The sequence below is a fragment of the Watersipora subatra genome, chromosome 4 (assembly GCF_963576615.1).
Source record: "Watersipora subatra chromosome 4, tzWatSuba1.1, whole genome shotgun sequence".
In the NCBI taxonomy this organism is placed as follows: domain Eukaryota; kingdom Metazoa; phylum Bryozoa; class Gymnolaemata; order Cheilostomatida; family Watersiporidae; genus Watersipora; species Watersipora subatra.
Window position 1 is genome coordinate 8,904,349 of NC_088711.1, and position 72,089 is coordinate 8,976,437.

General features: G+C 37.2%; 4 protein-coding genes across 4 annotated transcripts in view; 2 read left to right on the forward strand and 2 right to left on the reverse strand.

Annotated features, from left to right (window-relative positions):
• Positions 1-510: 510 nt before the first annotated feature.
• LOC137395156 (aspartate aminotransferase, mitochondrial-like) lies at positions 511-28,041 on the reverse strand. Its single transcript, XM_068081981.1, has 10 exons — positions 27,838-28,041; positions 14,114-14,270; positions 12,900-13,053; positions 11,038-11,143; positions 9,171-9,258; positions 8,630-8,698; positions 7,931-8,117; positions 2,994-3,159; positions 2,635-2,785; positions 511-1,134 (listed from the first exon to the last, which is right to left on the reverse strand). Exons 1-10 carry the CDS (start codon positions 27,933-27,935, stop codon positions 1,012-1,014), a joined length of 1,299 nt encoding a protein of 432 aa, XP_067938082.1. The 5' UTR covers positions 27,936-28,041; the 3' UTR covers positions 511-1,011.
• A 208-nt stretch (positions 28,042-28,249) lies between these two features.
• On the forward strand, positions 28,250-56,918 carry LOC137393436 (syndecan-2-like). The gene is made up of 6 exons (XM_068079989.1): positions 28,250-28,452; positions 32,258-32,423; positions 34,580-34,753; positions 46,104-46,223; positions 49,382-49,471; positions 55,938-56,918. Exons 1-6 carry the CDS (start codon positions 28,387-28,389, stop codon positions 56,102-56,104), a joined length of 783 nt encoding a protein of 260 aa, XP_067936090.1. The 5' UTR covers positions 28,250-28,386; the 3' UTR covers positions 56,105-56,918.
• A 3,937-nt stretch (positions 56,919-60,855) lies between these two features.
• LOC137393885 (uncharacterized) lies at positions 60,856-61,215 on the reverse strand. Its single transcript, XM_068080598.1, has one exon. It carries the CDS (start codon positions 61,213-61,215, stop codon positions 60,856-60,858), a length of 360 nt encoding a protein of 119 aa, XP_067936699.1.
• A 5,120-nt stretch (positions 61,216-66,335) lies between these two features.
• Positions 66,336-72,089, forward strand: part of LOC137393886 (uncharacterized) — a 5,931-nt gene continuing 177 nt past the window's right edge. Inside the window, exon 1 of the mRNA XM_068080599.1 lies at positions 66,336-72,089. This exon is cut by the window's right edge and continues 177 nt beyond it. Within this exon, the coding sequence (XP_067936700.1) occupies positions 66,336-72,089 (5,754 nt within the window).

Below are 72,089 nucleotides of genomic sequence, written 5' to 3' on the forward strand. Positions count from 1 at the left end.
ATGTTAAACATGTGAAAATGTGACTTTAATAAACAATATGGTTTCATTTTCTAAGAACAATGTAATTCTGTTTAGTGTTTTACAAATTAAATTGAAATGATTAGGTTTTTTTCAGATAAGCTATAGCAAACAGGGCTTCGGGGGTGTCTCTACTATGACACATATGTCTATGCCACTAACGGTACTTGCGTTTTAGCGCCACAAAGGGACGCACACCTTGTGAAATTGTGGCTTGTGTCAATACAATACATCTGTTGCTAATCACAATACATACATTTGTATTGATCAGTGACAGATGTGAGCAGATGAGTTACATTAGTGTATTGTAACAATCACCTACAACATAGTGCTATAAGGATGGACTCAGCCTACCTATAAACCAAGTCTTTATCAAGGACACAAGCACTCAGATGGTTCAAACAACCTTGTGAATGTAAGAATGAAGATCAAGGAGAATATTACCCAAAAAGGCCAATGAGTGTGAAAGCAGGCAACAATGAACAACACAAGCCACACTTTTATTAATTTATTCAGCTAACAACTATCCGTTACAAATTTATACTTGTAAATACAAATTTTAATCAAATTTTTGGGAAAGATATAAAAAGGATTTATGTCTGACCAGACGCTGGGATTCCTGATCCAGGATAAAAGGTCATGTCCCCCAGACCTCACAGCTATTAGCCAATTTCTGTTAATTAGTCCAATAGTTTATTAAGAAAATATATTTGCGATGTTAAACGTCACGCCCCACAAACAACTGGCTCAGAAAATACACGAATGCAGAGTGAGACTAGTCAGTTAATGTGACTATGTGACAGTCTTGTCACACAGATACTCCTGCGTAGAATGTGGACCTAAGCAGTGCCCAAAACAAAAAGAATGTTTATGGCATAAGAAGAAAAGACTAAAAAAAGGAAGGTGAGTCTGAGATAGAATCATAATTCTCGAGCGCAATGTTGTTGGGTACTATTTCTTGAGCAGATCTTTGTTTTCTTTTCCTTGCTGACATTACTTGCTGACTTGGTGCATGGCATTAGCCAAGTACTTAACATTGTCATCATACACTCCAGCCATTGAGATTCTGCCATCTCTTGTGAGATAGACTGAGAAGTCGTTGGTCAACTTGTCCACCTATAAATGAGCATATGAACTTATTATAGCATCAATGCATTCAAAGGATTATTAAAAATATAATTTTAAAGGAGAAACATAAATATCACACTGTACTAGCATTAAGCCTGTTGTTGGCCAGATTTATTTCATTTTCAATCAGGTAGCCAGCAGCACGTGAGATTTTCAATGCAAATTGCTATATTCTCACGACAAATTGTCCTTAACGGATGCGAAGGGGCATTCTTCAGTTTCTTATCCGATAATGTTTAGAGGGTTAGTTCGCAGGAACTAGGAGGAGTTTTTAAACCAAAAATTTTTGGCGACCTGACGGAAAGCCCGATCAGGGTAAATTCGTGTGAAGTTTGGACGAAATCGGCCAAAAAATGGCTACACAGACTAACAGACAGACAAGCACCATGACAAGCGGGATTGGTTAATAAAGACCATACAATCATGTATACAGAATGCTAAAATTAGACTTGTCTCCCTCCGTCTACAATTTGCTTTATTCTACTTTTTACCATTATTATCCTACAATAACTGAAGCTATTTGAATATTTTAAAATCATATAAAGTATTTATTAATTTTTCATTTTTAAAATAACATTTTGATATCTTAAGTTGTTCAAATAGCGCATAACTACATAAATTGGTTCGCAATGCCAACAGTACGAACAACAGACCTGATTTAGAAATCCACAACTAAACTAAGACTTTAGTGACATGCCCTTAAAACAACTCAGCTCAGGAACAAAGGTACTTTGACAGGATGTACAGTCTCCTAACACAATCAACATCACAGAAATGTAACTAACAAAGCAGCTGTTTGTGTGAATGTCTCGTACCAAGGTACAATGTAACAAGGTATAATCAAGTTAATTACTCTGAATAGAAATGACATTAACCACTCATAATCTTCTGGGCTGCTATCACACCTTGTATACCATTAGAATTGCAGTTCATCTAGATATCAAACCATACATAATCCATTAGTTTTAAAATTCCAATTTCATAAAGCAATACAACAGTTGAGTTTTAAAAAGTTTGATAAAGGGAATTACTTTACAACAAACTAACTTATTATATACATTTGAAACTACTAATATTGGCCAGACAGACTGCTAAACTACACGTATTTGTTGCAAATATGTAGGTCCTGAATCTATGAAGTGACACTGAACCGGTGTATAATCTCAGCAAGAGAGAATTATGCAAAGGCTTTGATAAATGACAGTCAGGAGTTACCTTAAAGTTCTGTTCATCATCCATTTCGAGCCTACATTATAATGAATCGACTATAATAACAAATATTGTGGTTTTGTAAAAATGTCAGCCTCTGAACTTTTAAAAATTAAATGAAATAGAAATGCTCCAAAACTAAGATAAATATTTCACCTTAAATATTACTAAAAAAACTTGGGAGTAAAAATCACATATAACTTGATATATAAACCTCGCTATTAATTCACTTGAACGAATGATGAGAAGTATGTACAACAGGGTGACAGACAAGCTTACCTGCTCTGGTGTGAGTCCGGTGAAGCAAAACATTCCAATCTGGTCGGTGATGTGCTGCCAGTTTTTAGAGCTGCCTTCCTTAGCCAGACAATCTCTTAGTCTTGTTCTCATGTCGATAATTCTGTCAGCCATTCCCTTCAGCTCTACCAGCCTGTGTGACAGAGAAAACCATATGAGGTGAGGGAAGATGTTTCTAGACTCAGTTTCACAAATTACAAAGAGAAATCACCCTTAGCCAGTCAACAGTCAGCCAACATTCTTTATAAATTAAATGATTGGTCAACGATAAGAATCGTCGAGTCACACATTTTGTTCCAATACCATGAATGAACAAAAATTGTTAGCCAATGACGACTTACCATTGTGCGTAGAGGTCAGGGTTCCCAAGCACTCTGCCGGCGATGCGTGCTCCATTAACTGGTGGATTCGAGTACATCGGCCGGATGAGGATCTTTATCTGTGAGAGAACTCTAGCCGCTTCATCCTTGTCAGCGCAGACGAGAGAGAACGCACCGACCCGCTCACCTAAAAGAAAAAGCTTTAAAAAACACTGCAAAAAGACCGCTACAAATATCGCATAAAAAAGGTGACACGACAAGAAATAAGCCAACTGTCGTCTAGGTTATGGGATCTATGAAATAAGCCAACTGTCGTCTAGGTTATGGGATCTATAAAATAAGCCAACTGTCGTCTAGGTTATGGGATCTAAGAAATAAGCCAACTGTTGTCTAGGTTATGGGATCTAAGAAATAAGACAACTGTCGTTTAGGTTATGGGATCTAAGAAATAAGCCAACTGTTGTCTAGGTTATGGGATCTATGAAATAAGCCAACTGTTGTCTAGGTTATGGGATCTAAGAAATAAGCCAACTGTCGTCTAGGTTATGGGATCTATAAAATAAGCCAACTGTCGTCTAGGTTATGGGATCTAAGAAATAAGCCAACTGTTGTCTAGGTTATGGAATCAATGAAATAAGCCAACTGTTGTCTAGGTTATGGGATCTAAGAAATAAGCCAACTGTCGTCTAGGTTATGGGATCTATGAAATAAGCCAACTGTCGTCTAGGTTATGGGATCTAAGAAATAAGCCAACTGTCGTCTAGGTTATGGGATCTATGAAATAAGCCAACTGTCGTCTAGGTTATGGGATCTATGAAATAAGCCAACTGTCGTTTAGGTTATGGGATCTAAGAAATAAGCCAACTGTTGTCTAGGTTATGGGATCTATGAAATAAGCCAACTGTTGTCTAGGTTATGGGATCTAAGAAATAAGCCAACTGTTGTCTAGGTTATGGGATCTAAGAAATAAGCCAACTGTTGTCTAGGTTATGGGATCTAAGAAACAAGCCAACTGTTGTTTAGGTTATGGGATCAATGAAATAAGCCAACTGTCGTCTAGGTTATGGAATCTAAGAAATAAGCCAACTGTCGTCTAGGTTATGGGAACTATGAAATAAGAACATAAAACAAAAGTGGTTGAAAATGAAAACAATATTATACCTAAAGCTTGGGATAGCCTCGGCTTATTAAACAATTGGTAATTCCACATTTCCAATATACCAAAATGCATAACACTTGAAACCGATTCATTGAATTATCTGAACAACTAGACATTTTCTGAGTATGTATGAGTGACAGCCTTCCCAAAATGCACTATTGATCAGAGTTTTTCAATAGAAGGGATAAACGATTGATAAGTCAAGCAAAGACAAAAATATTACTAAACACCATCTGCCAGCAGCATTGGTTGAAAAAATAACATAAAGGTTAAAGGTTGACTTGCAACAAAATTCACATTACAGTTATTTGGTATCAAAAGATTCACCATGTCTTACTCTGCTGTGTTGTAGGTGCAAAATATGTAGAAATGTGATAACAAGCTCTTAAAAGCTAAAAAACTAACAGTTAATCGCAGCCATCACGAAAACGCAGTAAGTTGGAATCCCTCTCAAAACAGCTCAAATGTGACGTTGAACGCAGTGTGCTTCTGTTCACACTTTCATGCAACCTCATTCATCAAAATATTTTCACAAATAGACTTCACGCATTCAATAAAACTATGTCTATTGTCCTTGAGCGTCTATTTCATTATCATTGTAATGCTGTCACTGTCAGCACTAATATCTCAAAGCCTACCCAAAAAATCAGTTTAATTTTTTAACCTTGGCACGAGGGGGCGCATATCATCCTCTGATAAACATAAGGAGTCTGTTGGTCACCTGCGATGGTAGAAAAATGCTGCAAAAATTGTTCGTTTCACTTGGCGGGAAATATGGGTCACATGATCAGATTATGTTAGTTTCTCATGTTAGATAAGGGCTTTGCGGTAGAACCCGAAGTGTTTGTCATAAAACTAGTGCTACGAGACGTTTTATATTGAGCCTTTTAGTCAAAACAACCGTCTAGTTCAATACGTCATCAAAGTAAGGGATTCCAACCTACGGCCGTTTTCGTCATGGCTGTAGTTTTTAAGAGCTTGTAATCACATTTCTACATTTTTGAACTTACAACACAGCAGAGTAAGACACGGTGAACCTTTTGATACCAAATAACCGTCATGTAATTTCTGTTTCAAGTCAACCTTTATTTGCTTGTCCATTGTCAGTCATTATTATCAAGGAGTTACACACTCATTACACTCGTAGGTGATAACTCCAATAATATCAGAATGTCAGAGCTTTTAATGACAGTAGAAACAAAATTGTTTATTAGGGATGCGACTAGGGATGGATGATGAATACTGATATGCTAATATCCTATCTTTGGGAGTTGTCTTCTCGATATATCGAGTTACTAATAACTACCGGATATTGGTGATGCAATAAACTACCTACCGAAATAAAATAACTATCGACCTATCGGTCAAATAAAACATTGAGTTGACAGAAAAGAATTTAAAAAATCTCAATAATTATCAAGGGAACAAGGATTGGCATGGCATAAGATCTACTGAAATGATAATATTGTGTGTGTGCAAAAATAGTCTTCAAAAAATTCAGTTGGATGCTTAGGCTTCAGTCAGCATTTATTAGGATAAGGAAAATACCTTTGATTCAGAAACAAAATCCAGTCACAAAAATCGTGATCCATGAATAAAAAGGATGAACTGCAGAAAAAACCATCTGAAGCAAAAAAATTGACAAACAATATATTGAGGTGTGGACTATCGATGAGAAAAAAAACTACCGGTATGATAGATAACACGATAGGGCAGTTTCACTTCGATTTATGATTGAGAAGACAACTACTGAATATCGCTATCATTTATCGTTATTTTGTCCATTCCTACATGCTACTGCTGCCTGAGTGTAAACATCCTACACCAGTGTTACTCTGTCAACAGTGGGTTGATGTGTTGTAAAAATCAGTCTACTGATGACCCTCAGCGTCAACAGCGAGTTCACTTTACGCTAGAAATTTCAACTCCTTCCTGTTGCTGAAAACACTATTATGTGTATGTCATCTTGTTAATCGGTATTTTTCTTTTGTTTCTATTTTATTTGTGAAAATTATTTTACTCACGGATCAAATTGAAGCAGTTGTTGCGCTAAACTCTGCTTGTTTGTCCTGTCAAGACTAAAGTGAGTATAGAAATGTACCGTTTGTTTTTGGATGGAGGAAAGGCTGAATTATTTATGGAATACTGTCCGCTTTATGAAAATGCAGCTTTGCATATCAAATTGGGTCAGCTTCTTAGTGAGATAATAGAAAATGTCAAAGAAACTGATAGTTGCTGTCATATTACTAGTTGGATGAAAGATTGTAACATTCTATGATGAACGTTTGCCAAGTTATTTCAGTATTTGCGGAATTGCTTTGCTCACATTTTAGAGTATTGAACACGTTTTCTAATATGAGAATTTTATTGAATGTTTTCAATTGTTGGTTTGCAAAAAAAAGGAAGGTCACATTTTTATTGTCCATGTTTTGTATGGTCCTTCTAAATACTCACTCAAGACTCATTCCTTCTATAAGTTATTTGTTTCTCCACCTGTACTTTTAAAATGCTAACTATTGCTTAGTGTTTATCTTAAAGGTTGACTTGCAACAAAATTCACATTACAGTTATTTGGTTTCAAAAGATTCACCATGTCTTACTCTGCTGTGTTGTAGGTGCAAAATATGTGGAAATGTGATTACAAACTCTTAAAAGCTTAAAAATGAACAGTTAATCGCAGCCATCACGAGACCGCCATCAGTTAGAATCCCTTTCCAAAACGGCTCAAATGGGACGTGTAGTTGTACAATATGGCTTCTGTTTACACTTTCACGCAACCTCACTCGTCGAAATATTTTCACAAATATACTTCACACATTCAATAAAACCATGTCTATTGTCCTTACGAGTCTATTTCATCATCATTGTAATGCTGTCACATTTAGCACTAATATCTTATAACTTACTGTAAAAATTTGTTTAATTTTTTAACCTTAGCTCGAAGGATTGCATAACATCCTCTGATAAACATGACGAGCCTGTTGGTCACCTGTGATAGTCGAAAATTGCTGCAGAAATTATTCGCGCTGTTTGGCAGAAAGTATGGGTCACATCATCAGATTATGACTAGATGATTAGACCAAGCCAAAACAAAACTGCAAACTAGCGAGCGTCTATATTTGGTAAGGGCTCTTCGGTAAAACCCGAAGTGTTTGTCATAAACTAGTGCTACGAGAAGTTTTATATCGAGCCTTTCATTGGCCTTTCAATTTACGTGAGAACATCACGTGACAAAACAATAACCAAATGTAATGACTACGTCAGAGAAATGAACAGATTTCAATCTATGGCGGTTTCGTGATGGCGACTATTAACTGTTCGTTTTTGAGTTTTTAAGAGCTTGTAATCACATTTCCACATATTTTGCACCTAAAACACAGCAGAGTAAGACATGGTGAATCTTTTGATATCAAATAACTGTAATGTGACTTTGTTGCAAGTCAACCTTTAAACATATTTTGTAGTAGCGGAATTAAATTCTATAGAGGTATCAAGATTGTAATGAAATAACTCTCTTTAATTTATCTTATACTTTTTGGGTAGATCTTTGTAAAAATCTCTAGTGCCTAGGGAGGAGGTGTTTGTCGCAGGTTGTGAATTAAAGGACTGGAGAGCTAAGACACGATTCAGAATTGTGTAACCTTAACTGCTCGCTTTTGAGCTTTTACGAGCTTGTAATCACATTTCCACATATTTTGAACCTACAACACAGCAGAGTAAAACATGGTGAACCTTTTGATCCCAAATAACTGTAATGTAAATTTTGTTTCAAGTCAACCTTTAACGAACGATGCCTTACCATACAAGCCCATGTTCTTGGCATAACTCTGGCAGAGGGCAACATTCAGGCCTTCACTCACAAAGTGTCGCACAGCCCACGAGTCCTTGTCGAGGTCACCACTGGCAAAGCCTTGATAAGCCATGTCAAAGAATGGGAACAAGTTTTTGGATTTGATGAGCTGACAAATTTCCTTCCACTGCTCTTGCTACAAGGAGAATATAATATTGGCTTGACACCTGAGCATATAATAGAATAACTTGTTATACACAAATAATTTAATGTGATTTCCTGGCTAAGACAGGTACAGTGTACATGTAATTAGCGCTGGCACACTACAAATGTAATGTGCATGAGCTGATAATCAGGCAAATTGATTTATGATTCAGAAAGAATTTCAATTACTGATGACCAGCAACTTACCAAAAATCAGCTAAATTTAAAAATGCTTATGTTCACTTCTCAGACGATTATTCCATTATGATAGCCAATCAGACAAAACTCTAACATTCAACAAATATGGCTTCACTTTGGTTGGTTGTAACAGAATTTGGTTGACACAGAAATTGGTTGACACAGAGATTAGCCAAAACCTAACAGCAGACTAATAGATGGTTTATGGGTATCTTTACACTTTTTAATGGGTTAATCGCTTAACACCCTTACCAAGGTAAACAAGCTATAGGTCACACCAAGTATCAATAGGATATATAGCCTCACCGATGGATCGACTCCTGTAGGATTGTGGGCACAGGCATGCAGCAGAACAACAGATCCTTCTGGAATTTCCTACAAGAAACACCATCGCCACATAATGTCAGCAAAAAGTAACAAACAAAACAACTTGTACATCCTAATGATTCAGTTTAACTGATTGGTGAAGAAATGGAGAACTTCATCATTCCTTCTTTCCCTAAAAGTATAACTACTAAAGGTAACTCAAGGGATTGCCCACCCATACTAATAAACTACTGGAAAACCGAACCGTAAGCAGCTTGCCAGTGGTTAGACACCATTGCTGTTATTAGATATTGAGGAAATACTGCTATGGAAAAGAGAACTATGAGGCAATCACATACCACTTGTCAGAATGTACCACGGCATACAATGGACTAGTTGATGCCAGCAACTGGAAATTACATAGTGGCAAACCAATCCATCAGAAGGAAAATGTGTAATAGGCTATATAAAGAACCAATCAGATAAGGATAAAAGTGATTGGCGTGAAACACTACAGAGCTGTCATCCTGGGAACAGTCACCTTCAGATCCGACATAGCGCCAGCGAAGTCGAGTCCACAGGTCGTGGGATCATAGTATTTGTATGACTTGACATCCATGAGACAGTGTCTGAAAAACAGTGCCAAAAGGTCAGTCATTATAAGCCAGATGAGTAACAAATCAGAAAAGATTTTCCAGCATGAGGAATTTTTTTCCAATTTCAAGGGATATTTCCATGAAAGTTCCGCAATAAAATTCCAAATGGCATTGATGCCCAGCTTTCAGGCTTCCTTCAACGATTAGGTTTATTGATATGCCAAGTGCAGCCTTAGCAGTATGTATGAAAGTCATAACTACAAGTTTTAGGTCATGTGTTGTAAATGTAAATACAAAAAGATTGGTAAAGATGTATTAATCTCAACTAGTACATTTCCTGCTACCTGCTACTAATTATGTCATAATATTTGCATTGGTATAAAACGGGTACTTAAAACAATTTTTAAAGTTTTGCAAAACATGACGTTGCGATTGTGAAAACATTTAAACAGAGCTGTAATAATACTGTTCATGAAACTCCCTATACAATCAAACATCTGTTTACTCTACTTATTTCAACATAAGACACAAAATTGCAGCAAATATTTGACTCTACCCTAAAATCATTTGTCCAGACGACGTCTAAAATTTTTAAAGCATCCGAGTTTGGTAAGTGACAGAAGCGAAAATGATGAAAGTTAAAAAATTGGAAAAAACTAAACTAGTTTGAACTACACCTAAATTAAATAGGCTAGAGTAGGCTAGACAGTATATCTTGATCACCACCTTCGTTTCCAAGCATTGCCAAGTTCACGCTATGGTTCTTGTGTCTCTAACGTAAAATACCAATAAAAACCTTTTTTATTGACTATCAAATCCTTAAAAATAAAAGTTTTTAATATATAAATTGAAAACTTAATCAATGAATATTTTATATATTAAAAGTTCAATATATAAAAATCAAAAAATAGATTATAAATTTTTAATATATAATTTAATGTTTCATATTTAGTATTTTACCTAGTTTTATATAATGCACTCGTTTAAATACTATAAGTAATCTGCAGTATTTATTTATAAGTTTCTGTAGGGTTGTGCCATGACCTGTTGAATTACTATGTATCTTATGAGAATATTTCTCCAATATAAGACAATTTTAACTTAAAAATATATCTTGGCAAGAATTAACTCTGCATGTACAGGTTTGCCTGTAATAGCAAATTAACAGCGTCAAAGTACAGAGAGCTAGACAACCCAAAAATTACTGTGATGTTTATCAATGTATCAGTCTAAAATTAAATATTTGTGATAATTATACATATTATAATTATAAATAATATAATTATACATATGATAATTATATGGCACTATATTGAAAGTGTAAAGCATAAAACCAAACTAGAATAAAAGTTATAAAAATATATCAATACATCCAGCAAATAGAAGCTAGGTAAACTTAACTAGGATGCAACTATTGGAGCTATTAGATATAGAATACTAAATGATTATTGATTCCTTTGTATAGATGAAACGTGGGAAGGGCTAGGATGATGTAACGAAACAACACAAATAAAATGATAGCGAATAATATTTATTTTCATTTTTTAAATGTCTGTTTGGAGTAGTCTCACCTGTCTAATAGTATCTTTAATATTTATAAATTATATAAAATTCTTTTAAATAAACTAAGATGGCAATATAACACCAACCAATCTGCTATTGCTGCGCTGGTTATAATCATGTGAAATGAAACGATCTATGCTGGGACGTACCCATTTCTATAATTCAATTGTGTACATGAAATAACTGATATAAAGAATTTAATAACATCGAGCAAGTGCTTTGTAACTGCGAGAGCATGAAGGTCCTCACTTGAATATCGGTGTATGGTTGCCCCATGTGGGAGTTGGAAGATAAACATTCTTGCTGCCGTGAAACTTGGAGAGGAATGCTGCCCCAATTCTCAGAGCACCAGTGCCTGAAAAGTAAAACCAATATACGACTCCTTAAAACTTTACTGGCGATATTAAAAAAGAGGAGTCATACTCTCGATGTATACTCAATCTTGTTACTCAGAAAACCTAATGCTGGCCAAAAAAACACAAATACCGTACTTTTCGGACTATTAGCCGCTACTTTCTTCTGATATTTTAAGCCATGCGGCTTATATAAGGGTGCGGCTATTCTGTGGCTTTTTATTTCATCACTAGCTCACATTAACCAGAATCTCCGGTTAGTGTGCCTCTAGCGGTGAAAGAAAATACGAAACAATGCCTAACAGTACTGTTCCGTTAGGCACTAGGTTAAAAGCATCGGTTAATACGAAACAGTGCCGTTAGGCACTGTTCCGTTTTAAACAGCAAAGTTGCTGCCGCGTTAAAAAGCACCGTTCTGAGTTCTGCGGCCTATACAAAGGTGTGGCCTATGTATTGTTTTATTATCATTTTTTTTTAAAAACAAAGCAGATGCGGCTTATATAGAGGTGCGGTTTATAGTCCGAAAAGTATACTAACTCTAAATGTTTTGTAAGTTATGAAAAAATATTTTTAAAAGTTGAACGGAAATATCAAACGTATTAATTCCAAGATGATGTCTAGATAGAAGAGTATAAAGTTGGTTTGATATTGAATATGACATAAAAGATTGTATTTGTCAATCCTTCAAATGTTGTTGTTGAACTCTCAATTCTGTGTCTTACGGTTGACAGTATACATATAGTAACTCCCGTTTGTATATGGTTATAAGTTTAAAATGTGATTTTTGTGACAGAATTCTTATACAATCAAAATTCCATGATCCAAAAAACAATAACAAAAACTCACTATTAGAAATCATTTTAGTGATTTTATTAAATAATTAGAAGACCGTGGTCCAGCGGTTAGTGCGTCAGCTTATGATCAGCAGGTCAGCGTTTGAGTCACACAAGGACCAGGAAATATCTGACAGTTCCCTTCAAAAAACACTAATTTTAGCTCTACTGACGCCTGGTGGTCTAGACCCCCTGACCTGTGAACAGCAGGTCTGGGGTTCAATTCCCAAAAAAGAATACCAGTGGTCATAGGAGTGGCATCTAACCTTAATTTGTTTTCCAAAACTGGGTGTGTTTTCAGTCGTCGATGTTCTCCTGCAACTGGACACAGACATGTCTAGCCAAGATCACAGAGACAATGTTTTGCAACAATTTTTTGCAATAACATGCTATTGTACAGTAATATAGCACAATATAGTGTGAAGTTTTGCAAATTATCGAAAGTAGAACAATTTTTTCCAGAGTATTTCTGTTGTTAATTTTTACCCTAGTTATATAAAACACCCGAGCCGGATAGTGAACTAAAAACAGGATTCTTTTAATGGTATTAAAGCATTTAAAGGTAATCTAAGAGTTGATCAGGTTTCAATTGGAAATAACAATTCACTGTTTCCAGAAGCATTAATACGCTAGCAGCAGTAACAGGTATATCACGGAGAGTACCTCGAAAGTGTTATCTGCAGCATGAGAGCTAATAGCATCTGACAGAATAATGCCATTTTCTTAGATTATGCCCGAAACAAAAACTATAATAAGCAAGCTAATATCTTTGATTAGCTAATCATGCTAATCGAATGTCACCCTAAATAGATTTGTCACCAGAATTTATGAGTTCAAAACATATTTGCCTTGATGACAGGGATTTAAGGTTTAAAATGTTGCAGCGAGGAGAGTTGGAATTAGGCATGCGTTACAGTTGGCCTACCTGATATACTTTGGACAGTAACATTCCGACCAGATTGGAGAACCTCGCTGTCTGCTCCGAAAGCCAACTTAGCAGAACTGGCACAAAACTCGGGCACCCCAATTATCCCTGCGTACTCTTTGTCCAGATTCTCTGATCTCATGAGATCCTCAGCCTGCAATACACCATACAGTTTCGTGATCATCAGCCTGAAGGATTGGCTTCACACATGACAAAACATGTCTTTTGCATAGCCAATGCATAAATGATGCATTGGCTATGCAAAAGACGCATTGACAATGACGCATTGTCAATGTACAATTTTGAAACAAACATGTCGGTCTATGTTAGTAGAGATAGAACTGATGCATCCATTAGTTAGCAGACATAATTAATGATTACGATCTCAATTCGATTTTATTAATTTCAAACGCAGATGAGTCACTTTCAAACGCAGATGAGTCGCTTCCGAGCTTGGCTATTGAGCGATGATGACGACATGGCCTCACACAAACAACTACTCATATGTGTATGTATGAACACAGATATTCTCGCTAGCGCAATATATATAGAAATCACTAGTATAACTAGCAACTGTTTATAAAACATTTCGGATAACGTTCTTAGTAATTAAATATGTTGAGATCCTTTTTATTTCTATAGCTAAATTTATATCATGAACTGATAGTATTAGTGTACTTCGTTGTTTTCATCATTGATGTGTAGCGCTTCCTCTTTTTACAAATTTCAGCGATGTAAATAACAGCAAAACGACATTGCTATCACAAATCGTTGATGATCCATGCTACAATACAAATATTTTGACGATGTTTCAATAATGGTACAAAAACCCAGCAAGGATGCCATGGCCTTCACATGACTGAGGCTGATTTTAATTCATCAATATATTTTTAAAATGGCATGTCATTTAAAAGCGTCGGTGTGCGTAGCCGCAACAGATATCTACATTACACGTTGGTGATGCATCTCGTCGATGTGTGTAGACAGACCTCGAATGTTTACCATGGCCTTTGCCCTTATCCAGACATTTGTGAAGTATTTTCAATTATGCTCAGAATAAGAAAAAACATGTATGCTTTAGTGATAAATGAATTACGAAGCCTTATGGTCAGTATCAACAAACAACCCAAACAAAAAACCTGAGCAACTTCACTTTAAAGAGAGTGCTTTAAACTCATTGGCACTGTACAGGTATGTCCTGAGTAGAAACCTACCTTTCTGACGACAGGTAAAACATAAGGTTTGCCATTCGCATCTCGGTAAGCTCCAACTCCCAAATTGATTTTATTAGGATTTGTATCCCTCTTAAAGGCCTCTGTCACCCCGAGAATAACATCAGGTGGCCCCATTTCTACACCACCCCACCATGACCTCAAAACAAACATTCAAAAGATAAAGTAATAGCAGACAGGAATACCAATAAACAACACCTCATCGTCGTATGACATTACTTTTTGCTGATGCAAATATTAATGACATACAGCCCCACTGTCCCATTATTACACATCGTAACAATTTTTTGAACCTATTTTCATACTTATAAAAAGTAAACGATATTTCGTGGTTCTAAACTTTTTTCAATTAATCGTCGGATGGCGCCTTGCAGCATAGCGGACCACATTGCACGAACAAGTAATCAACTTAAAACTTGTAATTTTTATAAATTGAGTACTTTTTCATTTTTATTACTGTTTACTACCACTCAGTTTTTGCATAAATTTGAAAGAAGCTATGAAAATGGTGTTTTTGAACAAAGCTGTCATGTTTTTCCTTCTATGATAGCTATTCCAAGTCAGCAACTAGGCAGTCACAAGAGAACTTTGTAACCCAGCTAAATAGTGAAAATGGAATGGCTTGTGTTGTAAAAATAGCTGTGCTAAAATTAGGCAAAAAATATAAAATCAGTGAGAGGATTTCATGATCGTATAAACAGATGACTTGAAGTTTCCCTATAAATGCATAAACATGTCTAGTGCTTTTAACAGCCTAAGAAATTTTTGTTAGTCAATGATAGATTCTCAAGAGGATTTTTAGCATGGTTGCGGTACAAGCGGTCTCTCCAAAAAATGACATACTAATTACAGCTGCCTGTCACATATTTCCTACCAAGAACATACGGTAGGTAGGCCTATGGGTCAACATCCGATACCAAGCCTCCCACCTAAGTGGGATTAGAGGTACAGTGAATAGCAATAATTGACCACTCCGATAATAGATTATATAACAGTATATCAAACCTCCAATTGAAATTTTCACCTCATTAAAGAATGTTCATGAGCCAAAAGGATATTTACATAAATTTAAAACATGAGTGCTGAGCATAAAATGACGATAGATGGTCAGATGCTATAGGAAAGCAAAAGTGAAACAGATTTGACAACTAAATTAGTTCAACAAACTCTCTCCAATCATGCCAGACCAGACATCGCGTATGCCGACCTCATGTTACTACAAATTTTTATTTCAACAAAGATTCAGAAAAAAAATCTATGAAACGTAACTACCTCCATATTATTATTACCAGTATTGCTATTTGTTAACTCACAATGACATAGATGCTTGTGTTAGCATAATTTGTCTAATAAACTTGCACAATATGTTGTCTTTCAATGTTGATAAGGTGTTTTATTATTGACTCTTGTACTGATTAGATAGTCAATGCTGATGCTTTCACAAAGCAACAATGGCATGTACTACTGAAACATATCACAACATAGCAGCACTCACGACAAAATAATATCAAGGTTCCAACGCAAGAATTTTTGCGATTATCAGCAGCACTTTTTAAAATATCACATTGTTCCATTTAGAAATTATAAATATGCTACAAAATTTGAGCTATAGCTAGCATTTGCAAACGATGCTACCATTCTAATCTTTACCCGTATAAAAAGTGTTGAACAAAATACATTGAATATTATAAAAACTATGATCTTATTTTAAATCGCAAACTTGTTGCGATGTGCTAAATTATCATAAATTAACTCTTTTGAACAAGCTTTAAGATCACATTATCCAATTGAAAAACACAGGCTACACATTACCACATATAGGTTTCACAGCTATGCCCTACATTCTCATATATTTGTTAACAGCAATTAAAAACATTTCCCCATGATTGACGGCTGGTAATACAACTGTCGTAAAAATATTTACAAAGGTACTTGACTGAGCAGCATTTAGTTACAACAAACAAAGACTCTTCTTTAAACCATAACTGCCACGAACAACTTTTATCGTATTTACTAGGTAAATCAGATATGCTGATTCCGATTTTGTAATCAAAATAAAGATTAGGCCACTAACTTTCAGAGTAATAAAGGGTTTTTTATAGCGTTTTAATATCGGTCTCGAAAACAACACGATCGGCATAACAAGCTCCGCCCATAAATACTTGACGTAACCTAGCTTTTTAGGAACAGAAGTTACGTAGAGATGTTTAGACCGATTTAGAATAATAGAGATGGCTGTTTTAAAATCTATTAATATCTAAATTCAGCTTTAAAAATAATATCAGTCTTTTCTGAAAGGTAGATAAGCTATTTAGCATTGCATATTTAAAAAGCGCGATAACAACGCTAGCTCGTGATAAAACCGCGCTTTTTGAGCTCATTTTTCTCGGCGTCCAGCCCATTTAAACGTCATGTAACAAGCTGCAAGCAATTTTAAATAGTTTATATACCTTTCATAAAAAACTGAAATTATTTTACAGGCTGGATTTAGATAATAATGGGTTTTAAGACACCCATCTCTATTATTCTAAATCGGACTAAACTTTCCTAACTTCCGTTTCTGAAAAAGCTAGGTTTCGTCACATATTTATGGGCGGAGCTTGTAATGCCGATTGTGTTGTTTTCGGAACGGATATTGAAACGCTTTAAAAAAGCCTAAATGACTTTGAAGGTTAGTGGACTAATCTTTATTTTGAGTACAAAATCAGAATCAGCGTGTCTGATTTACCTAGTAAATACAATAAAAGTTGTTCGTGACAGTTATGGTTTAAAACAACCACAATTAGCCTCTCTAAACTCTATTCTAAACATACTATAGACTGTGTAGGTGTCAAGGCCTAGCTACACCTACCACCGCAATGTCTAGCTGACAAAAAGGCTAGACCTTTGCGACACGAGTACAGTTTAGTATACGCTAAATTATTTGACACCAAACTTGAGCCAGCATGAAAATAATACACAACTAAATAGCCTACTTGACACTAGCATTTGATTTTCTCAGTTGAAACCTGCCTCTGCCTGTCAGCTTCTGTCTAATTTGGTATCTAGTATGACCATCACATAAAACCTGACTCCCATATACGCCGCAAGCACCGATGACAGCACCGCAGGGCTATCGGCGGTGAAATATGAACCTACACGCCGAGTACCGCCGGCAGTTGCGGGTGGTTAACGCAAAAGTTCAGCACTGTTGAATTTTTGCCAGCAGCAAGCAAAACATTCTCGAACCGCACTGTACAGGCGAAGGTCATCACTTTTGAAATGGGCATGGCGAGCGGCCATTTTAAAACGATCATCAGCGACACAGTTTTATATGAACATAAGCCGGCGAGCCTAGCACCGCAAGTGGTTTGCTGTGCGAGATTACCGCCGAGGTCTCGCAGCCGATATGGGAACAGGGCTTTAATCTTCAAGCCACATACAGTGAAACTGAAACTACTACTAATAGCCATGCACCTTTTTTTAACCGAGTGCTATTGGAATGGCCTTTAACCTGTTATAACATATGTTTATTGACAGTTTTCTACAACTTTATAAGAGAGCAAGCATAATTAAATATAAACATAATTAAACATAACTCATGATCTACAAATTAATAATTTAATCAAGTTCATCAGTGAAAATCAAAACATATGAAAACAGTCCCTTAAGCAAACGCGTTTACCAGGAAATGAAACAATACTAAACAGAGTACTCAGAAAAATCTGGCAGCCAAATTACTACAATAAATGTTTCTAATGCATTCAGTTTATTTTTGAAAAATAACCATGAAAAAGCCATGAAATTATATTTTCTTGATTCCCATTTCAAAGATTCACATATTAATTACAATGCAAAGGCTTTGCAACACCTATATCGAAAAATGAAATCTAACCCATCCAGACACTATAAAAATATTCACAAAGAAATAAAGCCAAGGAGGCATTCAAGCTTATAATCGTTAAACTAATATAAATAGAATTAACTGCACGATTTTAGCATAATCAAAGCATTCCAGTATAAAGCCCAGTTATACCTTCTACAAAGACCTATAACAAACAGTTAGTATTTTATAATTGCTCTAATTTGTTCTATATGAACTTTTTGCAGCTCTAAGAACAAAAAATACAAATGCTTATTTGTTTCACACCTCGTGTCATGTTCAGTGATGTGGTAAAAATATACCACATGATAGCTGCACAACAACCAACTGTAATGACTTTTCATTTTTTTTACATAAAATTACGCAACACTATCAGACCGCAAACACTGGTCAAGAGTTTAATAAAACATGCTTAACTCATAAAACTAGGCAGTCATACATTACACTATCCAAAATTGGTTTGTTTTGAAAAATGTGGGCTCATATTAGACACAATTTTATAATAAGGAAATTTATCAGTTAGAATGTTGAAAATGATGTCAATTAATTCTTTCCTTACAGTTTTTTTAGTTGGGACATATTAATTTTTTACAACTTTGCTATTTCAGACATGGGCCGACATTTTTGACCATAAGTTGATTAGCATCAACCCAATTGCCAAGAGATAAACATGAGAGTAATCAGCACATTTTTTCCTACAAGATAGAATGTTTTACTAAGTGTAAATAGTGGTGATAACGTTATGAATATAAGGATTTGCCAGATGAAATGCTCTTGTTTATTTTTTGTTTTAGAAAAAAATAAATTGCAGGTCTACTTCTAGTACGAGTAAAGCAATAGCACTTTCCTAACGATGCATTGAGCGGCATTTTAAATGGTGCCCCGAACGGTCACGGATGGGATTGCGGATCTCGCGTGTCACTAGAGCGACGTGGCATGCCGTAGCAAAAGAATTAGACAAACCGGAAACAGTGTTGAGGGAATGACTACAATAACCAAAATTTCATCACATGCCGATTAAACCAAAACTACAAACATTGGCTATGTTGAACAATTAATATTAGCCATGTTTTTATCACAGCACTTCACAAGCAACCGGACAAGCAATCGCTATTTGTCAATGATTGGTTACATATCAAAGAGGTTATTCACTCATGGCCATTGTTTACCTCCCATTAGGGTCTCATTAAATACTAATATAATTAGCAGAATTACAAGGTTATTATTTCAAAGTTACTTTCTAAAACTGACCAATAAGAAGTGAGCTCTACATAATCACTCCAAATAAATCCCAACATATTTGAACTAGCCTCAATGTTATCAACTGCATACGCACAAGACATTGTGATTGTAGTCTGTGTACACGCCCTGTTTAACTATTTCCACTAATAAATAGAGTGGTTAGATTAGACCAGCTGGGTGGTGTGTGCAACTAAGTGTGAGAAGAAACTAGGTTTTTGATCATTATTAACATGCCAATCTGAACAGGTTAACAACCAGTGGCTATCCTTGCATGTGAGAGATGAAAATGACGCTCTTGTTCAATAAGTTATAATAACAGCTTTTTCTATGTCTGCATGTCATTTTGTCATGTAATAGTGCTATAATTTTAATGAGGTGAAATACAAACTAAAGGATATTGATCAGAGTGCCTAAACATCACACAGTGCAAATTGTTCTGTAATTTAAACAACTTGCTCAAAATTATGGAGCATCTTGAGCAAAATCTCCCAATTACGTACTCTTTCAAAGATCTACTAGTGACGAATCTCTGGGCGTTCTTGGAACAACCTTATTTAACATGCAAATAGAAGTTGAAAAAGTGACTAGTTACGCATTAATTACTAATTACTTTAAATTTATTGGAGTTGAAGTTTAAAAAATATGAACTTTAATTAAACAAACCTCAGTTATAATTCAAATCGTTGAGTTTTTTCAACTTTCCTGCACTCTGAGTGGAAGCTGCCTACCACAAAAGGTTTGACTACTACAAAAGGTTTGACTACCACAAAAGGTTCTGTACACTAGACTTAATGAATCATGATTTTGTTGAAATAAATGTAATATAAATTGTTGCTTTAGTAGGCCTATATGTAAAAGCTATTTCGCATCATCCTAACACATTTATAAACAGCAAATGAATGTAATTTACTATTAACCCTTTTACAAGCGAGTCTTTTGGGCTATTTGAGACCCCTTGGGCAAATTAATTTTTCACAAATTGAGTTTAAAAATATAATTGATACACTCTTATTTATGATATTGTATACGTGTATTATGTTTTTATGATACACTTGAATATAAATGAAAACGTTTAAAGTCAATTCTTCATGTAACTGTTTCTCTAGCTATGGTACTTTTGGAAGCATTTGCCCTTGCAGAGACTTACACCACAGTCTTGACACCATGTGCTTATTCTTGTTTCTCTAAAACCTTGCCTTTGCCTATAGCCTTTGGAGGACGCCATGACAGTAAAATAAAGTTTTTGCACTCTGGTGGGAAAACATTCAACAAGCAAAAACAAAAGCAGAAACAAGCTACAAATAAAATTCCCAATTTTATTTAAAGACGCTTTTATTGCGGATTTTCCTTCACTTAGTATTGCAAAAACGATGGGTTTTTTTCTCCAAACGGCTCATTTTTGCGTTTTGAACAGAGAGCAATTTATTGTATTTCACTATTGGTAAAAAATTAAACAAAATAAGGCAGTAAGTTAACCAGAAATCAATTTATAAAAGACATTCGTGTGGCGAGATAATAGTCGCTCTGCCCATCAGCGTCAGTATCGCTATGTGAGAATAATTTCGCTATGCCTGAAAAAGGGTTAAGAATGTCAAATACCACGAGCTGAACAAGTATAACAAAACCTGAAAGTGTATTTCATTATTGTGAGAGGCTTACCAAAATGGTTTCAATATAAAAGTTGTAAAGCTGAAACTAAACAGTTGCTAAAAAGGAGTTTTTGAGCTTTTAAGAGCTTGTAATCACATTTCCACATATTTGGCACCTACAACACAACAGAGTAAGACATGGCGAATCTTTTGATACCAAATAACTGTAATGTGGATTTTGTTGCAAGTCAACCTTAAAAGTTCATTTCTAAATAGAATAAAGAGAACTATTTCAAATATAACAAAGCAAGGTATCAGTTTAATCCTCCCAGTCTCCTCTTTAGGATGGTGGTATTTGAAACATATTCACACAATTTACTCCACTTGTGTAATTTTCTAAAGGACATGACACACTCGCTCAAATAATTTCAGTATTTAATAATAAGAAGAAATGAGTACAATAATTATTATAATTCCATCTCTTGATGCCACTGTTTCAGAATTTTTGAAGTTTTGCAATTTTTGTGTACCCAAGGATATAAAATTAAAAACTTTTAACCATCTGTGCATTTGTTGCACAATATTTTTACTAGTGACATTCTCATTATGAAAACTACCACAGAACAGAGAACAACCATTATTTTCCTTCATAAAGATTAAATTTTTATGCAAGAAATTGCCAAAAGAGTTGGTTTTTCAAGAAAAGGACTGTCTGGTGTCATCCAGAGACTCAATGAAACTGGCAGTACTGAAGATAAACCACACTCCGACCATCCAAAAAAGAGCCCTTGTAGCGAAGACGGAACTCCGGTGTGGCTTTCCCTGACATATCGTAAAAAGTCTAGCAGTGAACTAATCAGAGACTGGCAGGATACAAACAATGTTAAAGTGCATTCATCTACCGTGAGAAGACCCCCAATTGCTGCCAGGTTAAAGGACTGTAAAGCAAGAGAGAATCTAATGGTGACAGAGAAACAACGGCGTAATCGATTAAAGTGGGCACGCCAGCAAGAGCCATAGAGTGTCGACCAGTGGAAGAGAGCGCTTTTCTCCAATGATTTTATCTTTTGTGTTACTAATCACTCTGGTTTGTAATATATGTTAGAAAAAGACCAGGAGAAGCTTTCAAGTCATGGTGTATTACTCCCACGGTAAAGCATTCTGCATCAGTGATGGTTTGGGCTGTACGACGGCATCAGGGGCTGGACGGCTCGACTTTGTACTTGGCATGGTAAACGTAGAAAAATACATCAAAATCATGCAACGTAAGATGTCACCAAATGCTAGGGCATTGTGAAGGAACCACCAGTCAGTTGAACAACCAGACACTTCAACAAACTGGCGGTTCCAGGATTACAATGCCTCTTGCCATCGTGACAAAAAGTCAAAGAGTGAATGCAACAAGAGAGAATCGGTACATTGCCATCTCAGAGCCCAGATTTGAATCCCATGTAAAATTTGAAGCAGCATATAACAGCTATACTAAACAAGACTAAGCCCAAGACTAAAAAAGAGCTGATGGAAGGCCTTGTGAGAGCAGCTGCTTGGCACCGAGTAATTGAGCCAAATGAACTTGAAAAGTTGGTTGCATCAATGCCCAACTGCTGTCGTCTTTTTATAGAGAAAAAAAAGTAGTACTGATACTAACAGGCTTCAGAAATCACCTCCAGTCTCTTATAGAGAAAATTTATACAACCAACAGCCTTTTTTAGGGCCACCAACTTGGTCGAAAAGTGTTTCTTGGTCTTGGTCAATCGAACCCTAAGACCTCGATCCCCGAGGAAAAAAAGGGCCATCATGTACATATCTAGATCCAGTTCAAATGTTTTCAATAAAAGTCAAGTAATATTCGAAGTAAGTAAAATCATGACTATAAAAAGTGCGTTAAAAATTTCCTCGCAGGTCGCGAGAAGTTCTCGGTAAAAAAACTGTTATGATAAAATGTTTTGCTGGCTGGAACAGCCCTAGGTACGTCATTGGATACCGATCTGGTATGATGTGAGTGTGTGTCATTGTGTATATTGTTAAAATTATTGATTAGACTCATGCACACTGCTGGAGAGAATTTTTATAAGTAAAACCATTCGAGTCGACTTTCGTCTGTTCTTAAGCAATTCCAACCCTAATTTGTCTCTGGCCATAGTTACGCTTTCCACCCCTTTAAGATCCGCCATAAAACGCACAGCGCGCCTCTGGACATTTTCCAGTTGTGTTTCATGTTTTATGAGGTATGGATCCCATACCTCACAAGCGAATTCCAAAACGGGCCTGCACAGACTAAGATATGCAATTTTTTTGACATTTCTGGGTGCTCCGTGTAATACTCTCCTCAACATCCCTAACCTTTGATATGCTCTAGAGATAATGTCATCTATGTGTATGTCCCATTTAAAGTCATTAGAGACATTCACTCCCAAGTATTTAAAAGATTCCACAATCTCCAAGTGTACGCCATAAAGGGTATATGATAAATTAACTTGGTTGATTGGTGGCTTCCAGCCAAACAAAACTACCTGGCATTTTTTAACATTAAACTCCATTTTCCATGTGTTAGCCCATCGCTCAAGAGATAAAAGATCTTGCTGAAATAAAAGCGTATCACTAGGCGTTGTAATTGGACAGTATAAGAGAGCATCATCAGCAAAAAGGCTTATAGAAGAATGCTGAAGAGAACTTCCAATATCATTAACATAAACTAAAAACAGTGAAGGGCCCAAAACAGAACCCTGGGAGACTCCGGATGTAACTGCCAAAAAGCTTGAGTTACTTCCTTGGATAACCACTCTCTGAAATCGATCAAACAAAAAATTTTCTATCCATTTGATTATTGACTTGTCAATTGTAGTACGAAGCAATTTGTCAATTAACAGACCATGGGAGACTTTATCAAAAGCCTTGGAAAAATCCAAGACTGCTGCATGTACTGATGTTTCATTATCAACAGCCGCCATTATTTCATTTGATGTAGAAACAAGCTGAGTAGCACAGGAGAGTCCTCTCCTGAACCCATGTTGGTCAGGGCTTAAAAACTCCTCAAGTATTGGGCTTATATTGCTAAGAATAATATGCTCTAAAAGTTTGCATGATATACATGTTAAAGACACCGGTCTAAAATTTCCAGGGAGCTCTTTGTTCCCTTTTTTAAAAATTGGTACAATATTTGCAGTTTTCCAGATGTCTGGCAAAACTCCAGTATCCAAAGAGTATTGAAAAATTAGTGTTAAAATTTCAGCGGTATTATTTATATCAATACTAAGATCGTTTTTAGTCAAGCCATCTGGGCCCGGAGCTTTGCCATCTTTAAGACCTTTCAACATTACTATGACACCATCTTTAGAAACAACTATCTGACTTTTTGCTACCCCATCACTATAAAAAGTAGGCCTGTGGTCTGTTTTTGAAAATACGCTTTGGAAAAATGTGTTAAAAATCTCAGCTGTCTCTGAGCAAGACTTGTCCTCAAAAGCTGACGTACCGCTACCACCACTCCGGCCACACTTTCTTCGGTAAAAAGAATAAAAAGGCTTACTGTCCCCCTTGCTTAGCGGTTCAAAAAGAGTTTTAATATAATGCTCATGTTCCATTTTTCTGAAAACCTTTTTGTTTGTTCGTCTGAGTATCTTGTACTCTTCAAGGTCCTCTGGCAAGCCCGATCTTTTAGCTTTGTTATACATCTTTTTTTGTTGCGTAACAGCTGTTTTGGCCTCTTTATTAAACCCCATAGGCTCATTTGGTTTCGAATTTTTGATCTGGTATTTGGGAACAAACCTTTCAATTGCCATCTGTAAATCACTCTGAAAACAGTTCCAAATCACATTTATATTTGCATTATCCCTAATTAGATCTTTTACTTTCACCAGTGTATTATCCAGATGTTTTATGACAGCTGGGGTATTAGCCTTTTTGTACAAATTTAAAAACTTTTTTGAGGTAGCAAGATGGCTTTGGACTGACTGGAGCTGTAACTCCACCATGAAATGGTCACTCAGGCCAGGCTCAACAGTATTCAGATTGTCAACCAGCTTCTCATTATTAGTAAGAACAAGGTCCAAGATATTCCCTCTAACGTGAGTCGGCTGTGTCACCAATTGGTGGAGCCCATAAAACAAAACTAAGTTTAAAAAACATTTGTGTACCTCTCTTTGATTTGAACCGGGCCTAACGGCCATATGCTCCCAATCTACATCTGGAAAATTAAAATCTCCAACTATCATCACAAAGTCACCAGCAAACCTCTTGAATATAAAATCTAACAAATCACTCAAAGGAACGATCAAGTCTTTTACCATGATAGGTGGAATATATACGCAAAGTATAATTAATCTAGAATTATTATGTGAGTCCAGTTTTACTTGGACACAAACGGCTTCCACTGGGAAAATCTCGAAATCAACACTGAAATACCGGTGAGGCAATGAGGGCTCAACCGCAATCAAAACTCCACCCCCGTGTATACTTCTATCCTTTCTATAAATTGTTTTGTTTGATGAGAATATAATTTCATCATTTGTAAATGTACTATCAATGTGCGTCTCCGTGAGACAAAGTATATTAAATTGATAAGAAAGGATATGCAGTTCGTTTAACTTGCCCTTAATGGATCTAGCATTTGCCAGCACCAAATTTAGATGTTTGTTTGCACAATTTTCTTTTTTACTATCTTGTATGTGTTTTCGGGATTTTCTTCTCGAGTCTTCATCAATGTCTTGTATAATTGAAAATCCTCGGCCCTTTCCTCCTTGGTCATGTCAAGCTTAGCAAAAACACCCCCCTTTTCAAGACCATTTATCCTCCTGACTATCTCCCATTTTTCCTCCTTGGAGGTAGTGCTTATTTTAATAGGCCTAGGCTTACTATTTTCGTGTTGACTCTGATCAGCGCCCGAAGTTACCTTAGGTCTACCGAGTCGGTACATGTTTTTCTGATCTATGCATTTTGATAGATGACAGTCTTTGAGAAGATTTTGCAATTCCTCAACTGTTTCCTCCTTGGTCCTAAATTCTCTGATACCAAAAATTATGAGATTTTTATCTCTCACGTCTTGAGCTTCAATTTCGCTTAGTTTAGTGACTTTTTGAGCTGTCACATTGATTGCTGTTGAGTTCGACTCAAGTCCTTTAACTACATTAGCATACGAAACTTCCATTGAATCAAGTTTACGTGTCACTGTATTCGTGAACATGGTTTGAATTTCCTCTAAACTAGAGTTCAGTTTTTTTATTTCATTTGGAATTTCATCCACTTTTCTTTCCAACTTCAGCAATCTCGAGCCTGCCTTGTCACATACTGAGCATGACTAATGAGCACCCGGCAGAGCCGAAAACAAGTCATACAGCTTAGGATCCATGATACCAACACAGCTACCATGAAACCATTTGAGGCAATCTTCACACTCAATGCCACTATCCTCATCTGATACTGGCTTAACACAGCTCTCACATTTCATAGCATTTGATGTCAGACTTTTACTGGTCTTTCTGTTACTGCTTTCAGAACCTGCTCTTCTACTATTGCTACCACCCGCCATTATCACTGAGTCTAATCCCACTCAGTGTCTTCCAACTATGTATTAGCCAAAGGCTCAAAGCAGAGCCTGAAGTGGCCAAACTGCCCAATCGTAAACCAATAAACAATATGTTGTGTTTTCAAATTTTTTCCGAAAATTTTCAAAATCTGAGAAGGGCTCTTAAAATCACGTCCTCGCACGTCGCAAGCTCTCGTCGAATCCACCTTTGAATTTCACCTTTGAATTTTCTTTAGTAGATTATATAAAGACGTGCATTAAAGAATAGAGGGCAGCCTATTGTTTTATTTATTAGTTTAGCAAGTTAATAAGTAAAATAATCAGATAGAGGACACTCTCAGCATTAAAATGATACTACTATATTTGCTGCAGCTATACTCGAAACTGAATAACAACAGCTTGAAGTTTGAAATTGTAAATACTTCAGAGGCGGCTCCATACTTTTGTACATGACTGTAACTTGACTGGTCTCACTTGTAAAAATTTATAAGAAACTAGAAAACTAGAGAGGGAACAACTTTAAACTGGCTGTCAATTTGCATGACAACATGTTCGATTTACTTCCAAGTGCTCAGATTGATCTATAAAAAATTGTAATTCTGGGTGAGAACTGTGAACTTTTGCTGTCTTAAAACTGTTGATCTCTTAAATCAACATTTCCCCTGGCTTTGTGACCAACTAAGAAAAACATCCAAAAAAACATAACCCAATAATGAATCTCAAAATGCTGTAAATATTGTACACTGTTACCACATCTGTTATGGTTACCAAGAGTTGAGGAAAAATCTGTGCTAGAATATTCAATAGGGTGGGTGTTATCTGAAAGAAACCCTTGTCACCGAATTCTTGCTACATTGTTCAAATATTATGTTTTGAGAAAAACAATTTGTTATAACTCTGGTAGCAATATTATGCTTTGCGTGCTACAATTAATTAGTAGGCCCTAATAGGTTTCTTTCACACCTCTTAAAAACTTGATTTGGCAACACATGTATCTTCAATCACATCACTTGGACTCTACCTAAAGCTATCCTTAGAGTTTTAAAAGCAACTGACTCTGATTCTGTATAAATATGACTCGCCTACACTACTCAACCCAATAAATAAGCAAAAACATATTTTTACAAGAAAGTCTCATGTGCTTAGTGCAGACGACTTGGTTACTGAAATGTAATCCAATAAAGGCCAAAACTATCCGTTCTTTTTCAAAAGTATCTAACAACTTAAAATCATCTAAAAATTTCAGTAAGATTAATAATAAACCCTCAACTTGAATATTTTATCTGCATAGAATTGGTTCGTTTAGGTCGGTAAGTGCAGTGAAGATAGTGATCGTTTTTTAGGCAAAATCTTTTTGCAATCGTTTTAATATTACCACCATTATGTAAATTTTTTAACTACGTAAGAAAAGGTCATAAAAAAATTGACAGGCCAGTTGTATTTGCCAACCTCAATGGGATAATGGGAATATTTTACTGTAACCACTCACTTCAGCCGTCTCTGTTGGCTTCCTGAGACTGCAGGTAAAATAGCCTGGCGTAACCCAGATAAATTGTTTACTAATTTTAACCCATTCATGAGAGCCATTACTACGCTTGTAGCTTTTTCACTAGGCTAAATCTTTGCGGGAGTATACGAATGCTCTAAGAAACGGTAAAATGTAACTAAACTTCCACGAGAGACCGGCTCTAGCGTGAACTCACAACAGGTATATCAATGCTCTGATTACACCGATTGCGTAAAAAAATAAACTTTGCGCTTGGGCTATATTTCCTAACTAGACCAGTTATCCGCTTAATATTTCGGAAAGTACTCGTTTAAAATCTAGTTTTTAACGTAACAAACTACATAGTTGCAAAATGTATCTTCTATTTTACAGCATCTCCCATTGGACCAATAGACTAGCTGGAAAAAGAAAGTCCGTATACAAGTGCTGAGCAAGTGAGCTGAAACGCTGTGATAAATAAAACTCGTAGTGCGCTCACTCGAGCTTGCAAATTACTCTGTACGACTTGTCGGGTTCTACCAATGGTTTGAAATGATATTCATCGACAAGCTTCTCACAGGAAGTATATTTCTGTTGTGCCTGACGGTGTTTGCAAAGGTAAAGTATGACCTATTATTCTTGAGCAGCAGTTAGTGTGGTTATTTTAATGCGGTGTTTGCTGAATTTAGGCGTTATCACTCTGAGGTTATTTATAGACTTATTATTGTTCATCTTTTTTAACGTTAGTCACAGTTGTCCCAGGTGGGGCTTTAAAGTGATATGTATTCTGAGGCTTGTGTCTGTGGTTTGATTGTCCTTTCTGTTATAATTTTTGTTAGGTGCTAAAATATTTTGTACAGAAAAGTTACAGACACGATGGAAGGTTTTGTGATGGAGTTATTAAGTCATGTGCTCAATAATAACAACACTGTGAAATGGTAGGAGGACTAATGGTATGAATGCATGCCCATTCACGAGCACAACTAGTGCGAGAAGGTTTTTAGGGCATCAATGAAGCTATTCTAGATACTAACAGCTGTAGTTAGCTCTAACTTACTGCTTCGGTATGCAATGCATTTGCTTAACTTTATCAATAGTTACCTCTCTATTACTGGCTTAACAGTTATTAGAATCAGAAAACTTTTAGGCATGAGATTGAGACTTAGTAAAAGCGTCAAGCTGTTTATTATCTATATGTAATTAATTCTAGAGCCTACAGGTTATTGGGTGAATTCTCAATGAGAAGGTTATTGTGTTTAAACAGCTTTTACAATTGACGACTGAGTAGCCTACTGTAGCGAAATGGCTGATTTTGGTAGCTTAATGAAAACCGCGATTATTTTGTTATGACAGTGAACTGATTAATGGTTGAGCACCGTTTGAAAAACTTATTTGACATTTGCCACAGCGCCATGCAAAATGTTGAAACCCCAAATATGAAACTAAATATACAGCAAGTTGCTGTATATTTAGTATCATTACTTAGGTAGCACTTGGTATCGCATATGATTTTTGATCACATTTCTGATACCAATTGTGAAGTTTTGCAAGATCATTTTAAGTATATATACTAATACTAGAAAGGTAGCTCATGAACTTTCATCTCTCCAGTTGGAAAGCATTGTGCAGATTAGAATCAATAACAGGCTCATGTCTTAGCATCAACAATCTAAAGAAAGCAAGTTGTAAAAAATGGTGGCATTTTATTTTCTATTTTAAGACTGGGGTTAGGTTTTCTGAGTTCCATGCAGATTCCTAAAAGGAAACTCCAAATAGGATTGGAAATATCATCTTCATAGTGTTTTTAGAATGTGGTAAAGGTCTTTGAAAAGCCTTCACAAGTCAAGAGACAACAAAGCGTCTTCCATTAAAACTAACAAATGTTTCAGTTTTGCTTTAGACTACTAGAGACATTCCTACACAGTGCCTTAGCATAAACTAGTTATCTGAATAAGCTGCAAATGGCATGTTTACATTATGACGGAATGTAGCTAATTGTAGAAAAACACTATAAAGCTTGGGGAACAAATAAATTTTGAGCAAGGCATTAGGTACCTGTATTTATTATTGTTGAGTTCACAGTGTTACATTACTGTAGGTTTAGTCAGGAAAATATATTTCTATCTGTTCTGTTATGAATGTTTTTTTATGTTCTTTTTTAATGGTGTTGGTTAAATAAGTCTATTGCATAGCACCAGGCATGATTAATAATTGGTTGCAGTGTAGTACAGTAGACACTCCTAAAACGTAAATAATCCATTCCAGAAAGGATTTTATGTTATACGAGCAGTAAAATACATGTAAATTGTCGAATCTGTTCAAAGGTCTGCCAAAACTTACTCTTTTGGCCTTTCTAAAAGAAAAAAACTAGAATGAACTTTTTTAATTTGAAGACTGAACAGTAATTGTAGTATTAGTGGTTTGTATAGACAAGTTTTTTTACTTTTCAATTTCACTCGGTGTATGGTTCATGACAACGGTATTTGTTACAAAAGGTTAAGAGAAGTGCACACCTTCAATGTCAATAAACATCGGTTCCGTTCATTTTTTCGAGACGGCATTATCTATTCTTCAAAGAAAAAATATTTTATATAGCTAAAAGTAAAAACAAAATATGGCTTTACTATACGTATTAGGAGCGGGAATCTGTCGACCGCCCATCGACAGGGTTCAAGGTTAGGATAAAACCTAGGTTTCAACTAAACAAACTCATGACATCCAACTTGGTTTATCGTCATGCCAACGTCTACACCAATAGATCGCCTTTAAGTATTTGTGAATAATTGCGCGGCTACCTATTTTCTGTGCTTTGTCAACACACCTGAGGATTTATAATGGCGAACTAGTTTGCCAGGGTGGTACTATATATAATAGGGAGAGCCCTATATGTACGTCATTTTATCTTCTAAGTGAGGCAAATGGTATCGATATTTTTAGGGTTAACTACGAAGTTCTTGTTACTTTATATAATTTACGTTATATGGAATTTTTTACGTAGTACGAAGCAAAAACTTTACATAAATTCTTTACACTATGTGGAAATTACACTATAGGAGCGGCTATTGTAGTTAATTAAAATTCAGAGGTCAGTGCTTTATGAGTTTATTAGTTCAAGCAGTATTGTTGTAACAAGATTATGGCTTATCAATTATCATGGATGATATATTACATTACTAAGCAGACACCATCATCCAAGTCGTGTTTAACATCTGTTCTTGATATCTGATTTCGTAACGGGCCTGTAGATTTAACTAGAAATTAACGTAGGTGTCTGTATTACGAGTTAGCAGCACCCTACTTGGCATTCTTCACTAAGCAAATGAAAACTGCATTGAAATGGAAACCTAGCATGTAAAACCTATTTGGTAGATCGGAAGTCATTGACAGTTTCATTCTACTCTAAAGATTAGACATTTTTACAGTCCTGAGACTGGAAGCTGGTTGCTAAGCTCCTTGTAGTCTGATATATTAAAGTATGCTCCATTCCCGATGGACTCACGGCCTTCTTACTGGTTGATATTTTAAGTTTTGTTTCACATTGAGCAGCACGGACACTTGGCAAGCAACGAGAGTAGTTAATGCTGGCATTGTTTAACTAGGTTTGCTATGTAAATGAGCTCTCAGTTGGCACTGCAGGTGTGCCTCGGGCTATTTGTTTCACCTGTCCTCCCTTGTCCGCGCGAACCAGGGTTTAACCAGTTTCTGAGGTCTTATCTGTTGGACAATCACTCGGTTATTGTAATTTCATCATCATGATAATACCATCAGGATTTCTGGCTTTGTTCTGCTACTAACTTTGCTGCCACTGGCAATGTTCGGAGTCGGGCGCTTTGACCCTTTGAAAAGTGGTAGAGTAATCAACGTCAGATCAGAAGAAAGGCTGAGCAATGCTGTGGTTTGACATGTGGTCAGCTAGCGAATAGCTGCGGTCCAGCTTTCTGTTGGCCAGTTTTAGTCTCAAATAGCCTTGCCATTTGATAGTAGTGATTGTACAAGTCTTGCTTCAGAGTCATCTCCATCAACTGCTGCTCACGTAGTATCCTATCTACTATCCTATTCACACTATCTTCTACATACTATCCTATGCCAATTGCTCATTCCGTTACTAGTGAGCACCATAGTTTTCATTCTGATGCCAGGCTGTCAACTCGCTGTCGATATGTATCATCCAGTAAAGGAACCATTGTTTCATATTGACAAAGCTGATTGCTATTAATTTTTCTCTTAACTGCTGTCTAGTCCTTCATTTATCTTTGCGAGCCTGTCTTGGTTGCAGTAAGGATATAGCTGAGCCTTTACTTGTCTGGGCATGAACCAGTCTGCTGATATAGTTGAGCCTATAGAACAGCTTGATAACTGATTGTCTTTACCAATACATCAGTTGGTTAATTCAAATGTAGTTAACGAATATGTTATGTGACAGGGTCAACTGGATGGATCAGGGTCAGGAGATATAGGGTCAGGCCCTGAAGATATAGGGTCAGGAGGAGGAGAGGTGATCAGCACTTCTGCTACTATAACTATCAATATAGACAATCCGGATGATGAGGATGACAATGATATAACAATAAGCAGTGGCTTTTCTCCAGGTGAAAGAATGGCTATGTGAAGTAAAAGGCAAAATAGATTTCCTTCAAAGGTCTTGATGATCCATGTTCAAGTAAAACAATCTTTTGACATGTTAACCAGAGCCTTTTATGGAAAATCGCCAAATTTCAGGTTCATTAAAATAACAGTTTTTTGTTACTGGCTGAGTTGTACGGCGCATATTTGGCCATGGCTTGAAAAATAACTATGGTTTTGACTAGTCAGTATTAAAAGAATCTGGTGTTGCTGTTAAGAACAGCTGACCAATGAATGGACAGCATTCGGACCTTGCATAGAATAATCATGCAAAACTGATATATGAATATCTCAGTTACGCTATTGAATAAAGCTAAATCATTGTCCAAGAAAGTAAAGGACCACATTCACTCTCATCTCTTTTGATTGTTTCTAATAATATCATACTTTTAGTGAGTTTTTAGACTTGCAGAAAGTAAAATGATGTATATACGTGTGGGTGGAGTTTGTCTTTAAAGGTCACATCTCATCCGAGTTTCACTAAGCATCTGTGCCTGTGTGAAACTATCACTGAAATGTTGTCCACATGCTGTTAGCAAACGATCTTCATTTCAGAAAGGGTATCATCATTATTCGAAGCATTTGAGGAACTTGGGCTAGTATTTTTATATGTCATCAATTGACTATTCAATTCTGTAAAGGGTTTTTGAGCCATGCATGTTAGTGTAGGTTAGCTGCAAGACAACTGCTGGTTGAAGTCACCTGAAATTTGATGATTCTATGTGAGAGACTGCTTAACAGCATAGTGTTAGCATACTGTTTCACCTGAGCATGGACCAACAGGTCCTTTAACGAAGTTGTTAATAAGTTTATTGAGATGCATGTTTTTATTTTCCACACCATCTAGGTAAGGATAAGTCTATGATTACACTTGGCTTGTTAATGGGTTGTAAGAACGAAATAACCAAATTTTCACAAAGGAAGGTAACTGAACTGACCTATTATGTTGATGCTGTGGTAGTACCTGCGGTGTTTTGGAGTGGCACTTTATTACCATGACTACTGAAATCTGGAATGTCTTAGCTGGGGCCACTCTAGCGTTACTAATATAAAGATTTGGAGTTTTAATGTCACAGCTGCTCTCTAGCCACTGGGAACATAACAAAGCAAAGAATGAAAACTTAACAACATGTTAGTTATGCAGCTCTAACAATCCTTTTTTTCAAGAGCAGTTTTATAAATTCTATGATGTGAGTTGAAAGTGGTAATTCTATCTTAAGTTTTCCTGAGACGACATACGGCAGAATAGATTCATCGACGAGTAGAGAAGAATCGTTGCATCAAAGTGTGGTTGGTCAGTTCACTAGTTTGCATTGGTGTGTTTACACTGCTGTATGTGTACCATTGCCGTTTTGCAGTTAGAAGCTGAGCGTTTAGTGACAGGCCATCGTCTAACACACACACACATTCAGCATTGTAGACAACTGCTTTACATGTGTATTAAACTGTTTGACTTGATAGCTTGCATATTAGTCAATAGCCTGTCAGCCAATGGCGTGTGCTTTGGAAGTCTGGTTTCTCAGAGGACTGCCTATGTTTATGGTCCCAAATATCTCTTTTTAAAATGTCCTTTTAATAATGTAATAGATATCTAGAGTGAATACACGCATGTGTTGAAACTACTTGCAATGACGAAAGAATAAATTGTATGAATTTATTTTACTTTAGTAAGTATTAACACATTGTAGTGTTGTTATCAACGCTAAGTTGCATTGGGAGGTTCAAAATCGGTGGTTGTTTTATTTGATGTTTGTAGACACCAAAATTAACGCAAAAGCAGTGGGTGCCGGGATTGATACTGACGTTTTATGACACTCACGCGATCAAAAATGCTAGCGTATCAAATTTTTAGCATTTTGTGTTAAACGGAAAGCTTTTGCATGGAAGTCCTCAGCTGCCATTTCATTTTTTGCTTTTTGTTAATTTTGAGTGAACTTCTGGTCATTCAGCATCTCTATCTCACGCTTATCTAATCTGAACCGAAGAGGCCATCGGGAATCAAAGGATTGAACATAACGCTCTCCTCTTCTCTCCTCACTCATCAGACATATCTGACTGGGACTAGTGCTGATATTGATTACTAGTTAGACGTTTAATGAGAATATGACTGTCGTACTTGCAGAGTACAGTGGAGAACCTGAGCCTGATTCGCGTACATATACGAGGTGTTTGAGCCAGCGCGGTCCTTGTTGGTGTGTTGACAAGCGAGGACAAGAAATTGAGGGCACAATGAAAGCTGATGCACCAGGACTCATGAACTGCCCAGATCCAATTTTTGTAATCATGCCAGGTCCAGGTAATATATTCCTAGCTGATGCTGTGTTATTTTGGAGTATTTGTATAGTTAATACTCGTGGACGTTGACTAGACGCTGCTAGGAGGGAGGAAGGTCAAGCGTTGTTATTTCGAGGAGGGAGACATTTAAAGATGAACTTGCGACAAACTTTGGTCGATTTTATCAAAAAGTATCAGTATTTTTTATCATTTGCGATTGTTTTTGGTGTTTAGGGTGGTTTGACTACAAGGATGCCTATGGATTCAAATCGACAAAACTTGATCGCCATTTAAACGCCCAGATCAAGTGAAAGTGCGATTAGGACGTCTATAGTTGTAAACAATTGATATCAACTATAGCAACGATAACAACTAGTGACTTCATTTCGCACGTATTTTTCTTCTGAGCATTTTAGCCGCAATCTAGTTTTGTCGATTTTAATCTTTAGATATCCTGGTAATCAGATCACCTCAAACATTACAAATGTTCGCACATGATAGCAAAATACCGATACTTTCTGGTAAAATCTGCTAAAATTTTGTTCCAGCTCATGTTTGAGCGTTCTTTATTTTTGCAAGCCATGAAGGAAATAGTATTTGTTTTTCCGTCACATGAGTAGAGGCTGTTGATGAGTACGTTCGTACCAGTCGGGTGTTTCTCCCTATCTATTGGGATCTTGGGATTAAGAATTACTGCTCACCTGGCCAAGTACTAATCGCTCTAGCCTATAGCTGCCACTTATAAGATCCGTGTTGAACTCCTGTCAGTTGCTGAGGCTGGTTGTTTTGTTGCTCGTCATAACAATTATGGACACTGGAGTAGTTATAGTTTGCTCTACATCGCTTATTTCAAATATTAGTCTAATTATAGCTTATAAAATCGATAGGGCTGTAGAGCCGTGTGGGATGCAGGGTGCCGTTGCAGGCATTGTTTATATGTTCGGTTAACACCTGTGTTAAGTTACTGCGCAGCGTGGCAACCCTTCATCATAAATTATTCGAGTATGGAACATTTAGTTGGGCGAGCTTTGATATTTGCCCATGTCTATTCAGTGCTTGTCTGATGCCCTTCAGGACTATGTCCAAGCTATCAGCAGCTCTCTAGTCTTTGGCTCAAAATATGTCAAGGACCTCATTATTAGAATTACCAGCATGTTGTTTACATCAGGCTTTTGTATCATTGGGAAAAAGGCCATTTTCCAAAACACTTCAAAGGTTGCCCGATGTAGATGATGAATTTTGTTAGAAAACCACCGAGTAAAGAATGGTTAGGATCGTAATACTGACGGATAGGCAAAACCTTCCGCTGTACGAATGCTGGAGTTAGTAATTAGTATGGCTTCCTATGGAAGTATACAAGACCAACTGACTGAGTTTATTACTAGTTTCTGGGAGTCTGAAGGTGCGTAGACATAAGGACGTCTGCGCATTGCCACTGTCTGTCTGGAATTAGCAGTGATAGGATCACTCAATCGTCTGCCCTTGTGCAATAGGTATTGTATCAGGATAAGATGTTGTTGCACTTTGCACTCTTCAACCTTGCTTTAAACCTCTCTAAGCGGTTCTTTTGATTTTGGTAACAACAAAGCGAGTTGTGAGCATGCGGTTATTTATTTCAACTGAGGCTCTGGATTAAGTTACGCCAACGTAGCCATTCAGTGGCGAGTGTAGGGCATGATGAGCAGCAACTGTGGCAGGGCTAGCAGTCAATTACACTCGTTTAGCTCAAGTTGAATAATTGACCCTCCGTAAGCCGTTTTTATTACCTCCTCTGTAGTGGTGAGCTCATCACTGAGTGTAATAACACATTTTGGTTGGCTAAACTAGTAAAAACCTACCCTTGTCCTCTTATGTTGCTTCTGGATTTTAACCACGCTCAACCAGAAATGCTCCACTGTTTCACACTATCGCCATATCTCGGCTTTGATGCCACAATACTTTAGTAAGCGTCAATGATGACAATGTTCATACTATCACAAACCCATTCACGTTTGCCTCAGCAAATACTCCTTGACGTAGTATTCTCATTTTACTTTTTAAATTTTTGGGAAGAAACCTCTTTGATTTCGCTTGCTTGAATCAAATACTAGTCTCACAGCAACTATCATAAACAGAAATAAGTAAATCGTGCTATCCGCGACCGCAAATTACTATCGCTGAAATGGTTCACATTAAGAAAGCGGTCGTCGATAGTTGGCGAAATATCGGGAAAGTTTGACCGCTGTCAAACTTTTCTGACATATCCGCGTTGATTCGTCGATGCCATCTGTTTACCGTTCACATAATCGATGAAAGGAAAGCGTCATACAGCGATATAGCGTGAACCAGCCTCAACTCGACAGAACCATCCCTAACATGGCTAACATCAAGGCATCAAACCAACGCGTGCCAATATAACTAGAATGTGAATATACTGTCGCTTTACTAATCCTTTGTGTTGTGAAGGCACGGCAGTACTTTGGCTTCACTATGAGGTATAATTTATTTATGTATTTATTAGATCATTGTTCGGGAGTATTATATAAATTTCATAAACCTTATTTGCGAGAATTAAAAAAAATCAATAGGTTTAATTTAAATGTATAATCATTGAATCACATTTTTTATCTTAGCTACCTAATGCAAAGGAGAATGAAACCCTATGGTAGTTCTAACTTTATCATGTAAAAAGTCTGTCGCAAAAATGAGGCTTCATTATTATATAGAAAAGGCTTTAATTCATACTTATTTGGCATTGTAATGCGGCTTTTGGAAAGGACATGCCTGATTGTGTTAAATAGATTCTGTTCGGTAGGACAGACTATTCCATTGTTATACATATCTGGTTAACGAAGTTGCTCCCGTGGAAACACCAGCTCATGTAGGATGATAAAAGACATGCATAGCTTGTAGATACAGAAGCATGGATAATACTGTCTCATTATAATAGTAAATGTCGGATATGAAGTGCAATCGATTGTGGATCCGGAAATTGATTCTAAACCATTGTAATATTTTGTAAAAAAACAAAATTATGAACAGTTTTCAAGTGTAGACATCAAGTTTGGTTCAAAAAATGTGAAAGATACAAGGCTGTTCTTTAAATGTACCATCTTAAATTCTCTACACTATGATCCGCATTAAAATTTAACGTACTTATTTCTACTGCTGTCCTTAGACAGTTGTTTGCAGGCCGCCAATAAGTTAATTATGTGATGTGTTCTCTTGTCTGCCAGTCCTTTGGCTTTTGAAAAAAAAAATGGCACACTTCGTGTAAGAAAATAGATGGCATGTGTGGTTGCACTTTATGTCATAAAGCAGGTTTGTTGACAAGCACAAGCAAGTTTGTTGACAAGCACAAGCAAGTTTGTTGACAAGCACAAGCCACTTTTATTTTCTAATCATGATTTCAAATGCAGGTTTTTGGTCACGAAACAAATAAAACTTTAAAAATAGCAACACTACTTGATTGCAATAAAAAACAAGCTTAGGCATGTTAACACCGCAATAGCCAATGTTTTTGATAAGAATATCTGTGGCATTGTCATGCCTCCCCCGAAATTTAACAGTGGCTCACAGTGTGCTGACAAACCTCTACTTGTGATTGCATTAACATGAATGTTTCAACACCAACATAAAATTCCAGCAATAATTTGATTTTTTACTCGAAATAATTTCTACCAACAATCATTAGTGTTACATGCTACGAATTTGTCATATTTTTCATCTTCATAGCATTTAAATGGTTTCAAACATTGTATATTTAATTATTTGAAGCGATTCAAACCTCCGATTTAAGGGGGTATTTTTGAAAACATCGTATCAACAACCAAGTACTGCGAATGACGTACACATCAATACTCGTATTATTGCATAAATCTTTGCGATCGGAAGTTGGATGTTCATTGGTGACGTACTTACAGCATCCTTATGCGGCTCTGTTTCCAACGCTCATGTTTTAAAAATATTATTTCTGAAATAAAAAATATTCACTCCAAATTTGAAAGAAAAATTTCCTACCCGCTTTGACATTTGACCTTGGACGCATTTTAATAGTGTCAGTCGCGATATAAAATATACGCCCCGTTGTAGCTACAAGCACAACAGGCTAATATAGCAAACGTGAAGTTGTGCGACAATCTTTTTGTAGTATGTAAACTCGTCAGCTACAAACAATTGGGAGTTGTGTGACCACTTCTGCGTAACATGTAAATACGTCTTTCGCATTCCTACGATCAAAACCACCACATCGAAGCTCAAAAATTCGTAGCGTGTAACGCTTAGTGCATGTTTTTAGTTCCTCGAAACGTTCAAGTTTTATAAGTGAAAATATAGACACCTGTGAAAATGAAGATGAAAGCGTCAAAAAAAATATATATAGATATATATAATATAAAAATATATATACCAAGTTGATTTAAACTTCACTGTCAGAACAGGTTATTCCGCATATTTTTATCATTACCTTTACCTCTTTACCATCACCGAGTCTGCACATTTGTTCGCCTGTTTTGAAGTTGTAATGACAATAAAAACCTCTGTATCCATTATTATTTTATAAATTTAGTTTCCTACATAACATTTAATTTTTTACGTTGAAGTTTTTGTATATTTGCTACATAATACATTAGATTAATGTTGTGTAATTGTCGGCAGTATTTGTTTAGGACCTTTTGTAGTAAAGAATTGAAGGATTTTTAAGAGGAATAGTTGCTCCAACATGCGGCACTTGTGAAGGGACGAGTACATTAGCCGGTAATTTGTTATTAGCATTCAATCAATTTTTTTGCAAATATGTTTATCGACTGATCTGCACTGTCAATAGATACTACACGCATATGTTTGTAATACCTATTGGTTATTAGCGCATGCGAGCTCATTTTGCAGGGGAAAAAATAGAATCTGCTATGATTGGTCGTCGCAGCTAAACAATCGTTTTGTTTACAAATTGAACAGGTTCAGACAGTTACTAGTTCACCCGTTTTTTAACATTGTCATTCAGCAAAAAAGAGAAGTTTTTTGCTGCTAAAAAAAAGAAAAGTTCTATGACATTTGTTGCCTGATTATTAGCTAGCGTATGCAGCTTGACGTGCGAAGCAGAGCTGAGAACAGATTCATATGTACGGGTTTGCTGGTCAATCGCTTATACAGATATCTGCTAACTTGTGCAGCTATACATGGCATATGAGTTAAAGCTGATATGCAAAGTTTGAGGCATTGCAAAACAGACCTTGCATCAGCCTTTGCAATGGCTACTTGGCAAAGTGAAGCACACGGGCTGTGGAAACCCTAGACTGAATCTTTTTTTCTCAACAGTAGCCTATACATAACGTCTTATATTTGTACTTTTTATAACATAAATTGTATATTTTTGTTTAGTGATTTCTTTTTTCAAACTGGTTTTATTTTGAGCCACTTTATATGATTTTAGAATGACACAATTCTTATTCTAAATGGAATTGCTCGAGTTCCATTTTAAAGTGTACTCACTGATAGTCAGAGATGAGCCAATTTTAGGGCAGCAAGCTAAAACATGTACTGCCAGTAAACTTAGATTTGTTGTTAGTCAAGATCACCCATAGACCTATTAACTATAGCCCTACTATATTATAGTATAGTATGTTATATATACTATATAACTATATTATAGTATAGTTAATAGGTAAATGCAATCACAGTACAGCCAACATACGCTAATGCCAACAATATTTCTCCAGCATTTCGCCATTTGAAGGGATTTTGAAATGGACATGTACGGTTTGAAGTAGGCCGTCTCAATCATTCAGTTCATGCTGCTTAGACATAAACTGTTGCTAACAGACATGTGCTCTATTTCTTGGCTGCCCTTTGCCTGGGTAACTTCTCCATAGAAACGGCTGTAAGAGCTGCCAAACATCTATAAACCAGTTATATAGTGGCTGCTGCTCTGAGCTTTTTAACATACAAGGTGTACTCTTCGCTAGCATTGTTTGCCAATGAGATATGGACCTAGTACTGATGTCCATGAATTATACATGAACATTTGATATCTTAATGGAGGGTCATCCTTTTATTCTCTGCTTATCAAGCAAAACTTGTAGCGAATTCGCAACTGTTGGTAGCATATCGTAACATGTATAACTTTACAACTGCTGAAAAAAACATACCGACTAAAGTATTGTGACTGTATTTTGATTAAGTGTATTCATATACTTGAAGAGGCAGCGCGTCTGGCCTTGGTTGCTGCCGCTCTCTGGTTGCCAGAATCGCCTTTATCGCTTCCAGGGTTTCCAACTAGTTCTCCGCTAGAACAACGTGGCAACGCTATGCAAAAACAGTCTTTAAAAATTTGATTTTAACTATAAAAATCAGTAAAAAGTTTTTACTGATCAAAATTAGTCATTCATTCTGTGTGACAAAATATTGTTAGCAATAATTTGAAATATTTGTAAACTTACTTTTTTACTTCTATAAATATTTCAAAAACATTGCTAACAATATTTTTTCACACAGAATGAGTGATTAATTCTGATATATTTTACTGCATGCAGTCTACATTAAAGTTGAGGAACTTTCTTCTTTACACAAGCCCACATTTGAGACACATCTCTTCTCTCCTATAAAATCAAACTTGGGACTAAATATTCTTTTTAGCTTAAGAACTTAGCATTAAAAACTAAACAAACCAAGCTTTGTTCGCTTTATTAAAATTATTTTCACAGAGCCAGGAAACAGTTTAAATGTTGTATATCTTTATACAAATCTGGGAGTTTTGTTTTGTTAAGTCAGTTTCACCGCATTTTTTTCTTGACATTTTTTTATCATGACAAAAAAGTTGTTACCTCTGTTTGCATATGCAAATTTTTCAAAGTATTCAAAAAACCAGCAAATGGTTTATTATGTATTTTTTCTGCATTTCAAGCAGTTCCATATATTAAAAGTAAATGCATTTTTAGACTAGATCATTAGTGTGCTATTCCACAATGATTCATTTAAATTTTATAGATTTATCAATTTGTTGGGGAGGTACTGCAGAACTTTTAGGTAATTTGCAATATTAATTGGTTCATTGTCCAATAAAACAAATCTGAGCGTATTAAAAAGTCAATATGGTTGTCTGACAGCAAGAGGGTTGAAATGCTCTGTACTGTCTGGTAGCAAGGAAGTTGAAATGCCCTCTACTGTCTGGCAGCAAGAGTGTTGAAATGCCCTCTACCGTCTGGCAGCAAAGGGGGTTGAAATGCCCTCTACTGTCTGGTGGCAAGAGGGTTAAAACGCCCTCTACCATCTGGCAGCAAAGGGGGTTGAAACGCCCTCTAATGTCTGGCAGCAAGGTGGTTGAAACACCCTGTACTGGTTTCACAGTTGTCTATTGCTCTGCGTGTGACGTGACTCATTTGATTTACAAACAAGCACTGAGGCCTGCCACTGATTGGCACAAGCAAGTGATTTTACATTTACACTTGCTTGGCACTCCAGACCACGTAGCTGGTGACTGCTGATTGTATAAAGGTTAATGACTATAGCTTTGTGTACCAGCAGCTAGTTGTTGCTTCAATTGCTTTGTTGGCGTCAATCTGCATTTGCTTCTCTAATAGCAGGCAACCAGGTGTTCGCTAATTCTGGTTAATCGATCAGCCCAAAAATTCTACTAGAACTGCAATCCCTGTGTTCCCATGTTTGGAAGAATGAAATTTAATTTTAACTTTTATAGTACACTTTTTTAGACATCTTTTTTATAGAGTCGATCCTTCTCCGCTACTCTGCGTAGAATTAGTAATCCTGGAAGATTTTGATTGCTATCCGCGATATCCAGTTTTCAGTCTTGGCTGTTTGTTGTTAGCGCTACAGAAACTATCTATCTCAGTTTGGTAGAATATAATTTAGATTCACACAATTTTAAATGATAAATACAAACAACTGATCTCAACCAGACTTGTAACTGTCAAATGTCTCAGAATACCAACTCACTGTTGCTGTGAATCTATAAAGGAACGATAGTGTAATATGTGCTTGGCAGTTTGTCTGTTTTGGAACTTCCTCTGGTTTTGACATGACAATGAACTAGAATTATAAATTGTTAATTACAGTGATCATTTAAAACTCTGGAAACACCCCTCAAGATAATTCTCTCCTGAGCACATAAATTCAGACAATGCTAGCAGATGCTGTTATTGCAAGGCACCTTCTTATAAGGCAGGCTATGGGCCATGACAACTTGCAGGTTCCTGACCAATCTGCTTATCAGCCTTCTTACACATTCTGGGCCACTATTAAAGATATAAACGATGTGGCTTCTTTTCTTTCTCAATTCTGACAATAATAATGTCGTCACATTTTAACCAGAAATTTGGTCTTTCGATCTTGATTGCAAACAAAAATGGGTTGTGATTGTTGACAAAACTGCTGCGCACTCCTCTTTTCTCTTCCACAGCGCAATCCACTAGTGGCACATCCATTTAAGACCGAGTCAGATGCATAGCATGCTCTAGGCGAGTTAATTAAAGACAATTTAACATTTCACCTGGTTCACTCAGTAGCCCATGCCCATCTGGTTAGCCCCTGAGCAGGCCATCTAACAGTTTTGTTGGTATATCTAGCAGAGCTCTACACCACACTGTACTATAGGTTACAGTGACCCGTTCATACTACACAGAGTTAGCAAAGTTACATGCACTAGAAGGAACAAAAAATATATACATGCTCCTGAAGTAAATAATTATCTTAAGGATAATTACCTAAACAAAGCTAATATTTACTAGGTTTACACGCTTCGAATGGATTCGCAGTTGACCTCTGCCGATGAATTCGAACTTTACCGTCTCAACGATTCGGAGTTGCACTTTATCAATGTTTCCAATGTAATCCTCAAAACAGAACTTGTTAAAGTAATCTCGCTTCCGGGTCATGGTCACTTTTCGATTTAAGCTTTGTACACTTGTTACTTTAACTCAGCTATGATGCCTGATCGCAATTTTTTGTTTCCTTTCTGCTGCCCTCTATATTACAAAACAGCAACAAAATTTACTACTTGATACAGTTAGTACTTCAGAGGTCGCTTGAATGACCGTCACTATTGGTAGAAAAACCTTTTTTATGCCAAAAGAGTTAAGCCTAGGAAGAGGTTGGCACCAGTGCTCTGGGAATCTGTACAGTCGGTAGGTTCAGTTCTTTAACGAATAAGGTAATAAAATAATTAAAAAGGCAATTATCTCATCATCGTCGTATAAGCAACCTATCGTTAGCGATAGTAGTTCGAATATACTCGCGTGGTAGTGTGATAAAATGCGCTGAATTTTTTTAACTTTACTGAAAAGAGATTTTAACTGGGTATTATAGATTAAAATCCATCTGCAGTGAGCGCTTTCGGTAACGTCAAATAGTAGTCTCACTGCGAATGCTTTCGCACAAATTTAGTGAAGCGAAATGGCGTTGCATCTGTTTAGATTTTACTGTTTCTATGATTCGAAGTGGAAGAGACTCTGAATCCATTCGAAGCATGCAAACCCAGTAAATGAGCACACTTCATTAGTTTTACTCTAGTAGTGATCCTTTAGATAATTGTTTACTCCAGTTTAGTGTTTATACTGTTTATATATATACGTACATACTGTATATCTAAAATCTTGTTACAATTGTGAACAAAAAGTGACTAAGTACTACAACAATTTTAAGTAGGTAAACAATGATTGTATTGAATTGTTAACAAAAATGAGTTCAAATAAAAATTATCTTTTACAAATATTCTAAACTGTACTAAAATGAAGTTTGTGCACTTAAGCAACTAGTAGAAAAGCTGCTTGAACCTAGACTGACATATTCTTAAACATCTAAACACCTATGAAAGATAACTATTTAACTTAAATTAGCCTTATGGATGTCTATGATTGAGAATGTTTCATGAATCAATTGACTTTAGAGTGATCCATTGATTGATTCCAATCTACCTGTAGTAACCTTTCCTGTGAAGATGAATAGTAGTTTCACTGTGAATGCTTTCACACAAATATAGCTGAGTGAAATGGAGTCGAATGCGTTTGGATTTTACTTTCTATCATTTGGAGTGGAAGCAACTCCAAACCCATTCAAAGCGTGGAAAATCAGTAAAAGACTACTCAACAAGTAGTATGGAGCTAAAGCCATAAATAGTTTGAAGAATAGTCTATACTAACGCTTTCAGCTACTGTTAGCAGCTGAAAGCATTAGTATATGAAGTGTATGCATTGAGAATTGCGCTGTGTATATGCATTGGGAAGGGTAGGCTATGTATATATGTCTGCATCTGTAGCGGCTCATATCTCAACCTTGTTTTCGCAAATTTCTATGGAAAAAGTGTAGGTGTCTTGTGATAATAAAATGTATCATTTCAAAAATCGAGAAAAAAAAGCTTTTTTATTTTCACCAGTTACATCAAGAACATGAATGTATTGAAGGTTAGCCCATAGTTTAGTACTGAAGATAACTAGATCGTGTCAGTGAGTAACCGTCATGTAACAGCTACACTGTCAAAATTTCTTGGCTTATATATATGGTCTTTTGGTTTTAAATTTTTATTCAAAATTTGAAGCAAGCAATCTTGACTTTGCGTTCCATCTCCGGTTTCTTTAAGATATGAGACATTAAAACATAGAGGTTGGATTGTGCTTTTTACCAAAAAATGTTAATAATAGATTTATGGAAAACACTTGAAGATCGTTTTGTAGTTACTTTACTTAAGGCTGAGGTAGTCTTTGACAACTAGTTGAAGCATAATCTTACTATAATATGAGCAGTGTCCATCTGTTTATCCAAAGCCACAGGTAGTTGAAAAAAATTACCTCACACAGAAATCGAACATGGAGACTCCGATTTATAGACCAGCGTGCTAACCACTACGCCGCTTGGCTATAACAAATTATCAAGCGTACTGGTATTAATAATACCTAAAGTAACAAAGTTCTTACTTTAGTAGAAGTACTTTCCACTTGAACTTCACCAAGTACTTGTCCGCTTGTAGACTAGAGCGAATGGCCTGCTAAGGCAAAAGTAAACTGTACTTCCCAAAAGCATATAAATACAGAGAATAAATAGAGGCTGATGAAGTGTGAGAGAGGTTTTCTCAGTAGAGAAAAACTGCCCTGTTTACTCTGTGTACCAGGGTGCTTTCTGTTTCGTTTTTGGGATAATTACAATTTATATATAGACAGTTTCAGGAAAAAGTAATAATCCAACTTATGTAGGTGTGTGGCATGGCTTATCTACCTGTGAAGTGATACACACTTACATTTCATTTATCTGTCTAACAGGATAGCCTGTGTAGTTTTCCTCAGTCATCTACCGATGACCTCCATTTTCACAGCTTTTATGAGTTCAATTTATTAGTTTATATACATATTGGTTATCTTAGGCTTTTCTAACAACCATTTGGTTTGCAGATGACATTCCTACTTGGTCACACGCTAAATATGATGTCACTACACCGAAAAAGAGAAATCCTACCAAAAAGATTCTACTCGGCCGAGGTGGGGGTTCCCTAGAGACAACTACCACTGGTGGTGAGTTGAATTGTTTGACATTTGCTGTCAGTTATGGATATCGCTCAGCGGGACTCAAAAACATGCACTCGGTCACATACCTGTTTTGGCACCTATATTTTAGTTATTTTTAATAATGCTCCACATCAATACTTAATAATAAAATGTTTTGTTTTTTGTGTAAAATTGTATAACAATTGGTTCATTGAAGATTCATTTCATCTGACCTCTAGGAATGCGCGATGCAGTTAAAAACGGTCTATTGATATGTTATGATGTTATGGCTGAGGTGCAATGGCTTAATAGAGAGGTTTATGTATAATAGCATCAATCCAAGCCTGAAGAAGCTGCTGCTGGTTAAAGTTTGTTAAAATTATCGTATAAAATCGTCATACTTTCTGGAAGGAATGACTATAAACATAAACAAAATTGTTTGTTTACGGTATAACCAATGTATGCTTTGGCTATGTCTCGGCAATACGTTGGCGACGCCTCAGATCTGAATGATGGTAGTATACGTTGATAAAAAATGGACGCATCTGTGATTGGCCGAAATAATTGATTTCCATTGAACATAATCGCGACTTCCATGACTTCATTTTAGATTGGCTTTCGAATGATGATGACCAGATTCGGCACAAACTACTATTTATCTAAGCCTATGAACCGAGATATTTCACTCGCAATAGATGTATGAAGGCTACTGGTATAAATTGTAACTGTTTCTGAAACCTGTCGGAGAGTTTTCAATTATTAAATTTGTGGAAAGACAAATATAATCGCTTGTTGAATTCGTTTCATGAACCCTAAACCTCTTTGTAGTTGGCTGATTTTCATAAATAGCCTGTAGTTTTTCTCTACGCAGAGATATAGCGATGCAAATAGCAAGTTGTATTTTTGTTACTGCAAAGTGTTCATGTTTCTTAGTAGATAATTGATATACTAATTATACTTCAATAAGGGGCCTGGAAATTTCTGCATGAACCATCACGGCTTTCACCGAACCGAGAATTTCCTTTTTTTCTTTGGATCAAATTTTCTTTGGATCAAACTTATCAACGCAATACATCATTTTGTAGCAGCCGCTCAAAGATGAACTCACATAATTTTAGTAGATTTTGTCAGAGTATTGGTATTATTCTATCATTTGCGAATGTTGTTGATGTTTGAGGTGATCTGATTACTAAGATGCTTCACGATAAAATCGACAAACCTTGATCGCCGTTGAAATGGTCATACGAAAAATATGTGCGAAATGATGTCACAGGTGCTATAATTGATATCAGCTATTGCGTTTGAGTTACAGCGTTACGTGCCTTTATTCCGTTGGTCTTTTTGCAACTAAAGATATCATAATCACACTTTCGTTTGATCTGAGCGTTTTTATCCAGTTTGGGCGGTTTTCATCTTGAAACATCCTGACTGGCAGATCACCTCAAACATCACAAACAATCTCACAAATATCCATATTTTCTAATAAAATCTACTAAAATGTTGTGCAAGCTCATCTTCAAAGAGCATCGTCTACAGAGCTACCTATAGTCGGTCGATGCTAACCATAAGAAAGATGTTGGAGCAATCGTTGTTATTCCCAGCTGTTTCATATTCAGAACTAAAAACTTCCAGGAACACGCACAATATTGGATGTGCAGCAATAAACAGTGTTGACTTTAATTTTGATGTTGTATGCGCTTGAGTATTTCATGTACTGGTTGGCATCTGAGGTGGTATTGGTGAATCACTGTAATTTACCCTGACACTTCGCAAATTGAAAGGTGGCTTTGATTATGTCAGATGCCTTTTTATTAAGTAAACACAAGTGAAAGTCTAAAGCGCATTCAAATGGTAGGGTTGCTTTTGTTTGCCTGATCGGTGGCGGTAAATTGAGCTCTAGGTTCTACATCATAGATTAATTTTACTTTCTGCAAGCAGAGTTCTTTGATAGTGTTCAAGTGACAATCGAAGTGGTCTCACTGCTCGAGGCACATCTGTGTTATTCTAATAAATATGATAGGTGTAATGAAGTAGAGGTTTTTTATATTTATCCTTGCGCAAAACATGGACTATAGTCGTTTTTTTAAGGTGGTTATAAGGTAAGCTTATATACTGAGATATAAAATGCAGATTAAATACTGCAAAGAAAATAATTGAGAGTATTGATGTTGATTATAATAGCCACACGACTACTAAATCGAGTCTTCTCAGTTACTCGTTCTCACCTGAAAACGAGAAAGTTTGTAAAAACTGAACACACGAATCAGAACCGAGTTTAGACGATTAATGGCGTGTCAGCTATCTGCTGTCTCATGGTTGCGCGCCTCCAGATGTTCAATGTTCTCATTCACAATTCAATTGCTGGTTTGTATAAGAATAATGTGAATATTTCTGTCGCTAATAATAAGTTGTACAACAAAACTTGAGGCTCCAGTATGTTTGGCTAAACTGAATTGTTTGCTAGTTTTTATGGTTTGAAACTATGGTCTCCATTTTCCATCAGAAGTTTTTTATGGTCAAAAGCTGGGGGCAACTAAGGGACATGACTAAGGGACACATTATTGAAGAGTAGGAAACTATATAACAAGGGGGGTATAACTATAACTAGGGGGGTATAACTATAACTAGGGGGGTATAACTATAACTAGGGGGGTATAACTATAACTAGGGGGGTATAACTATAACTAGGGGGGTATAACTATAACTAAGGGGGTATAACTATACTATACGGTGTATAACTATAAACTGTGTATGTATATATACATGTACAGTTTATAGTTATACATATGTATACATTATGGAAAAGCTATTGCCGATATATACCACTAAAAATATCAAGGCATACACATGCACTACACTACCACTTAGCTGCAATAACCTGATCCTCCGACCTATACCTGTTCCCAATGTCATCTGGAAAGTTTCCAGTTTCTGTTAATGCTTCATCCACATAATCTAGTATAGGACTCTCGAATCTTGTCTTTCAGTAACAGCTGCGCAGACACTGAGTATACAAAGCTTAGTAGGAAATACAAACAAACAGACAATTTTAGTTGAATTTCGTGTATTGCTCTTTTATTCTATTGATATTCATTCTATTGGAAGTATTTGGTCATACGACTCCCTCGCTCTGGCCTATGCAGCTTCTCTCCGGCAATGCTTATGAGTTTGTCTTGCTTTTCTAGGATCTGGAAGTGTGAATGGACGACGAGGTGACGAGGAGGTTGACGCGAAGAAGGTGTTGCCACTCTTCACTCACCCGGGTATTCTCGCAGGTTTGTATATTAGATCCTAAAGACTGATTGACTTACGGCCATCTTGATTTTTTTCTTTTTGCTCGTACAGCTTCTTAAGATCCAGGTAGTAGCTCAGGAGCCAATCTTAGAGGCAGATATATTGATAAATATTTGTCAAGTGTCATCGGTGTTTCTGCTGTCTGCCCGTACATCCTCTTTATTGGCTGTAGTTCAAAGAGGAATTTAATGTAATGCAATCGTGTTTAGTTAGCTAGTTGCTGTGAACAGTTGTGTAATAGTTCAAGATTCCATCAGATGGTACTGAGTTATCTATGTCATGCCTTTGTGCTGTCCGAGTAAATATGTGTTCTAATTTGAAACAGCATCTTGGTGCATCTCTATCTCAAGTGTGACTCATAGATGCCTGAGATGACTACAAATAGCTTGTTGGTCTTTTATCCTGTCCTACAATTTGCCTTCTTCCTTATGGATGTTTCTGTCAATGGAACATTCTGGTAAATGAGCTTCACTTTCTGTAGTTCCCATCATCTCATATTTCACTGCTCTTTCGTCGATGGAAATTCCTAGATTAGCATCACATTTTCAATGTGTCTATAACTAAGTTTGAATGGCTGTACTTTTCGTGCATATTATTACTTAAAAAACTTCGATGAACGCCATTGGCCGCTGTATAATAACGGATTATGCTGTGGAGCGTCTGTTTTCATCCTTTCACTCGTAAAGGCAGTTTTCTCAAGGCTCAATGGGAAAGGTTAATGTATCACTAGATATTGATGGTTTAACACTTGATTAGTGAGTTGTGCACTCCTGTTTACCATAACACCAATGTGAAAAAGCTTTGTAGATTCAGTGCTAGTCTAGTCGGTTCATCAATGATCTTTTAGCTTGGATCCTTAACATTTGCTAATAGGACCAGTGAGGGATGCATGTGTTGGTTCATTATATCTGATAATTTTGTCCCCATGCCACACACCACATACATCAAATACATACATCAACATACATCAAATTTGCTTAATAAATGTTTAGTTTAGTGTTTAGAAATATTCATACTTTTTTGTTCGTTTAGGTTCTCTATTTCTATCAGCGTCTATTCTCAAAACTTGTACATATACAACTGTAGTAGTATATAATGCATAATGGATTTTAACAGCTCTTACAAACCTAATGCCTGTGTCTGCAGGAAACCACCAACTTAACTCTTTGCACTGGCTGAAACTTTGACAAAGATCATTTAGTGTAACCATAATGCCATAAGCATACTTCCTGTTGAGACCAAGCCTATCAAGATCATTTCTAACCATTATCTGATAGCATAGGATAACAATTACTATTTTGTGGTGTGTTTCTTGTCATTGTAATAGGAGAGTGAGTACATGAAGTGCTAGTCTCCTAAACTAGTTCAACAAAGCCATATTGAAATACATTTAAGAACTGTTTCGTATACTTCAAGGACGTATACTTCAAGGACGCTGTTTTATTAGTGATGATAGGCTATTACATATACTGTTTGAACACATTATCGTTTCAAATTAGTTTTGACAGTAGGTCAGAGATTATCGGTCAAGTTTGCCTCTTTTGACATATGATATAGCTATTGAATATAAACAGAGGTTTTGTCTATGATAACAAGCATAGGCTGTCCAGAATTTCCTTTGCTATTTCTAGTGAATCATGTGCCAAGCTTTGAAGTTTAATAACAAATGTTCAGAAATTAAAAACATTTATGTATTTTTTCTATCCGACTTTTATGACTAAAATATATATTAAATATAAATGAATTTTGAATATAGATCCTTTCACAGTTCAATTTTTTCAAGTGACTCTTGCCTCTCCTAAACAAACTAATCCAGTAGTGTTTTAATTCGAAGATAATGCTGGAGAATGGATTCAGGAAAGGCTTATATATATATGTGTATTTCTAGATGGCAACTTTGTTTACGCCATGACCGCAGGCTATAAATCTTTACTGCCGCTAGATGATGGATTAATAAGGTTGATTGTTGCCTAGTGAATATAGTTGAACCTGACATCCAAAGAGTTAATAAACATTTATCTGCTCTTGCATCACTATTTGGTCCATCCCCTTTGACCGAGTTTAATCTGTGACATTGCGTAACAGTAAATCCCAGTTGTCGTAGTTTTGCTAACTAATTTTAGCTGACGCTCTCCTCCCTAGGTTATGTTTTTTTGTTAAGACTTCTTAACCTTCAAAACTGTAGCTTTTTGTTCCTATATTCATTCATATATTCACTATATACATTCACTATACCCCTGTAATAAATCCTCACATGCATTGGTTTTCATAGTCATGATTTACCACAAGGCCGGCCGCTGTTGACAGGATGCTGCCTGGCATCATACTTCATTGAGTTATAAGAATCTGTGCTAAATAATAAGAAAGTGATTGGTAACTGGAGCTGATTAGTATGTATATTGATTGCATCAGAAGATGCCATTAAAGAGAAGTAGTTAATTATTAAGAGATGGCTGGAGTTTGTGGCAGTATTACATAATCAATAGATAGACGCATGATTTACCTCAACCAGTTGCTGTACAGCAGTGCCAGTGTAAAAATCTGCCTGAAAGTACAGAAACTTGAAGCTTGTAAAAGTTTTGTGAATGCTTGTGCACTATTGTATTGTTTGCTTGTGGGCGGATCACTGGTTGGCAGACCCACCAATGTAAGCAGCTATCTCAAGTGTCAAAATGTTTTCTTCCTCACTACTGAAGGCTGCTGAGGCACCAACTTACGTACTCACTTAGCTAACAAAGGTGTTTGTTGCTGTTTAGTTGTATTTAAGATGTCTGGAGAGGAATTGGTATTTATAATTTGGAGGCTCCGCAAACTGTGGCTTGGTGATCTGAGGACATGCCCTGCAGATAGAACGATATATATTCCTCCATTTGCTTTTTTTCCAGTTTCTTGCGCTATTTGCATTACATCTATAGGCATTAAAATGGTCTCTTTGTTGCCTCATTTTACAGTGAGAGCTTTATCACCAAACTTGAAAGAAATATTTGCCACAAAGGTTTCACTCAAATCACCGATAAAAGGAGCTACTTGCAGTTTAGTTAACTGTCCAGGTGTTTTTTCTATTTTGAGAAATTTATACGGGTCTGCCATACTCCCGAGTCTGTCTTTTAATAGAATCGCAAAGGCGTTTGCCATGAGTTGAAACTTATCAGTTTTCTGTCTGTTTTACTCCTAAATGTTGAAGGGAACCGTGTTGGTTGAAATTGTGTTTTAAACTAGCCATACATTTTCCATAACTAAAATACTACTGCTGTTGTGTAAACAAGTTGTAGCCGTTGTTAGAATGGGTGTATCGATCAATTTCAGATTTGTGACAAAATTGCACATTTTATGTGATCTTTTATTAGCGTAGAGTTGTGGTAGAGTCTGGAACTAATTTATTTAATCCGATAATCAGTCTAAAAGCTTGTTCACACTATATCGCCGTATGTCGGCGTTGTCCTCTGGATGATTAGTCGATGCATTGCGGATACATCAAGAAATATTGCACCTGTCAAACTTTCCCAATAGTTTCCGAGCATCAACGACAGCCTGTACAATGTACACCACTCCGGCGACGACGATTTTTTTATGACGGTTGCTGTGAGACTGGTATTTCATCATTTCTGTGACAACCCGCATCGTATAATGAAAACGTTATGCTATTCATGGATGGGTTTGTAATAGCATGAAAATTGTTATACCAGACGATCATCAGAGTATTGTGTGATTAACTTCTTCATACAGCGTTATAAGGCGAACCAGCTTTTAGGGCCGCTCCATTATGAATCACATATTAAAGACATGCAATAGTCTTATTCAATTTGAGGTGATTGTTTTATTCCTGCAACCAATCAGAAAAGATTGCAGCTCCTTCTTCATTTTATTGTGTCAAGTATTAATTGCTATTAGACTGAACAACTTACTCCACGGCAACAGTATCGTTGCACACCATTGAATTGCAAAACAAACTTTTTAGCATGACTTCCTATTTGGATTAAAATTACTGTTTAACATCCTTATCATCGGTATAGCCAACTGGCTGCACTGACATTAACTGAACTGTAAATAGGTTACGAGTGCCTGAATAATGATGTTATGAGTGTAATGTATATATCCCTGTATGTGCTCTCATGTTTAATGTATGTATGTGCTCCCATGCATTGTTTATGTGCTGATTATTTCTGTAGCACTAATGGCTGTATTTGGTCAATAGCGCTGTTCGGACTGCTGGGCAATATCAGCGAATAGCAATTCTTAACTTTTACTAGTGGGTGATATGGTTAGATTATGGTGCGTTTACACTGGCCGACACCGACTCCGATTAGGTGCCAATACCCCGACTCAGACAGGTACCTCCGACATTTCACGTATGGGTGCCGACACCGACTCCCACTTTACATTGCAACGATCAAACGATTTTTGTCGGTACCAACAGCCAATCACAGCGTTTCGCCGTTCTGACCTTCACCCGACCACGCGAAGACGAGTACACATAAAAATCAACGCGCTTGATGTGGAAAATTATATACTAGTACTACACTACTACTACTGCGCCTACTACTACTGCTAGAAGCAACTACTGAATGCCAAGCAATGAATGAATGATGAGGCAATGAAAATCCGAGCAAAGAACTGTACGTACAGTTCTTTCGTTCGAGTAATTATAATAAATAAAATGAATAATGAAGAAGATTGAATGGTGAATGTATATTTGTGGTAGTAGTAGTGTGATGGACGCCGGGCCAACACTTTACACTTCTTGTAATTATTTGTTTGTATATATTTTATATGTCTGTAAATATTTTATTATATGAGTTGTCCTTTTTATTCTCTCTTTATTGCCTTTTTATTGTTGGCCTTGTTACTCGTTATGCTATCAATTGTCGTCGTTTATGTTGTCATATCAACGCACTAGCGGGCCTAATTATTGGCCATTTAAACATTGCTAGCCGGTGTTCTCACTCGGTCCCGTTAGCCGGAACGGGCAACTTTATTGTATATAAGGGAGCAACGCTCACTTAGTAGACAGAGCAAATGGCCGTACGCTCTTCAGCTAGTGAATTTCCTTCGCTAATAAAACATTGAATGAAATCACACGCAATGTATTTCTGTATGACATAATCTAAATCGTGCCAAGTAAGGACCGGCAAATTTCTTTACAGTTGTATTTACAGTAGTACTAGTAGTAGAACTAGTAGTAGTCGTACAACTGGCTATTCACTTTTAATTAATTTAAATTAAAGAAAAAAACTTGATTTTTTGGTACTCTCGCGTTCACATCGTTGCTAGCCATGCTGGTTCACTATTAAAAAGAGAACGAGGGAAAGTTTAATGACAGTCTTCTAGCCTCTCATTAAACCTAGCCCTTTCGTTTCATAAACTTAGCACTGTCATTAAAGCCTAGGCTCATTTAACTAGAGGCTCCTAGCTTCTGATTGGCTGATGAGCGTCCGACTTGTCGGTGCAACCGGGCACTGCTGGGTAGCTCCGACACCGACTTTCAGATCGGTGCCGACACCGATTTTTCTGTTCACACCTACCGACACCGACACCGACTCATCAAATTTGTCTGTGCACGACAAAATCGGTGACAAAATCGGCCAGTGTAAACGCACCATTACAGTTTTTCAACAGTCTCTGTTTGCTAAGTTAAAAATTAGTTTATCTCATCTTACTTCATTCCAGATTTAATTTAAAACCGATGTGTGAAAATCATGGGACATGAAGGGTTACAGCTGCTATTCATTTTATATGAGATCAATTATGTGAGAAGATCAACTTACGTGTTATTATCTATCACCTTGTTATTAAACTCTTGTGTTAGGGAATGGGATGCCAGTAATAGCCGTGCTCCTAGCCTGTAGCTAGCTACCTATATGGACTGGTGCTTTTATATTCCCTGTAACACTCTGTGATACATGTTTAAAATATCTATCATTGAAGCCTGTGTATACCCATTAAGAAGAGCTCCATACACTGGCTTTTGATGATTGATAACCAATCAACAATATTTACTTTAGGATTACTGTAAAAAACCTACATTTTTGTATGTACTTTACTTCAACATTTATAGGTCAAACTGATGTAGGCTCAGTCCGTCACAGGCAGCAGGTCATATTAACACTGTAGACCTGGTGTTGGCAGCGTTTGCTGTAAATGATATGCTAAGTCAAACTTTATTTAGTTGACCTTGTCTCATGTAATTTGGTGGTGAGGCATTCAGAGAAACTGGTCATTCCAAGCTGGAACGTCACGCTGTTGAGCCCTATGTAAATTAATTGCTGACACTTTCTTAGGTGTTGTCATCTCCTGAAAGCTATTTCAGAGAAGTATAACTCGTAGACTAAATTTAGCACTTCCGCTTTTATAAATGTACATGTGGGTCTAGCCTAATCATTAATGTTCAAACAAGATTGTAGTCAACCAAGTGACTGGTGTACTTTATGAAGCTGTATGTTATTGTAGCTATCATTGGCGGAGGTGTGGTTGCTCTGCTCTGCGCTCTCCTTCTCGTTATGTTTGTGATCTACCGAATGAGGAAAAAAGATGAAGGGAGTTATCCCCTCGGTAATTCCCATATGCGACCAGTTCCAGTCTATACAAGGCATCCACAGAAAGAGTTTTACGCATAGAGTAACTATTTTTACTGACATATACTCATTGTTTCCTACTTGTGTACTGCTATATTTACATGTTTACTACTTACATAGGTTGACGATTGTTAACCTACAACATTCAGTAAAAATTCTGCCCATTTTTACAAACTTTTTAAAAAACGTAGTAAAACTTTTATATTGTACATCTGATTTTTTTAATAATTACATATTAGCTTTGCTGAAGTTTCTGTGGTGCAATTGCATACGTGCATTTCCTACCAGCGTTTGAGTTGGAATATGTTCATGAGCTATAGCTGGCAAGTAAGATCGTATAATAAGGCATCCTAAATGTCTTCTAAAATCGATCAAAAGGTGATGGTGGTTTATTTTTCTTCATTTTAATGTCTGATATGGCTGAAGTCTACAGCCTTATTCTCACATCAAAGGATTACACAACCAAAGCACATTTCGAATAAAAAGCCATTTAACAAATGTCTTAGTTAAGTTATATTAGCACATTTCTTGTACTACTTACTACACTTCTGGTGCCTAGTACACTATTTTCAGTGTATTGTATGTTTGTTTTGGTTCATTCTTATATGTTTGATCAGGAGGTTCGATTAAAACACGTTTTTATTAACTGGGAGGCTGGGCTATCATGTTCATGAACGGCTTTTATATAATTCTATTGTTATACAAAGATAACTGCAGCATTCACTTTTGGTATCTTTTTTACATTAACTGACACGGCGTCTTGATCTGTATACTTAGTATTTATAATGTTGCATCTCATAAATATATGTTATAATCATGTACCATATTTCCTGAAATATATTCATTATTCTACATATTTAAAGAATGCTCACTCACTCAAGTATTCTTGTTTAACCATATTTTTGAAAAATCATACCAGTAAGTTGAAGTCATATATTGAAGATCAGATGAACAATAATGAACTACAGAATGAAAACTTCATTTAAATCTTTAGTCAGACCAGCAACTGGTTTTGTTTGTTAATACATGTAGCTCTAATATTGAACATTCTAGGAGTTGTGCACCCATCTTAAGCTAGAGACCATGATATATTATTTGAAAATCCAACAAGGTATTTGCATGCATCTACTTTTCACATTTTTATCCATGATATGAAACTTATCACTGATTAAAACAATAAATATCTGTGCACTTGTGGCTTGTCCAAAGTATAAATAAGGTAACGTTTGAGGGATGGGTAGCCTATCACTTGTGCATTAGTAGATTCCTTACATTCCGTAACAGTCATTTTAAAGTAGCTCAAGAATAAAATGGACAAAAAATGTTCCGCACTTGAAGCAGCTCTCTCTTCATTCACTTTAAAATACAACTTTCAAGGGTTTGACTAAACGCAGTGGTCTTACCAACAAATAGCTTTTGGTCAATTATCGTAACTGATCTTCAACAGTGTAGTAAAGCCATCAACGCGCTTAACTGTAAAACTTGTTGTAATGCTCAGCCTATCTTATTGACCTACATCGGTTTCAAAATCACGCGTCTCTCAACATCAATTGAATTTTTTATTTTTATGGTCATGTTTACACTTGGATTTGGATAAACTGATGCTAGCTCGGCAACAATTGTAATGCCAAGACATTGTTTTCTGCGGGTAAAAAACTTGGTGCTCTTTTTTACTAGCAGAAACTGAGCGAAGACCACCAATTCCCGCCATTTCAATGAAGGTTTTTCTTGGTAGCTTTGTATTTACAAAAAGGATTCTTTAAAACTTGTTGTAGCTCTGCAATTACTGCTGATTCCATGAAATTTTAATATAGCTAAAATATTTTTAGATATTTTGCTCTAATTTTGATGGCTCACCTGTAATATACAAAATTAGTTTATATGTTGGCCCTGTTGATCTTTACCCAAATTTTCCCATTTTCAATGTTTCACCCAAGAGTTACAAACATTGTGGATTTTGTCATCCACTAGGTCTTCCACTTGCTGCATATCTTCATACTTATGACTATTTAAAAAAATCGATTTGCATCTATGTCTATGAGAGTAACATCAAGAACCCTTTTATTTTGGCTAGTGAGGGGATTAGCAAAATAAATCAGTCCGTTGAAAGGGACGTGAGCATCACCGTTGAAACATACCAAATAGTAAACGACAAAATCAAAAAGGATTAATACACTGAATGACAAAACGACTTCATATGAGGACATCAAAGAATCAGAGTGAAGGTAATAAAGAAATGTAAAAGTCAGTTTCACAATGTTTGTGTTATGCTTGTTGCATGAATGTTAAATTGTTTTATTAGTTGTTTTGAGTTATTGTCATTTCTGTTTTGTAGTTGTTGTGAGTCGAGTGGACCTTACATTAAAGTACTAATCTTACAAATCTCAAATTGATTCTTCACCAACTAACATTAAACATACAAACACACGAGCTCTACTAACTTTCACAAACACACAAAGAACACTGCTGCGAGATACACTGCCCATACACTGGCGTTGTGATAATGTGTGGCAGTTGTAATAAGGTCGGCATGAAGCCATATTGTGGACTGATTATTAGATCAAAACTGATATACAGAACAATCATGCACTTGGGTCTTCTAGAAGGTTACTGATAAAGTGGCAGTAGCTTCGAAATTGCCCCTTATATCTACATGTACTACAACACGGCTTCAGAGCAGTTAAAGGTATCAGAGGGAGTTGTCTTTACAGCATCTAACTAAGTTGAGAGCAAATAACTTCTACGTAGTCTTTATACTGCTCTCTAGTAGTGCACTAAACTTTCTTGGCAAAGATATAAAACGTTGAGCTAGTCGACTGACACAAGCTACAAACTAGAAGTAAGCACACATTGAATTTACCATTAATCATCTTGCAACACGAAATCTGCTTATTCCATAAGCTTCCATTCCATGTTATTCCATAACATGCATTGCAAGACCAGAGCCGTTTCACGCAGTTTCACATGTGGAACTATACGGCTCTGTGCGAGACGAAGCGCGTCGATCGGGTCGAGTTTATGATTCAACGCGCTTGTAAGAATCGCTGTCGCAACGACATAATTCGAACATGATATATCGTTAATTAGCCTTTCTTGACAAAATGGTGGTTTTTGCGGAGTTGTCCTATCTTCCGTAGAGCAGGCAAGCAAACAACAGTTGTTGTTTTGGTCGCCCGCCCGTCCGTTTGACGAGAGAACAACTCAGCAAAAACAACAGTTTGTCAAGACAGGCTAACCGTTAATGTGCGAGAACGGATATATAAGCGGAGGAACTAATAAACTATAAAGAACTCGCGCTAAACCTAACCCACGTGTATGGGCAAGCATGAACCCGTTTTTAAGACTTGCTCATTTCGCAGCGTTAATAGTAGTTTTATCAGAGTCTGCTTGACATCAACGTCTCTCTTCAAGGCAGCAAGCATAAAGCTTAAATTTTTTTCCAAGTTTATTCTGTATAGAAAGCTCCCATAGTTGAATATCGGTCTCCCAAATATGTTTCAAATCATAACTGAAATTAGTAGGTCGCACAGTTTACAAAATGCATCTAGTTCCTTTATGTTTACAACTTGTCCAACAATTAATACCAATTTGTTAGTAAGTTTAATGTGTATTTAGAATGTCATACTGCTTGCCAGAACTTTGTTAAACTCGCTTGTTGTAGAGGAAGAAAATCTTTGGCAGTTCACGAATTTGTAGCTAAAAACCTAATTCAGTTTAATCCTTTTTATCATTTAAAGATGGCCTCACCTTATTAGGCAAATATATAAACTTACGTAGTAAATGGTCTTAAAAAAGTAGAAAGTTTAATTGTTTTCTAGAGTATGGTTACATGTATTTATCATGGTGCTATTTATCATGAGAAGTCTATATTCTTATCTAGATGATGGACAAAGAACCACAAAATATAGCTGACATTTTAGTCTCTGAAAAATTAAAAAAAAATTGTATGTTGGGAGTTGTTTATGATGCGCACTGGCAGCCATTTATGCCTGGATGCCGCACTAGGACAGTATAAACATTTGCTTTTACAGCAGCAATTTTATTATATAAAACGCATGACGCTGCGTAGAACAGAAGAAGAGTAAAAAAGGATATGACGTAATGTAATATAACAGCAATGTATGTAGTATAACTAAATATGAGTTGTCATCCCATGGTGCACATAACTCTCAGTTCGGTGTATACAATATTCAGTAAAACGCATAGACTAGCAAGTATAACAGGAGTATTGATATGAATATTGATACATATATCAGATTGTGCTACATGGTAATGATTGTATGTCAACATGCCCCCTCAAGTATTAGCATGTGTACAGCCTGGCGGTGGCGTATCTTGTCAAGTAGTTTTGTAAGTACGTCGGCTACATTGTTAGCTGTTGCAACATATTTGTTTCGACTGTCAGCTGATCTTTAATAAAATGATGTTGTATGTCGATGTTTTGTGCGATTATACTGGCTGCCTGTCTTGCTGGTCAGTGCGATAGTCCCTTGATTGTCACAGTAGACAGGAGTTTTATCATTGAGCGTTCGACCAAGTGCTCCAAGAAAGTTCCTCAAGTAAAGTGTTTCCTTGACAGCGTCTGTCAGTGCGAGAAACTCAGCCTTACATGATGAGAGCCACTGTCGTTTGCTTACGTGTATTCCAGCTAATTGGTGCTGTGCCTAATGTTGCGAGGTAACCACTTGTCGAGCGGCGGTCTTCAGTGTCACCGGCCCAATCAGAGTCAGTAAACATGGTCAGCTCGTCTTTTGGAATAGCTGAGAATTTCAAGGTATAGTGTTTGGTTCCCTTCAAGTAGTGAAGAAAGCGTTTGGCGACTTGTACGTGTGTGGCGTTGGGTTTTTTGAGAAACAGAGTTTTGACATGGCCCAGCTGATATCTAGTCGTGTACCAGTCATAAGATAGATGAAACATCTAACGGCTTGACGATACGGAAACTGAGTGTCCTGATTGTTCTCTTGTTTGTCAGCGCTAGCTGTCAGAAGGCGTGTGTTCATGTCGGCGGGCGTTGCAGCTGGGTTACAGTCGGTCATATTGAATTTCGATAGTATGGCATTGACATAACGTTCTTGGCTCATGCAGTAGCTGCCATCAGGTTGACGTTGGAAGTCAATACCCAGAAACCATTTTAGTTGGCCTCTGTCATCCATCTTGAAAGCAGTGTTTAGCATTTCCTTTACAGTGTTGACTTGTTTCATGTCACTGCTAGCAACTATGATGTCATCAACCAAAAATAGCAGGTATATGTCATTTGTGTCAGTGTGTTTCTTGTATACACAGGCGTCACTATCATTTGATGTGAATCTGTTTGATTTTAGGAATTCTGTTAATAGTTGGTGCCAGTTCTTACCACTTTGTTTAAGTCCATACAATGACTTGTTTAGTTGGCATGTCAGGCATGCGTTGTTTTGGTGCATTACGTACCCTGGTGGTTTTTCGACATATATTTCCTTATCTATCGGTGCGTTCAAATATGCCCCTTAACATCAAGTTGGTGTAGATGTAAGTTGGAGTTTGCGGCCAGCTGGAGAATCGTACGAATAGATGTGAATCGAGTGGTCGGCGAGTATGTTTTGTCGAAGTCTTGGCCTGGTATTTGTGAATATCCTTTGGCTACATATCCGGCCTTTTACTGAATTTGTCCATCAGCACTTCCTTGTTTGTATGTATACACCCACTTCCCTTTAATCTCGTGCTGGTGAGGTGGTAGTTCTGTTACTTCCCAGGAGTGATTGTCACGTAACGAACGAATTTTAGAATTCATTGCTGCCTTCCATTTGTCGGCGTCGTTGGGCTTTATTGTTTCATCATATGTTGTGGGTAGCGTGGGCAATGCAGCACATGCATAGTCGACGTTAGTCAGTAATTGATAGTCGTCAAGATACGATGGAGGGCGTCGAGCTCTCTGTGGTCATGACGATGTTGATGTTGGCTCAGCGTTAGTGATGGTATCAACTGCACCTTGTACTGGTGGTTGTATAGGAGTTGTGCTTTCATCATCTGAAAGGGAGTCAACTTCTGGTTCGTTGGTTATGTCCACGTTACGGGTAGTGATCACGTTGTTAGTGGTATTGTTGAGAACATTGTTAATCGGGTTGATACCTAGGTACTTTCCACGCTGTCCTCGAACATCCAGTTTCTGTTTGTGGGTTTCGGTACATAGAACGTGCAGTTTGAACCAAATTCGTGTAGGTTCCTCATATCTGGTTTTCTATCTGTGAATAGTTCGTAGGCGGTCGATTTTGACTTCTGCTGGAACGATCGGGTACGTAGGTGTTGAGCATAACGTATAGCAAATGTCCAGTATGATTTGGGGAGCTTAGATACGTTTATGAGACATCTAGCCGTATCTAACAGGCTACCCCAAGCTCTTTCGGGTTGTCCATTTTGGAACGGCGAATATGGAGTGGTTGTCGAGTGTTTTATACCATTGTTTCGTAGGATATTAGCGAATTCATTACTAGTGTAGTCGCCACCATTGTCTGTGTGTATTTCTAGAAAGTTTCCTATTGGAGCTGTGTCAGCAATGAATCTCTTGAGTGTGGTTGGCACTTCATCTTTAGATCGAATTGGGTATACAAAAATCATGCCTGAGTAGTCATCACAAAAGTTCACTATGCATCTGTGTCCATCACGTGAAACGAGTTCTATCAGCCCACATACATCAGAGTTCACGCGTTCTAGCGGTTTTGTCGCACAAGGCAGTGTGTCGTCACATGATTTTGGACTTTGACTCAGTTTGTTTTCCTTGCATGTGTTGCATGTCTTTACTGTCTTTGTGTATCAGACGGTCATGTTTTTAGTCACTGTCGGTAGTTTTATGAGATCATTGTGATTCATGTGTCCAAGCGCTCGGCGCCATTGCTCAAGTGTACGAACATTGATTGATGTGTGTACATTGCATGTTGGTAAAAAGTACAATTGTCCTTTCCGTGTAACAGTGAATGTTGTATTTCTTGATATAAGCTGTGTCTTTTGTTTACAGAATGTCAGGCTGGCACCTGTGTCGGTAGCAGCGCGCACAGAGAAAAAGCTCATCAGAAATGACGGGGCGAGTAGTGCTTTAGTGAGCAGTATTCGTTTAGGATTACCATCAGTGTCGTATACATGGAATTCAGCTGTTCCTCGTGCGGTTGCCATTTGATTACTTTGAGTACCGTCGGCAAGTTGAATATAATGGTTGTTGGCTTTAAAGTCCGGGTCGAATGAAATAAAGCATTCAGCCTTGTTTACAATGTGTGTAGTGGCACCACAGTCCACTAGAAGAGAACGGCTGTCGTCGGATTGTTTTTGATTGACGTTACTTTGAGCAATTGTGGTGTCTATTGCAAATGAGTATGTTGCTTCAAATTTTGAGGCAACATTGTTGGCGGATGTTGGCATTTCACTGCTACTGCTCTTTCTCTTAGCGAAGCATATACTCTCAACATGTCCAGATTTTTAGCAGAAGCTACAGCGTAATTTTGAACGTTGATGGCACGTTTTGTGTTGTGCCCAGGTTTTCCACATGAGAGGCATACTTTGCTGCTGCTAGGTTTTGCTTTTGCGTTGGAGTGACTGTTGTAATTGTTAGTATTACTGTGGTTAGCAGGTGGCTTCTGTATTTGAGGGGTTTGTTAAAACGGCCTTAAACTCAGCGAGTGTTTTGACAGAGTCGGTTTGAGTATGTACTACTACGAACGAATTAAACGAAGCAGGTAAACCCTTTAAGAGCATAGATATAATTAAATTTTCTGATATTGTCTCACCTGCAGAACAAGGACCAGTTGCGGCTCTCTCTGCTTTTATTAGGTAGGCGGTGACATCTTCAGTTTCTTTCATCGCTATTGTCTTTAGTTCTTCATATAGAGTTATTACTCTGGGCTTCTCTGTACTGACGTAATGTTTCCTTAAAGCACATAAATTACATATTTCTTTTATTATATATTTCAATACATCAGAGTTTTGGCTTTCGAATGAGCCTATATTCAATACACAAAGAATAACAGAACTATGAAAAACGGGGTGTCACAAGTACGTCCTGCAAAAAAAAACACTTGGTTCAGGTACTCAAAATGTGGCGTCATAATTCTCATTTAGCCTTAGGTCGTCGATCCCTTTCGCTGCCATTGAGGCTGCGTTTTTCTGTGACAATCTGTGCTGTTAAACCCGGAGAGCGCTAATAATAAACTAAGATTCTAGATAATCAACAATGCCCGCGATCGAGCTAACGCCCGACCAATACAAACACATGTTCTGGGTTAATTAATTATGCTTCAATAAATGTACTGTCGTTGATGAAGGTTATGAAATCACATCGATTAAATTATGACCTGCGGTTGCGTGGCCCTAGGACTAAATGTCAATCGCACTTTCGCGAGATCACTCAATGCTTGAAATTAATTAGTCTCAGTCGTCACCCTTAACATCGCATTAAAAATAAAGAGCTAGTGCATAATATCATCGGGAAAATATAGTATGGTTCTTGGAGTCTGAGGTACTTATCATAGAAATAATATTTCCATGGACAACTAATGACACTGATTTTTTGTCATCTTCATTCGTTCTCTGGAGTTGTCCTACCTTCGCCTGCCACTAGTGTCATTATCGTCACTTTCGTAGTTGATAAATAAGCGGTAAGAGCACACAACAACGAATATGAGAATTGTGATGTCACAATTTTCGAGGCTATGCCAGTAAACTTTTTTACTGTAGAGCTCTGGGGAAATCCTATAAACACCAACCAATGTCTGTCTCACCATGGCAAACAATAGCTCATTCGAAAACCAAGACTCTGATGTATTGAAATACACAATAAAAAAATTATGTAATTCATGTGCTTTAATGCTGCTAAAGCCTAACGTCCAATGTTAGAAGCGTCATTTAGTAAAGTTTTACTGACCAGCCTACTCAGGTCACCGGATAACTGAGTGGTTACTAGATAAACATTGCACTGGCGGCAGACAGGTCATCATCATAGCTTACAAAACTCTGAATTACCACAAAATGGATCTTTTTGCTAGTGCAACCAATTAAAAGCATATTTTTACTCATACATAAAACTCCATTGCGTTTTCTGTGTGAACTAGAATCAGTCTTATTTTAGCCATCTACCAGAACAAACGTACATTTATAACAAACATTAGCATCTAACCTCCATTTCATCACTAGCAGCATGCATGGGACCATACAAGGTATTTTACATTTTTATTATACATCAGTTTTATATGCAGTTGTTATTGTCATTTGCCTGCATGTGCATGCGTTCTAAATTTGCAATTGTGCGAATCTGTGTTTTTCTATTTGATATTATATAGAGCGTTACAATTTTGCCTTGCCTATTATCAACATTGTTATTACAATTGCAGATTTCACGGTTTAAAGGAATACAAATATATACATGCTATAAACGTATCCTACAAATCAGTGACTTGTCGTCTTCAAGCGTGTGCAAGTAGTAGTGAGGTGGAATAATACTCATTGTCTACCACTTATGTGGTGGACTAGTCGCTATTAGAGAAGAAATTCTCTACAGTGAAATCTTGTATGCAAGCTCCTCGGAGATCCTTACAAGCCAGCAGTAGACAATCAGCAGTCAGAGGTAGGACTATCTCTGAACCTATAATCAGTCAACTCGTGAGCTCTTCGCCAGTAAGAGACAGTCACATCATAATCAGTAAGCAGTCAACCCGTGAGCTCTTCGCCAGTAAGAGACAGTCACATCATAATCAGTAAGCAGTCAACCCGTGAGCTCTTCGCCAAAAAGAGACAGTCACAATATAACTAGTCAATAGAAATCGTGAGCTCTTCGCCCAAAAGAGACAGTCACAATCTAACCAGTACCACGGAGATAGGATATCTTCCTTCTGATCAAGCTAATTAGCAAGATCTACATATCAGCATCAGCTAAGTTCTTTGTATCTTGTGACTATTGTTTATGTAAGCAGCAATGTTTTGAACATTATCCTAGATTAGCACAGATAGAGTTGTCTTTCCATAGGACATTTTAGCATTATAACATTAAATGCTACTACAGTAGTTCTTATAAGCGTTTATATTGTAAAGGTAGTTTAAATTCTGCTTATAAATTTAATGCTTATGCAATTTACATGTATGGTTGTAAAAGCTGATTCAGTTCACACAGAAATTGAGCAAAAGCCAATTAGTACATTCTTTTGACCGAATCGGAAACAAGTACACAGAGTAAACATTTTAGTTTTTATTGCTGACCTTTGACACAAAATATTGCTGCCAGTTCAATTTTTATGGTAATTAAGCAGTCATTTGAGGCATGAGTGAGGACACTAGTGACACTCATAGCATTGCTATACATTCTAACAGTGAGGAAAATCAAGTTTCAGAAATTGATAATCATAGTAGCAGTAATTCAGTAAATCAATCAGATCAAAGTAAATCAAACCCTGAGTTTGAAAGTCTTGAACCCGAGTCTGAGCCCACTAGCAGCACAGTTGTAGCCGTAAAAGGACGACGCAACCGTAAACCCACTGAAAAAGGTAAACAAAATCGTGTTAACCAGTTAAAAACCGAGATCTCCGTCTTGATAAATTCTAAACTTGGTAATTATGAACAAGCCCTGTCAAATGTAGATAGACAAAATTTTGATGGACTAGCAGATCTTTTGGAATACTTGGAACAGGACGGGCAAAAAGTCGACACATTATGTGATGAGTTAAAAGGCCTGTGCGAAGGTGAACTCGATGAGCAAATGGAAAGCATATACTTAGTTTTCAACACTGAACGTGAAGGTAACATTGACCTCGTTAATACGTTAATGGATGACATTGAAAATGCGGAAGAAGAATTGGCTTCACAATTAGAAGAAACACTTAGGAGAAATTTGGCAGACATCCAAAATGCTCAGAAAAGGCAAGCAGAAGTCAGAAGAAGTATTTTGGACAGAACCCGACAGGTTACTACTAATGGGAATCTCAACCAGCAAAACAACTTACTTCCTCTTGAGCAACGTCAAAATATGCAGCAGCCTATAGAAGTACAACAAGCTACGGCAAATGCTGCAGAGATAGCGGAGTTATCAACCCCCACAAGTAGGTCTTCTTCGCCTGATAATTACGGCTCTGCCGACCACTTTCCAATAACTGGAGTAAGACCCAAGCCCTCGCCAGCCATGTCCATGGACAACCACATAGTAGACCAAGCACACATTTCTACACAAGGTTCTCATGCTACAAGCAGGCCTCAAGTTAGCGACATAGAAAAGCTAGCCAATACGATTGCAGCCTCTATGAAAGGAACAAAACGGACTATTGTAGAACCATCAACATTCACAGGAGACCCGCTCAAGTTTAAAGATTGGGAATCCGATTTCGACGACTTTTTGGAAACTGAAGGCGTATTTGGAACAAGAAGAATGAGGATGCTTAAAAAGTTCATTGATGGTGAAGCAAAAGAATGCATTGAAGGCTTTTTGCTAAGTGACAGCATCGAATCATACGAAGACGCAAGACAACATCTTAAAGAACGCTATGGAAAAAGGACAAACATCTCTCGTCTGCTGAAGGCAAAACTGAAAGAATGGCCCAAAATACAGCCAAAAGATGGCAGTGGTCTACAGAAGTTTGCCGATTTTCTAACACACATCCAAAGCGCAAGAAAAACCGTACCTCATCTAAATAGTTTAGATGAACAGGAGAAGAACCAAGAAATTCTAGAGAAGCTTCCAGAGTGGATGAAAACAAAATGGAAGTACAAGGTTCGCCAGCACGAAATAAAGTATGAAGACTATCCACCTTTCCACATATTTAAGGAGTTTGTTTGTGAAGAAGCCAAATCGATGAACATCCTTGGGATCGAAAGTCAATCCGCTTCAAGCAAAAAGGAGCAAGAATCTAAAAGACAACTAAGAAACACTGCAAGGAGAGCAGAAACCCTTCAAGCTTATAGGTCTGTTGAGGACGCAGACACGAAGGATCGTCATTGTAAAAGATGCAATAGGGACAATCACTTCACAGCGCAGTGCAACCTGTTGGTGAAAGTCTCACATGAAGAAGTGGTAGCCTTCTTCAAACACCATCGTCTATGTTTCAACTGTGGACACGAAGGTCATAGACACAATTCTTGCACCAAGAAGTGGAAATGTAGATTCTGCAAGCGAGAACATCCTGACTGTCTACATAAAACGCAACAGGATTGGGAAAACTCCAAATCTACTGCGTCATCGGCGCAGCAAACTCAGCTGTCAGCATCTAAGCAAATTTCAGAAACAAAAACAGGTGCGGCAAATACACCAGTTACAAGAGCAGCTACAACAGAGTCAAAATCGGATAAGCCAAAAGCCAAACAACACATTACAGCTGCAACTAAAAGAGATTCTCAAACAGAACTACTCAACATGCTCATACCAGTCAGTGTGTCAACGGAAAATGGTAAACAGTCCACTATGTATGCCATGCTGGACAATGGATCAGACACAACTTACATATCAAAAGAAGCTGTACACACCCTGAATTTAAAGACAAGTAGACAGCCGGAGAAGGTGACAGTACAGACGCTAAATGGAGAAGAAACGAGCTACAGAAGCCAGTACGACTTCAACGTACGTGGAATTGGCCCAGCCACTGACAACATTACATACAAAGTTACAGGTTTTGAACAAAGGAAGATTCCCTACAACGAAGCTCATATACCAACCAGAGAAGTTGCTAAGCAAATTCAACACCTGAGTCACATATCTCACCTGATCTCACCTAAGCTGAACGTTTCAGTCGAAATGCTAATTGGAAGAGACAACTCCCATTTGCTAGCACCGCATGAATCAATTGTCGGTGAACCTACAGAACCTTTTGCAGTCAAAACTGTTTTAGGATGGACTCTTTGTGGTGGTAGTTCAGAGATAATTACACCACAACAAAGCTACTGTACAATACAACACAATGAGTTGGAAGATCTGAACAGTAGAAAAAAGATGTCACAGAATGATAAGAAGTTTTTAGAAATACTAGAAGAGAACTCAGATACACTGAAAGATGGCACAATCACTCTCCCGTTGCCATTTTTAAAGACCCCATTTATGCCAAACAATAGAACACAAGCAGTTAAGAGACTAGGCTCGCTAATCGGTAAGCTCAAAAAGGACCATGCCTTAAAGGAGGAATACTTTTCCTTCATGGATGAGATACTCAGCAGGGGTCATGCAGAACCAGTTCCGACAGAGTGTCCACCAGATGGAAAAATCTGGTATTTACCGCACTTTGCTGTGCATCATCCAAAAAAGAAGAAACTTAGAGTAGTCTTCGACGCTAGTGTCAAATACCAAGACAAATGTCTAAATGACGAGCTTCTTTCAGGACCAGACCATGTAAACTGTCTGCCCGGAATACTACTCAGGTTTCGAAAAGAGCCAATCGCATTTTCATGTGATATACAGAAGATGTTTCTCAATTTTAAAGTGAACACAGAGGAAAGAGACTATCTGCGGTTTCTATGGGTAGACCGTGATCTGGAAACTATAAAAGAGTACCGAATGACAGTGCACCTGTTCGGCGCAACAAGTTCTCCTGGAGTTGCAACCTTTGCATTGAGAAAATTAGCAAGCGAAGCATCAGAGAAGCATCCAGCCGCAGCTAATTTTATAATAAAAGATTTTTACGTAGATAATGGGATTAGAAGTGTAAAAAGCCCTGAAGAAGCTATCAACTTGATCAGAGACACCACTAACATATGTAAAGCAGCCAATCTCAGGCTGCATAAGTTTATAAGCAACAGCAGGGAAGTGTTAGAAGCTATTCCTGAAAGTGAAAAGGCGGCCAATTTACAAGGATTACACCTCTACAAGGACACTCTCCCATCGGAGAGAACTCTCGGTCTGGAATGGTGTACCGAAACAGATGCATTCATATTTACTAGTAACCCAATCGACAAGCCTGCTACCAAGAGAGGAATTTTGTCATCAGTTTCCCAGATCTATGACCCCTTAGGTTTCCTCGCTCCCTTTCTACTTCAAGGAAAAATGGTGATGCAACAAGCCTGTCAGGAAAGTAAAGGATGGGATGATGAAGTGTCGCCAACTTTACAGTCCAAATGGAAACAATGGAAAGATGACCTCAACAATCTGAATCAAATCCGTATACCAAGATGTCTCAAGCCTACAGAATTTGGTGATGTCAAAAGGACAGAAATACACTACTTTAGTGATGCGAGCTTAGATGGATATGGAGCTTGTGCATATTCAAGGATCATCAACAATGAGGGCAACATTCATGTGACCCTCATTGCTGCCAAATCAAAAGTTGTGCCTTTAAAGGGACTTACAATCCCAAGGCTAGAGTTACAATCATCAGTGGAGGCAACTAGACTTAAATCCTTCATTGGAGAAGAACTAGATATGGACGTTGACCAAGAATTCTTCTGGTCCGACTCAAAAGCAGCTCTAGGTTTCATTAAAAACAATGACACACCCTTTCAAATGTTTACAGCAAACAGAGTCAGCGAGATCAGACGACATAGCAACCCAAAGCAGTGGCACCATGTACCAGGATCAGAAAACCCTGCAGACATAGTGTCACGTGGAGCTTCAGTAAGTCAACTTATGAAAAGCACATGGTATAATGGTCCGAGCTTTCTACACGAGCCAGATATTAGTCACAAGCTAACAAGCGATCTCAACTTTGAAGAAGCGATAGAAAACAGCCCAGAAATCAAGAGAAAGAAAACTGGACTTACCATTCTACAAACAGAGAAGTCAACATCACAGACAATCATAGAGAAGTTTAGCTCCTGGCGCAAATTGGTGCGAGCTGTAGCTAATGCAAAAGCTATGCTACGACACAAATGCTTCAAAAAGCAACCAATTGAGAATGACGAAATAAAATCAGCAGAGAAGGCAATAATTCTCATGGAACAATCACAAAGCTACATTGAAGAAGTGAACAGCCTCTCCAATAGCACAAAAGTCAGCAAATCCAGCAAAATAGCGAGTCTAACTCCTTTCTTGGACAAGGAAAACACTCTAAGAATGAATAGTCGAGTAACCACTCATCTCACTTATGAAGAGAACCATCCAATCATTATAGCAAAATCACTATTGGCAAAACTACTAGTCAGGCATTACCATGAACTGACCCATCACCAAGGCTCTAACTCAACAGTCGCTGCAATCAGACAAGCTGGTTTCTGGATAGTTGGTGCACCGACCCTAGCAAAGTCTATAATTCGCAACTGTATAACATGCTTAAAACAACGAAGCAAACCACTACAGCAACTAATGGCACCTTTACCAAAAGAAAGAAGTGAACCAAGTCCACCTTTTACTCAAATAGGCATAGACACATTTGGGCCTTTCGAAGTCAAGGACCGTCGAACAGTCATCAAGAGATGGGGCGTTGTGTTTACATGTTTATATAGTAGAGCGTTACACATTGAGCTCCTAGAGGACCTTTCAGCAGACAGCTTTCTCCAAGCACTTAGACGATTCGAATCCATTCGTGGTTCTGTGGCTACTATATATTGTGATGGAGGAACAAACTTTCTAGGAGGAAGAAATCAACAGGAAAAGGATCTACTCACCATGAGGGACAACAAACTAAAACAGTACCTCCTTGCAAAGAAAATTACTTACAAAGTGAACTCCCCGACAGCCAGTCACCAAGGTGGTGTCTGGGAACGCCAAATAAGAAGTATCAGGTCAATCATGAACAGCATGTTTGGAAAGTACTCACAAAGACTGTCTACAGAAGCCTTAAGAACTGCATTCTATGAAATAATGGCATCCATCAATAACCGACCACTGTCAGGCACAAATGCTACTGACACAGACCCAATCATAACAGCTAATCGACTACTTACAGCCAAGTCTGGTTTCACAGCACCACCACCAGGAGACTTTGACAACGAAGAAGTGTACGGTCGCAGTATGTACAGGAAATCACAGCAGCTAGCTCAAGAATTCTGGTATGCATGGACCACACAATACCTGACGACGATTGAGAAAAGAACACAATGGCAGTTTTCCCAGCCAGACCTAAAGGTGGGAGATCTAGTTACCATTGTTGACAGTAATGAGCACAGA

Coding starts and splice junctions, on each gene's coding strand:
- LOC137395156 (XM_068081981.1), bottom strand. CDS start 27,935: ATGGCTCTCATGAATGGGTTAAAATTAGTAAACAATTTATCTGGGTTA. Junction 13,054..14,113: donor TTTTACCTGTCGTCAGAAAG/GTAGGTTTCTAC, acceptor GGTGTATTGCAG/GCTGAGGATCTCATGAGATC. Junction 3,160..7,930: donor CAAGAACATGGGCTTGTATG/GTAAGGCATCGT, acceptor TTTTTCTTTTAG/GTGAGCGGGTCGGTGCGTTC.
- LOC137393436 (XM_068079989.1), top strand. CDS start 28,387: ATGATATTCATCGACAAGCTTCTCACAGGAAGTATATTTCTGTTGTGC. Junction 28,453..32,257: donor GCCTGACGGTGTTTGCAAAG/GTAAAGTATGAC, acceptor GTTATGTGACAG/GGTCAACTGGATGGATCAGG. Junction 49,472..55,937: donor TCACCCGGGTATTCTCGCAG/GTTTGTATATTA, acceptor ATGTTATTGTAG/CTATCATTGGCGGAGGTGTG.
- LOC137393885 (XM_068080598.1), bottom strand. CDS start 61,215: ATGGATGACAGAGGCCAACTAAAATGGTTTCTGGGTATTGACTTCCAA.